The sequence below is a fragment of the Phyllostomus hastatus genome, unplaced genomic scaffold (assembly GCF_019186645.2).
Source record: "Phyllostomus hastatus isolate PE091 unplaced genomic scaffold, TTU_PhHast_1.1 phas_scaffold_39, whole genome shotgun sequence".
NCBI classification, from domain to species: domain Eukaryota; kingdom Metazoa; phylum Chordata; class Mammalia; order Chiroptera; family Phyllostomidae; genus Phyllostomus; species Phyllostomus hastatus.
The window spans coordinates 21,933,912-22,006,000 of NW_025334028.1; the positions used below are offsets into that span (position 1 = coordinate 21,933,912).

General features: G+C 36.7%; 1 protein-coding gene across 1 annotated transcript; it reads right to left on the reverse strand.

Annotated features, from left to right (window-relative positions):
* Positions 1 to 3,426: 3,426 nt before the first annotated feature.
* On the reverse strand, positions 3,427 to 48,395 carry EIF4E (eukaryotic translation initiation factor 4E). The gene is made up of 7 exons (XM_045820274.1): positions 48,339 to 48,395; positions 18,593 to 18,699; positions 11,827 to 11,922; positions 9,304 to 9,367; positions 8,085 to 8,198; positions 6,827 to 6,966; positions 3,427 to 4,009 (listed from the first exon to the last, which is right to left on the reverse strand). Exons 1-7 carry the CDS (start codon positions 48,354 to 48,356, stop codon positions 3,895 to 3,897), a joined length of 654 nt encoding a protein of 217 aa, XP_045676230.1. The 5' UTR covers positions 48,357 to 48,395; the 3' UTR covers positions 3,427 to 3,894.
* Between the last annotated feature and the right edge of the window lie 23,694 nt (positions 48,396 to 72,089).

Here is a 72,089-nt window from a genome sequence, read left to right on the forward strand (position 1 = left end):
AATATGCAAGTCTAAAACTACTTAAGATACTAAGGCAGCAGCCTAATAACCTACTTTGCAGTTCATAGTAAGCAGGATACCTCAGAATGCTATTAAAAGATGCTACAGATTAGGATCAAAATTTTGAAACTAAATCCATTAGTTGTGAGGAAATGAGGAGTGGAGAGATAACAAACCCAGGTGCTTTAGGGATTAATGGGCAAATGAGCAGGCTCTGGCTACTGAGGAAAATCACCTGAGTAGTGTTTCTCAAATTGCACTGTCAAAAACATACTTTTGTAAAACGTATCTTTAAAAAATTACTACAAAAATGATCACATACTTTTAATATCACAGCAATATCAAATTGCTATAGAAGTTTCTAGACGCTCAATGTCTGTAAATCTGCAGAGATGCTGAAGAGCACTGGGCTAGTTTTGTTTTTTAATGTCAATCTGACCTAAAATTTTGCATTTTCTGGAGGGTCTAACTCTAAGAAAATTCAGTTGTTTTCTCCTACACAATAAAGACAATCCATAACAATTAGAAATAAAAAGTAGACTTATCATCAACTTTTAATTTTAAAATGTAAAACATGGTAAACGTTTAGTAAGTTAAAGCTATCCTTTAAAAAAAAAATCCTCACCCAAGGATATATTTATTGATTTAAGAGAGAGGGAGGGACAGAGAGAGATCGGTATGCACCCCAACTGGGGTTTGAAACAGGCAACCTTAGTATGTGCCCTGACTGGGACCCAACCCACACCTTTTGATGCTCAGGATGTTTCAACCAAGTGAAACACGTAACCAGGGTTAAAATTATCCTTTTTAAATGCAATCTTTAGCATTTAAGAATCTCAACTGCTACCAACCTCAAAGTTTTGCTTTATTTTACCTTTATCTTAGACTAGGATACAAATAAAAATATGGAAATATTCATTTAACCTATAAACCCCTACACCTGTCTCCATGTTCTCAAAATTTCCCCAAATGATGACTTTAATTGATTGCTAATGGTGAGCCAGTAAGATTCTTGATCCAATGTGAATTTCAGTACCAAAGGAAATATGATGAAATTTTCATATACCTGGCCTATAAACTGACTATAATCTGGTATGATGTACTATGTAGCCTATAAGATAGGATCTATACTATTGATAGTATAATGTGATTTACAGGGTCTCTGGAACCAAATTTCCAGAAAAACCCACACTTTGCAACTTACAGGCTGAAGAGACTTGATAAATTCTCAATGCTTTTGTTTCTTTAATCTGTAAAATGGGGATAACAAGGGCTACATCAAAGGATTATTGTGTAGGTTAAAGTGCATGTAAAGTGCTTGGGATAATGCCTGGCAGGCAGTACCATGTGTTGTAATTATTTAATTCTCATATAGTATGCCTTAACTCCTTGTGTAGAATTTAGATTATAATAAACTGGTTAAATGTAATATATCACATCTTTACAATGAACTACTTACTATTCATCTGATAATGATTTTAATTCTCTATTATGAAAATATATTCATTTATAATATCCTGTTGGATAGAGAGAAAAAAGTTAGAAAATCATGTAAAGTCTAATATTTAGAAAAGATGCTAATGAAATTATGAAAAGTTGCACATCACTATAAGTTTTAGTGGCATTCCCCAAAAGTGACTCAGATAATTTATAATTCCTCCCCACTGGGGAAAAAAAAAACACTTAAAACTGATTGTGATTTTAAAATAGCAATGATAGGATAATTAAATGCTGTAAATCAGGGCTTTAAAAAATGTAGAACTGTATACATTTAATTCATTATTGCCTCTCTACCCCTGAAAGTGAATGCTTCTTAAAATGGACTGCATCTTAGAATTAAGGATTCTAAGATAATTCTAAGATAAGAGTATTCATATTTAATAGATATACTAATGCCAATTCCACTCGCTGATAACATACCACCACCACCACCACCACTGTTTGTTTAAACAAGCTCTGAAGTGCTCACAACTATACTTATCAACAGACAGTAAATCACCTTAACCAATCATACAAGCTTAAACAGCAGATTAAACATGTTACTAGGTTTAGTAAATTGAGATTATAAACACAAGAGCCAGTAATTCTAGAATACTGAACAAGAGTTGTTTGTGGTATCAAGAGTACTCAGACGATAGCCTGTGGTAGGTACCCACTGTGGGAAGTACCCTTTACAATGTCTTAAAATTCTTCAGTGAAATTAATTTCATGTTTATTTTACATAGAACTTTCGTCAAGCTTTTCCATTTTCACTTAAAAGACACATTTTCTTCTAAATGAATGATTTCCATTCTATCTATAGTTCAGCTTGCATTAGTCTATGATAGCCATATTTCATTTCTTGGCATCTGAAATCTCTAATTACATATTATAGGCAACATGTTTTCAAATTTGCTTTCAAATGATACCTACAAAGAACAGATCAAATTTAAGTTTACATAAAACCATACCAGACCAATTTACCAATATAAATGTCTTACTCCATTCTATTTAGGCAGCAACACTAACAACATTCTTAATGTATATGCCCACCACCACCTGCACTCTCCCTATGCCATCATTTTGACACGGCAACCAAGTTTTACAACTACTATTCCTAACAATCAAATGGTGATGCACAAAGTCACAATTCTTATAAGTTAAAACATATTAAGAATATTTGATTTACCTAAGACTAAGGGACAAGGCCTTATTTTATAAAAAAACAGATAGCCACATTGATTTATTCCACATATACAATGCTACCTATTCAATTTATTAAAAATTGTAATAAACATAATAATCAAACTAGTGCTCCAAACTTATGCTGTTCACAGGGAAGACACTACAAGAGAAGACAATAGAGACTGGCTTGCAATAAGAAGTACAAATTCCTTCTATAGAGATGGAGAAATAAAAGGACAAATCTAGTTGTCTAAAAGACAATTCACTGTACACATTTTATTTACAGTTTTGTACACTGTCTTAATGTGAATGGGATTGCTTTTCTATTTAAGCCATTTTTTTAACCAAAGCAAAATAACCTAAGTAATACAAAGTGTTAAAATACAGCAAAGAGATACAAAAACAGACGTACTAATTCTAATTAGGAATGTAATTATGATGTTACATTTTTATAATCCACAATTATGTTTAGGAAATCACACAAACATAGATCACTGATTTGAATGAAATGCATAAATTTGTAGCAAAGCTTTGTAGTTATAAAAAAAACAAAAAAATTACCAAAGAATGCCCAAAATTAATGTTTATTCCACCTTTGTGTCATATTCCTGGATCCTTTACCAATGTTACATGAGGAAAAAAACAAAGCAAACAAATGAAAAAAGTGAAATCAGAATCACTAATGTTATCAAGTAGGGAACCAAATAAATTAAAATCTAGCAGCCATCAGCAAGAGTACAGCAAAGACAATGCTGTAAGAAAAAAAAAGAGAGAGAAACAAAATTGCTAGAAAACTGTATGCATCATACTCTTTCAAACCAGCAAAATATGCTCCTGCATACAATGGAACATAAACAGAATTCTTTTCCTGTAAGGTATAGAGAAATGTTATGGTCTTTTTGAACTTTGTGGATGGGTAAAGTGTTTGTAATGATAATTTTCCTAAGCTATTACACAGTAGGCCAGAAACACATTTTTGGATTCTGGGGACAATGTGTACTGTTAATTCTTTGATTGGGTAAGTGAATATTCTAGCCAAAGTTAAAAAAAAAAAAAAATGAACACAGAAGTACAAGACAAAGGCGAATGAGACTTCTCATATCTTTGCAATGTTTAGATGGAAATCAAATTTAAATGCAGTCCACTCTGCTTTTGAAGAGGCTTTGGTTCAACTCCCAAATCTCGATTGCTTGACGCAGTCTCCTATGAGAATACTCAGAAGGTGTCTTCTTAAACAACAAACCTATTTTTAGTGGTGGAGCCGCTCTTAGTAGCTGTGTCTGCATGAGACTGATAACCAATCGTCATCTTTGGAGGAAGTCCTAACCTTTCCTTGTATACCCTCCTAGAAAAAGAAAAAGAAGAAAAGTGGCCATTAACTTTTATCCATACACACACCAAATTCAGTATTATGATTCTTTATACTAAAAAAATAACTAGGCTAGAGGGTGAAAAAGGAAATCACTTACCCTTTTAGCAAAATTTACTCTTCATTTTCACAACAATCTTGGTTAATCGCTTAACCAGGATTTGAGTCTACTATCTATTAGGTACTGTGATAATTATTAATAAATCAGTAATTAAAGAAGGGGCAATCGCTAGGCTCAGTGTTTATATTTGATCATTTACAAAAAAATAATCACAAATACACATGGTGGACCTGTAACATTATAATTAAAATAAAAAATAAAATCCATTACATGAACATGTCTATTTTAATTCTCTGATCTAAAATGCTATGATTAGGTTGGTGTGGCTCAGCTGGTTGGAATGTTGTTCTGTAAACTGAAAGGCTGTGGGTTCGACTCTCCGTCAGGGGCACATACCTAAGGTTATGGGTTCAGTCCCTGGTTAGGATGTGTGCAAGAGGCAACAAATGAATGTTTCTCTCCCTCTCTCTTACCCACCCCTCTTTCCCCCTCCCTTTCCCTCTCCCATACAATGGGTATGTCCTTAGGAGAGGATTAAAAACAATTAAAATTCTACAATTAGCCCTGGCCAGGTCAGTTGAGGCATGGCCCTGTGTATCAAAGGTTACAGGTCTGATCCCCAGTCAGGGCACCCAAGGGAGGAAACCGATTGATGTTTCTCTCACATCAATGTTTCTCTCTCTCTTCCCCCTCCCTTCCTCTCTCTCTAAAATCAATGAACATATACCCTTGAGTGAGGATTAAAAGATAATAATAAAATTTAAAAAATAAATTGCTACAAAATTTTGTACATTTAAACCCTAGTAAATATTGCATATTATTGCACAATTACCATAATTATTACAAGATTTCACACACAAAAATTAAACACTTTGAAGGCAATTTATGATATTTTCTGGATAATTTAGGATATACTAACTTTACAACTTAACTTTCAAATAAGACGTGACACAATTTTAAAAACAAAATGTGTTAAGTATCAAAGAGGGTAAGTATTGGGGTTGTGATACTGTACAATAAGTAGCTAATATCATCTGTGAAATTACAGAAATCTTCCTTTTAAAAGTCACGAGGTCGAAAGTATAATGCCAAGAGAATGAAGCACATCTGAAGGCTGAGGAACAAAAATAAGGCCATGTGGCTACAATTAATAAGAAAAATAAATATGAGAGATAAGGCTGACAAGAAAACTAGATTCTTATTCTAAGAAAAACCAGCAAAATTTCAAACATAAGCATCAGAATTAAATTAAAATAAATGGATATACATTTCATGGAACTAAATTCTCCAATATAACACTAAGACAGTTTTATTTATACTCCACCCTCCAGAAGATTTCAGTGCCTTCCCTTGATGTAGGCATCTAAAAACAATTTTATGATAACTAAAGTTATAAGCATTATCATCAGATTTATGTGTATGACACAATGTATTCCCTCAATTATACTAAATCATTAAAAATGCCAGGAAGCAAGTACACTGAGCCACATAACTTGGATGGGTTTAAAAAATAAAAATCTATCCTTGGAAGTCAAATGTTTTATATTATAAAGATTTCAAAGCTTTGAATATTGAAACAAATACAAAATTTTCTGAGGAAATAAATTAATACTTAATATCTTTAACTTGTTTTCAAAGAAATATAAAACTCCAATAAGAGTTTTAAACAATCAATTCCTTTCTCTTATAGAAACCTGTAGAATTAAGCCTGGAACATATCCATATCTTTTAATTCAAAAGGGATTCATAGAATTCATGTTTGAAAAATCACACACAAAGGGCAAACAAGCATTGTATTACCTATGACTAGTACTTAATTTTAACACAAAATATTCTGAGACTATATCTGAAGAAACCCAAAACACTAATTTGAAAGAACATAAGCACTCTATGTTCATTGCACTGTTATTTACAATTGCCAAGATATGGAAGCAGCCTAAGTGTCCATCAGTAGATGGAGTGGATGAAACAACTATGGGTCATTTCCACAATGGAATTCTACTTGGCCATAAAAAAAGAAAAAAATTTACCCTTTGCAACATCATGGTAAGTAAAATAAACAGAATCACAGAGAGCAGGATGACAGATGTGCTGAGTGGTGGGGATTAGGAGGTAGAGGGATCAAGCAAAACAGTAAAAGGACTCATGGATGTGGACAACAGTGTGGCGAATGTGGGTGGTCGGGGAAGGGGCGTAAAAGGGCTAAATGGCAATAGAAAAAGTACAATAAAATTTTTTCTTGAAAAGTCATGCACACACACACACACACACACACACAAGTCACTAATTTAAATGTAGTGAGAAGAAAATTCTATTTAACACTGGTGGATGTTTGGGGGAGGAAAAAAAAGACAGGCAATTTTTGCAAAGAATAGTATTTACCAAAAAAGTTTAAAGCTTAAGACATGTAGATTTTAAATATGGACAAAACCAAGATAGTGTCACTTAAATTTCAATACAAACATTATGTACAGTGTACACACAGACAAAAAATTCACATATAATATTCATGAATAATTACATTATTATGAGTATTATACACTTAGCACTATAATTTTAAACTAGAAAGACTTATATTGTCATCTGACAAACTAATATGCCAAAATAGGTAGATGTAAAAGAAGCAATACAAGGAAAATAATGATCTCTAAATCCAAATATTTCTAAAGCTACAAATTACTCTGCATTTAGTTATTGTATTTTAAAAGAAATACACAAATAGCAAAACTTACCCTATATATGTAACAGCATCTCTGTTTTCACATTCAGTAGTCCATATTGCTATCTTATCACCTTTAGCTCTAACATTAACAACAGCTCCACATACATCATCACTGTAGTCATCAAAAGATTCTCCAATAAGGCACAGCAGCTTAAAAACAAAACCCAAATGCAAATTACACCCAACAGATTATAAAAAGCTAAATAATTCAACTGCAAATGTCTCATATATACAAAACTAAAAGTTTTTTAATCAAGTGTGGACTTTTTGAATGTCTACATTATTTTTAAGTATATAGTTTTATCCTGACTTTTAAAAAATTTATTTTCTCCTTTGCTTTTTTGTTAATAACAAGAACATTAACAGTTGTTTTATTAATATTCACTTGCTATGTAGTTGCTTAGTAATTGCCTCTGCTTCTTGCTGTTTTTCATAAACACTTTCCAATGTTTAATTGCAGTAAATATATATTAACATAAAATTTGCTATTTTAACCATTTTTGTATAGTCCAATGGCATTAAGTATATTCACAACATTGTGCAACCATCACCACCATCTATCTCCAGAACCTGTCATCTTGCAAGATGAAAACTTTTTAAGGTAGAATTCTATAACAATATTTACTGATAATCTCTCCCGAAAGCAAAATAAGTCTCCTCTTAAAAAAAAAATCAGTCACCCAAATATATATATTAATTGCTTCATTAAGTGCAAACTATAAACCAGACACTGTGCCAAGTGCTAGGGAAACAAAACAGACTATGATTCCTGCTCTGAAAGCTTGGGATTTAGAACCCTTCACTGCAGAAAATGCCTGTTACATCATATTTAATATATAAAAAGCTAAAAGTTCTAGGTTATATCACAACAAATAAGCTATATGATATCAAGCTACAATTTTAGTTTGCTTCATTTACCTAAACAGTTTTGTGTACAAGTCAATACTCTAAGAAGCTTGTAAAACTTACATTATACAAAATGTAAGGTTCTATAATTTTGAAGTTAATGTAATGATCAGAATGAGCTTGTTGAGGAAGGGCAGAGTCAGTTGTCCATTACTATATATCTGATTTGTAATGTGGAAGGGGGTTTCACTGTACTAGTATGTAGAATATACAGGACTCACATGATAGAAAACAGTAAGCGGCTGGCTTAGAATTTCTACAGTGGGCATTCTTATCTCTTTGTTGACTAAGTAACTGAGGTAAAATGTAATGTAAATTAGTTTTAGTGTTCTAAACCTGTTTCTGTAATTTTAAAACCTTACTGTTTCTAGCCAAAAGCGATCGAGGTCACTTCGTCTCTGCTGTTTGCTTAACGTAATTAGCCATCGTCCTCCTCGTTTGTTTTTCTCATCTTCCCACATAGGCTTAATACCATCCTACAGGGTGAGAAGACAATATTAGATAATATTATTACTTAAGAGATCATCACTAGAAACAGCAAGCAATACTGTCAACTTTTTACTTCATTCCCCATAAAACTGTGATTGAAGTAGTGGGAAAAAAGCATACAGGACTTATAGCCAGAGGCACAGGGTTGCAAAATTGAGAGTCCCAACTTAGGGACTTATTAGCTATCAAACATTGGGTTTTATTTAACTTGGAGGTTCTTAAACATTCTGATGTAGCTTCTCAAAACTACATACACTGCGAAACCTAGAAATTCTATACAAAAGTATGTACACCTGTGCAATTTCAGACACTTAATAAATGACTATCCCCTACTACCTGACAAAACCCATTTAAAAATATTTCAGGTCCCAAGTACCTCATGTTAAGAATTCCCAACATACAGGGATATAAAGTAAAGCTTAGGAAATACAGTCAATAATATTGTGATAACTTTGTATAGTGCCAAGTAGGTACTTCAAAGGTCATGGAAGGTAAGCATGGGGGACCACTCTGTAAAGTATGTGACTGTCTAACCACTATACTATACACCTGAAACTAATACAAAATAATACTGAATGTAATCTATAATTTAAAAAAAATTCTTGACAAGCTCTGAACTTCATTCTATTCAAATATACAGGGTCTGGCACAAATAATGCCCCCTTTTTATTACAAAATCACAAGCATGTGATTCTGTAACGTAACAATAGCACACTCAAGCATACCACATGACATTTTAGGTGAAATGTTCACACTGCTGTCCATCTCATGTGAGACATTCACGTACCCTACCAACCATACTCTAGCAAGCCTCGCTTCTGCCAGAGCCTGTATAAAGAAGACTGGATTTGAAAGACAAAGCTTTCTTCAAAATCACTCACAGTAGGTATCCACAAAGTAAGATGTTCACTTAACTTCAGTTATTTATACTAAAACAGGGCAAAATATGTTCATGCTAAGCCTAGTAAAGCTAATTTAATTTTCCTTCAATCAACAGCATTCCCCATAACTAAGTTTGTGGCTAAATTTCTTAATGAATACGTGAATGGTCCAATCTTACTACATAGGTATGAAATCACCAATTAAGCATACCTTAAAAAGTGAGTAGTCACAGCCAGGCATTAAATTACTAGACAACTGGATATGGTTGTACAGACTAGGTAAAAGAAAAGGACAATTATACACATAGAATATGTAATACAGAGTTTAGGTACTTAAGTAATATTCAGAAAATACAATAAAAATAACAAAAATAAAGGTTTATGTTCATTTTTTCCCTAAGGATTCAATTTCTGAAATGGACCAAAGACATCTTAGTAGTGGCCAGTTCAAGAATCAACACCTGATGATTTAAGAAAATATTTTTAATAATTTTATTCTGACAAAATTTGGTATATTGGTTAACTCAGTGCATACCTGTGTATATATAAGAAATATATATACCTGAGAATAGAGGTATGAGGTTGCTTCAAGTAGACGAAAAAATTTGAAGCTAATGAGCAGTTTTAAACACACAACAAGACAAATCAAAAAAAAGCAAGACAACTTTATGACTATCAGCACTGTATGATTGAAATAAGCCAACATTATTATCCTTGAAGATATCCAAGAGAAAAGACCAATGGTTCCCAAACACCACAGACTGTTACTAGTCAGTAAGCATAATAATCATTTGGAGAGCTTTAAAACACAAATAACAGCACCAGCTCCAGCCATATTCCTTGTAATTTTAAACCTTTAATGTTGGTGGACCCTGGAATCTGTATATCTAAACTATTCCCCACATAACAATATAACAGAAAAACATTTGGGATGACTTAGATATCTACTAGCTTGAAGGTACAAGGCTAAATCATTTGAGCTCCTGAAGTCTTTTGCAACAAAATTGCTATAAAACTGACAACAGAGTAAAAAATGTTTTGCCTTTCTCCAATACATGATACAGAAGACAGACCATGGATGATAGTTATTTATCCTTAGTCAAATTCTCTGTGCTATTTTAACCCAGTGCAGGAATATTCCAAGCAGAGTATTCAGAAAGAGTCTGTCACCCTTCAGATAACATTCCACAGGATAAAATGCAAACCCAGTTTGGGTGAGACAGTGTAAGACCGAGTAAGGTTTCTTGAGTCACTGTACCTAATGATCACTTTTCCTGAACTACATAATCACTGACAGCTTCTACTAGACAACAAAAGAGGCCTGGATACTAACAGTGTGCTGCAAAATTAGCCACCACCATTTTTATTAAAGTAATGAATAGTGTGGAAGTGACCTTCTTCAATGTCATTCAAGTAGAAAAGACCTCCCTTCTCCCTCATAGTGTTGTGCTGTAAGGTCCCTTAGTAATAAGTTCACAGTGAGAATTTGTAATGGCACATTTAAACAGAACCCTAACACGATAAACAGATTAGATAAATCTGAAAGGACTGAATGCTTCTTTATCACTAAATTTGATAGAAAAAAGAGGTAAAGAAGTGACTTAGAAAGCTGAAGAATTCATTCATCTCTCTAAATTATGGTATAAAAATCTACTATGCAATGACATTGCTTACACATAAATAAAGTGTGGGGCCATGTGTATACTGGTGAAAGCCAAGCAAAGTAGATAAATAAATTTGATTTAGTAGAAGAAATGGCTCAAGACTCTTGCTCCTCCTCCTCTTCTTCCACCAACTGGAAACTATGTTTTAGAGTACTCTTGAATAAATACAATTAAAGAAGAAAAACACAGATATTTTTGATAAGGCAAAGCTGAAAACCCCAGTTTAACTAGACAACTAGACCTGTGAATTACTGGGGGGCTTAAATGTAATTCTATTACTTTTAAAGAAATTCAAAGCTTTCCATAAAAAGTGAGCTAGCTAACAATTTATAGTTTTCACTAACAATTCAATGTTTTGTTTCTTTCAGTGATTCAAATGCATACTAAATGCCTATGATAGGCAAAGCACGAGGAATATACAGAAGAATATTGTTCCTGCCCTGGAGGAAGTATACATATATGAATTTGCTGAACATAATGTGTTCTTTCATATGGGAGAACACATTCAGGAAATTATATTAAAACACAAGAGTAGCATCACTTATTCAATGTATGAATCCAAAAATATACAGACTTAACAGATACTGTCATTCTTTTACAAACCCTGAATACTGAGCACTTAAGCCTTTGAAATCTCAAAATTCTTGTAACAACAAATCCCAGATGTTACACTGAAAATAATTTGCAGAAATGAAGAGGTAACAAAGCTCTGGAATACCCAAGTATGGGGTAAATGTTTCCAGGCAACCAAGAAAGGGGAAAGTTCCAACAAGTTGTCACAAGTTCTAGGAGTAATAAAGTGAAGGATCTGTCAGGAATAAAGAACATGCAGGCCTAAATGATGACAAGGCGGACGCTTTCTAAAAACTGATGAGGAATAACCACCAATTCAAATAGTTGTAAGGAGAAGGACAAGCAAAAAGGTAGTTCTATAAATGAATATATATTAACTTTTCATTCATTAACATTCATTTAACTTAACTTTAACATTCATTTTGTAAATGTGACATAAAATTAAAAACTAAATACTAATGAAATAACAAACATCCTGAAATGAATGGGTTACTTACGCCCAAAAGTCTTCAACAGTATCAAACTCAGAGATCAGCCGAAGGTTTGCTTGCCAAGTTTTGCTTTTATCATTTTTAAAAAACCAGAGTGCCCATCTAAAAAGAAAAAGTTGGTGTCAAAAAAATGAACATCAATGTTCATTGCAGCACTATTCAAAATAGCCAAAAAAAGGAAGCAGCACAAGTGTCCACTGATATGAATCAATAATAAACAAAATGTGGTAAAAACATACCATGTAATATTAGTCAGCCTTAAAAAGGAAGGAAATTCTGACACTTGCTACAACATGGATAAACCATGAAGACATTATGTTAAGTAAAACAGGACAGTCAAAAAACACAAAGGTATGAGGTACCTAGAGTAGTCAAATTCAGAGACAGAAAGAATGATGGCTGCCGGGGGCCTAAGGGAAGGAAAATGGGGGACTGTCATTAAGAATGGGGTTCAGATTTAAGCTTTCATTCTGCAAATGAAATGACTGGTTGCAAAACAGTGAGGATGCCCTTAATACTACTGAACTTTACATTTAAAAGATGGTATATTTTGCCCTGGCTAGTGTAGCTCAGTGGATTGAGAGTGGGCTGTGAACCAAAAGGTCGCCAGTTCAATTCCCAGTCTAGGGCACATGCCTGGGCTGCAGGCCAGGTCCCCAGTGGGAGCCATGTGAGAGGCAACCACACATTGATGTTTCTCTCCCTCTCTTTCTCCCTCCCTTTCCCTCGCTCTAAAAAATAAATAAAATCTTAAAAAAAAAAAAAGGATGGTATATTTGATGTTATGTGTACTTTACCAAAATTAACAATAAAATAATTTTAAATTGTAATTATTCCAGTGGCAAATAGAGTAGCTTTGTCTTTTTTTTTAATTATTTAAACAGTATGGATTTTGTTGTCTAATACATAACAAATTCTCTGCTATACACAGAGGCCCACTGAGGCTCATTCCTCAGGGGAATTCACAAAAATTTATCAGACTATTGCAGTATGCTGAGTGCTATAATAATCAATCATAGTTACTTTAAGAAAAACAGAGCAGAAGCACATAAGCAAAGTGGGGAACAGAAAAGCTGAGTTTTAAGAGAAACAAAAGGGTATAAGCCAAGAGGAAGAAATGGGAGCACTAGAAAGAGGGAACATTATGAAATGTGCCCCTGTTTACTCAAACACACAAATGGGAAAATAATAAAGAGATTTATTGAGTAATGCTACCACAGATATGTTCTGCAGTAATGTATACCAGCTTCTATATATCTGTATATACTTGTTAAAGGGTCTTTTTACTCTAATACTTTGAAAATAAACTCTTGTTACATCAAAGCTTAAATGCTATCATCCAAGATAATTCATTTTAGAACTATATTCACTCAACTACTATACCAAAGGTAACTAAAAAATTTTCTCAGTGATAAAAATGTCTGATAACAGGGTTTCTAAACAGAGGTACGGTATTTCACTAATCTCTATGACTAATGCTTGATAATCTCAGATATAAAAATAAGATACATTTTACCTACTTGATAAATATTTGCCAACTCACTATCAAAATCACAAAAAGCAAAGGCAGAAAATCTATTAAACACACACATACTATTCAAGTACTGTACTCTGGATTTCTAAAATTAATTTACTCTTTACTCAAAACTTAAAAATAGAATCATCATATGATCCAGCAATTGTACTACTGGGTATTTACCCACCAAAATACTAAGGATGAAGGGGTTTGAAAGGTACAAAATTCCAGTTATAAAATAAGTAAATAATTGAGATTTGATATATAGTATGATGATTATAGTTAATACTATACTGCATATTTAAAAGTCACTAAAAGAGTAGATCTTAAAAATTTTCATCGCTAGAAAAAATTTTGTAGCTACGTATGGTGACAGATGCTAGCTAGACTTACTGTGCTGATCTTTTCACAATATATACAAAATATTAAATCACTGTATTGTATACCAGAAACTGATACATTGATATATTAATTTTGTAAGCCAATTATTCCCCAATTTAAAAAACAATAAATAATAAACTTAGTTCAGTCAAATATTCTTGGTTTTGGAAAATTTAGAAAAACCTTAAGTGCTTATCAACAAGGAATTTATTTTATTTTTTTTAAATTCTCACCTCAGGATATGTTTACTGATTTTAGAGAGAAGGGGGAATAGAGAAACATCTATGTGTGAGAGAAAACATTAATCAGTTGCCTCCCATACACCTGACCAGAGATCAAAACCTGCAATGTACTTATGTGACCTGAGCAGGGATTGAACCCACAACCTTTCTGATATAGGGGACAATGTTCCAACCAACTGAACCACCCAGCCAGGGCTCAACAAGGGAATTTTTAAATCAGCCACTTTCAAAGTGTGGTTTACTGACTCCTAGGAGACTCCAAGACTCTTTCAGCTCTGATGAGTAAAAGGTATTTTCATAATAATGTGAAGACATTATTTTTCACTGTATTGACATTTGCACTACTGGGGCAAAAGCAATGGTGGGTAAATCAGCTGGTGCCTTAGCAAGAATAATACAGTGGCACCAAAATATAATAGACGACACTATTTTTTATTACCACCAATTCTCACAGTAACAATAATGTCAGTTTTGTTAAGAACCATTGATGAAGCAGTAAAAACTACTGGTTTCATTAAATTTCAATCTGTGTACATGTCCTTTTCATATTCTATACAAAAAACACGTGTACTGCATACCAAAATACAATTCTTAGGCAAATGAATTATAATATGAACTAGCCACTTTTTTCATGGAACACCATTTTAACTTGAAAGAATGGCTGATAAACTACGGTTTTTTCCTGGATAATAATCAGAGTGAGCCTGTCAGTTAAAATTTTAGCTTTCAGGAAAAAATCAGAATTCTGGAAAACTGATGTGTGCTACTATAAGCCTGATAACTTACTAAAATGTAAAGACATTTCTGATGAGTTTTAGTAGTGATATGATATGTTTTTGACACTATATAATAAAACGTGTCAATATCTGGAAGATTCCGTAACTCGTTAACACCAGTACTTTCCAAATGACCAGTGTGTTGCAAAATCACATATGGGTAAAAACTCCATCCCAAATATAGGACAGGCCAATGGATTTTAATGTAACTAAGTACAGAAAATTCTTGGATATGATTTGATTCCACATTGCAACTAACCTATGAGAAACCTAGTATCAAAGGAGAATATTCATAATTCTTTTAGAAGGCTTTTAAAAATTCTCCTCCCAATCCTGGCTGGGTGGGCCAGCTGGCTTGTAGATTGGAGCATCATCCCATACACCAAAAGGTTGAGCGAAGTTCTATCCCCAGCCAGGGTGCATACAGGAGGCAATGAGCAATGTTTCTCTCTAAAATCAATAAACATATCCTTGGGTGAGGAATTAAAAAAAAATTATCATCCCTTTTCCAACCACCTACCTTTATGAGGTCACATTTTCTCACACTTTGTCTAAAACAATTTATGTCCTACCTCCACAGCATGAATGTAGAAGCATTCTGCATAGAAGCATTCTATGAAAATCTAGCTAACTTGTAACTAAGGGACATGAAAAGATTTATAAAAATGCTATTCCTCATACTACATTTTATTTTAGATATTTTTCCATAAAAAATTAATATGAATTTTAAAATAAATATAGCTTTATATTTTCCTAATTATATTTTCTAATATAGTAAGAGAAATGGATAAAAATCTACACAGCCAAAGCTCTGTGGAATCTCAATAATTTTTAAGTGTCAATAGGCCACAAGACTGAAAAGTTTGAGAACTGCTGATTTAAATAAAATATAACATATCCATGCAAGAGACTACTGTGTGCTATTAAAATAATTACGTGGATTTTTGCTGACATAAAAACCAGAAGGCATGAAAGAAGGGTGATATTAGACTCCATAAAAATAAAAAAAATCCAAAAAATGTAATTCCAGAGACAATATTAAAAGCCAAATGATTTGGATAAGTCATTTTCAACCTAATCCCCCCTTGGATAATTTAGCATTTCCTCATATACAATGCTTGGAAATGAAAAGATAACCTAAAAGAACTAAACAGACTATCCACAGTCTGTTTAAAAACACAGATGATCAATACAATATGAAAATGTTCTCAAACTTCAATAAAAAAACACAAATTTACAACAGTAAGACAGTGTTTTCTCAAATCAGAATAGGACAATCTGGCAATAATTATAAAGATTGATGGTTGGCAAAGATGCAGAAAACAGGAACTCTCAAACTGTTAAAAGTCTAAGCTGCTAAAAGAATTTGGCAGTATTTATAAAGGTAGTCTTTTAACCTAGAAAATCTGAAATTTTATGCTAAAAACATATTCACACAAGGGTGCAGAAATACCATATTTTAAGGACTATAAGGTGCACTGGACCATAAGACGCACCTAGGTTTCAGAGGAGGAAAACAGGAAAAAAAATTTTGAAGCAAAAAACGTGGTAAAATATTTTATAACTTGTGACCCCACTCCACTGCTGCAAGCCAGGTAAGCTACATTCAGACTATAAGACGCACCCCCCTTTCTCCCAAATTTGGGGGGAAAGTGCATCTTATAGTCCGAAAATATGGTATATAAGGATGTATAGGTAAGGATGTAAGGATTTAGTACTATTTGTAAAAGAAAAAAAATCTATAAATCCATTCATGCAAATTTGGTAAAATATACACCAAAAAAGTATGGCCACCTGTATAAAAAGCATACATGTGCTACTGAAAAGTATCAGAATACCAACCAAATTTAATATTGACTACCCCTCCAGGGAGTGGAGAAAAGTAAAATGGGGAAGAAGATACCTGAGAAAAGCAGAAAACTTTTACTTTATATTGTACCACCCTTATTTAATCATTATAATTATTAGAGATTATTTTTTAAGAAAGCAAAATTCTGCAATATTTATAAAAATAAATGAGAAAACTACAAAAATTTGAACCATAAAGCATCTTAGAATATCTTTGCAAGTGATATTTATCATTTTACACAAGTAGAATTTATAAAGAAACTGAAATCCTCAAAGACTTCATTTAGCACTTAAATTTGTTTACCAATGAGGCCCCTTTCAGAAATTTCTTCTTAGCCTTCATATGAGCTGTGAGGGATATATGCCTTGATAACTTCTTCCCACAGTAATAGCAACAATAAGAACATACAGCTAGAAGGCATAGAGAGTTAGCTTTTAAAAGATACCAATAAAAGATGAAAAAATACTTTAAGGGTTTCAATGCTACAGTGAGGATGAAGTATATGAAATTCCTGCTAATCAATATTTCCACTTTAATACTTTTGGTACAATGCTTTCCTAAGAAGAAGGATTTTACCCTCTATGGACTATTTTTTTTTAAATAGTGATCATATTTATTCTTTTATTTTAGATTTTACTTATTTATATTTAGAGAGAAGGAAAGGAAGGGAGAAAGAGAGGGAGAGAAACATAAATGTATGGCTGCCTCTCATATTGTCCCCCAGTGGGGACCCGGCCTGCAACCCAGGTATGTGTCCTGACTGGGAATAGAACCAATGACCCTTTGCTTCTCAGGACCGTGGCTCAATCCACTGAGCTACACCAGCCAGGGCCCTTTATGGACTATTGATTTGATAACTCACTCACTAGCTGACAATCCCCATTGTCTAAAGAATGGATTATGTTCCTCATTGAAGGATACCCTAAAACACAGGTCTCCTGTGAAAAATGACATAGAACACATTTGGACTATTATTTCAGTAGGTATTCCGTGATAATGAAGAAATGACAAAAAGTATTGAGACCATAAAGGGAAAATGTATTTTTTAGATAACTGAAATTAAACCATAGCCAGGCTTATGAGATCTTTAAAATAAAGTAAAAATGAGGGGAAATCAAAGGAACTGAATGAAATACTTAAATATCTTCAGAAGTCAGTTCCAATTTACTTTCCTCCAGATTCTTACAATGTTTATATGTTGCCATTTTGTTCCCACCATCAACTCTCAGTGAATTTGTGTAAATGTTCATTACATAAACATGAAAGACAATAAAGTAAAAACATAAACATATGGGGAAGAGGTGGGGTGGAGTTGGGAAAACCATGCAATGAACTACCACTCAAGTACTATTGCTATAACTATGAAAACATTAATTCACCTTAATGTCTCGTAACTGGTCTTAAATATGAACCAACCAACCTCCAGACTCTAAACCCCCAGATCTCCATTTTCTCCTTCATAGCCAATTTCAAAGTGTCTATTCTTACTCTATACATTTTTGTATATTCTATTTACTCTTCAAACTACTCCTACTTTTTTCATCATCTACCCTCTACTAAATTTTCTCATCCTACGTCAGCAAACACTTTATTGTTTAATCCAATTGGCATTTTTAGACTACTTTATTGTTCAATGAGTATTTGATCTTTTTATATATGTATAATTTATAGTTTCTATGTACCGTCAAAAAAAAAAAAGAAAAAAAGAAATCCCCCATTTGCTAACCAAGCCCTTCTCCTGAGTCAAGTTCACTTCTTAAAAGAACTTATTTAATACTGTGGTTACAATTACCACCATCAATTATTAATGAATTTCAAACCAACCTCTCAATCAGTTCTTTCTGAGCTTGAGATTCATACATAAAAATGCTTATTTGACATGGGTCATCCAAGTGAAAATGGAATCCTCAACCTGACCTATCTGAAAGTAGTCTCATCTAACTTTTCCCTCCAAACCTGTCCTATTCACCTTGTTGCCTAAATCAAAAAACTATGTCTACAAACTTACCTGTTCTGTAAAGGATGTTTAATATAGTGTTCTGGATTAGCAACCTCCTGGTTAGATTCTGTTTTCTCTTCTTCTGTAGGCGGGGGATTAGGAGTAGGGGTGGTTTCCTAGTGGAAGATAATAAAACATTATTTAAAAGTTCTTAATATATCTCAAACGGCAATACTCTAAATAGACTTGAACCAATAATGCCAATATTATCTTTTAAAAAAGAAATTTCAGTCCTGGCCAGTGTGGCTCTGATGATTGGAGCATCATCCTGTAAACCAAAATGTCACTCATTCGATTCCTGGTCAGGGCATATGCAAGAGGCAACCGACTGATCAGTGTTTCTTTCTCTCTTGGACTGATGTTTCTCTCCCTCTCTCCCTCCCTTCCCCTCTCTCTAAAATCAATAAGCATGTCCTCCAGCAGGTGAAGACAAAAAAAAAAAAAAAAAAAGACATTACAGAAACATTTCATTTCAGAGACCACAGATCAACCTCTTAGAAAAGTTCCAGACTCTTCATTCTAGCATATCTACATTAATAGAAAAGGGTTTCTTAAATTAAAAATATATAACAATAATACTATATACAGTTATCTTCCACTATCAAAAAGATTATCAGAGACCATGCAACAAAGCTGGGAAAATAACATACCATTATATTAAAGTACTATATATGGAAGTGGGGAGGAGGAAAAACACACCTAAGTGTGGAATGTATAACCATATTACAATAACCAAAAAAAGTTCATTAAGTGATCAAGCCAATAATCAATACTACACACGAAGGCCCTTGCCTTCATGTCACACTGTTATACATGGTAACTTAAAAGTTCAGCAATTTTTGTCATTTCCAACTGGCCCAATGCAAAAAAGCTGAACATTGGCTCGTTAAATCTTTTTTCTAGGTTAGACATAATTAATACTGTCATTTAGTGTCAGAAACGAAAGAAACCTGGGGATAATGGGTGTTTTCCACATTGCTTCACATAGCACTATCATAAATTAGGGTCAACAACAGAGGGCAAAGGAGAGTCACCAGATGCTCATACCAAAAAAAAGGGGAGGGTGCTACAAGAGTTTGGGTATCAGATTTAAAAGGCAGCAAAGCAACAGATATTGGTTCACTATAACAAGATTATGTAAATCAGAGATGTATGATTTAAAAGACCTCAGAGTAGACAGGTGATAAGTACTTATTTTACAAAATACTCTTTTCTTATCAAGATGGTACATTCAGGAACTACTTCCTACTAGGCTAAAGTCACTCATAAGTAAGGCTATGTCTTGATTTTGCTCACAACTGTAATGCTAATGAACAAACACAGTGCTATACCCAACTGGAACTTATTGGATTGATTACTTAACCAAATGAATTTAAATGTTTACAGAGTACTTAAGGCCCCAAAATTTAGAGTAGTCAATGCCTTAAAATTTCCAATGGTTTCTACCAGTATTTCCTCATCACAGTCCATTTAAGTCTTCACACAGATGATGATTATCAACTGTCATTCTTTACCCCACTTGATTAAAACTAATGATAGTTTCCAGACAGAGACAGTCTCAATGAAAAGAGAAAACAGGGAGAGTTAGGGACAGACAAGGCTGGTGGGCTTTCAGGGACAGGGTAAAAGTGAGCTGCAGAGAACTGAGTTTCATAAATCTATCTTAAAATCCCTCACAGGTCCTTGGTGGACTCCTAAACTGGGATGTCCGGAGTGCAACTCTTGAGTGGCCTAGCAGAGACCAGCTGAGCCAAGACTTCAGAGGTTGGAAATCCTCAACTTTCAGATGAACTTGAAAGACCATGCCCTAGGAATCAAGTGAAATAATCTGACTAACAAATCCTAAAACCAATTCATGACAGGAACAAGGTAATATACCTAAAAATTAACTACCTTCAAGAACCAAACTCCACACTCTTCAAACAAAATATAATCCAGAGCCTCTATGAATATCATCTACAATACCTAGCAAACAATCAAATACTACTAGACATTCAAAAAAATTTTAAGAAACAAATGATCAAGGCATTAAATTTTCCATGGAGGTACACCCAGACATAATCCAGACAACAGAGTTATCAGACAAAGACTTACTGTAAGAACTATGATTACTATAGTAAAATACAAGATCAGGGAAAGTGATTTAAAAAACCACGTAATTTTTTTTTACCAAAAAGTAAAACATCTATTGTGTTAAGGTTATCACATAATGTCTAATATCCATAATATTCCCGAATATTTTTTGGTTGGTTGATAGCTTCTCTTTATTTTTTATCCAGTTTTTGAGATATAACTGACATAGAACACTGTATAAGCTTAAGGTGTATAACATAATGATTTAACCTACATATATTATAAAATTATTACAATAATCTTAGTTAAAAACCATCAACTCATATAGATACAACAACAACAAAAAAGAATCAGATAGACACTATGTAACTGCCAACTATGATGTCTGAAGTTAAGAGTTCACTGAACAAGTAACAACAGACTGAACTCCGCTGAATGTAGGGTTGGTGAAGTCAGACAAGCCAATAGAAAATTTCAAACAAACCCAGAGCAGGGGAAAGGACAGATGATAAGGAAAGGTGGAAGATGATTAAAATGTTGAAGGACAAGAGGCAAGAGAATGAGACACAAACAATACAGAAAGATAAAGCCAAAATTTACCAAATTTCATCAGAACCTCATGCCATAGACAAAAAGCTTGGGGAACTCCAAATAGTATAACTACAAATGAAAGTACACGCGGGCACACAAGACTCAAACTGAGTTACTGAAAACTAAAGATGAAGAGATAGTATTAAAAGCAGCCAGGAGCCCTGATTGGTGTGGCTTAGTGGGTTGGGCGTCATCCCACAAACTGAAAGGTCACTGGTTCCATTTCTGGTCAGGGAACATGCCTGGGTTGTAGGCCAAGCCCCCAGTTGGCAGCACATGCAAGACGCAACCAACTGATCAATGTCTGTCTTGCACACCGATGTCTCTGTCCCTCTCTTATCCCTCTCTCTCTAAAAATAAATAAATAAAATCTTAAAAAAAAAAAAAAAAAAAGCAGCCAGGAGGGGTGAAAAAGGAACACATACGCATTACTTTCATAGGAACAGCTAACAGCTAACTTCTCAACAGAAACTATGAAAGCCGTAAGACAAAAAGATGACCTACTATTGCTGTAAAAAAAAGTTAACCTAGCATTTTTATAAAAAAGATTTTATTTATTTTTAGACAAAGGGGAAGGAAGGAAGAAAGAGAGAGAAACATCAAAGTGTGGTTGCCTCTTGAGCGCACCTTACTAGGGACCTTGGCCTGCAACCCAAGTGTGTGCCCTGACTGGGAATGGAAACAGTGACCCTTTGGTTTGCAGGTCAGTGCTCAATCCACTGAGCTACACCAGCCAGGGCAATGTTAACCCAGAATCTGACCTAGGAAAAAATATCCTTCAGGAACGGAGAAATACAAACTCACACAGACTGACCACTGCCACCCCACACCCTGGAGGTCCAAGGAAAGAGGAACACCAAAGGAAAATCCTCAGGCTGGGGGAAAAATTCCAGATGGCAGCACAGAAGTATAAAAGAAAAAGAAAAACACTGTAAAGAGTAAATACATAAAAGGCTATTAACAGTGTAAAGGTGCAATAATAATTATGTTTTGTGAAATTTAAAATAATAATGATGGATCCGCCAAAGGGGTAGACATATTAGATTTACAACACTGGGTGTATGAGTAAAAGCTACTCTTCCTCTCCAAGTTAAAAAATACTGCACCTTCTCTTAATAAACTAAAAGACAAACGATAAGAAAAAATTTACTCATAACTTCAAAATCCTCATTAGAAGTCCTAATTTCACAATATTTACTAAAACATTTTAATTTTACCTCAGCAGCACATAACAATGGATTAATTATAGCATGGGATAATTCTAAGTTTCATGGAGCCCAAAATACCACCCTTCTTTTCAGTTATTCATTTGAATTTTCAAAATTAGGAGAATAATGGAAGACTAAAATAAGACATACAGAAACTAAAAGCAGGTAATAAATTCAGGAAAAAATATATCTAGTTCCTAGAATTAAAAGATTTTTCTTTTAATTAAAGGTCTTACTTTAACTGGTGTTTTACTAAGAATATATCATTGCGAATTTTTCCTGTAATTATAATAGCTACTCATCTTTAAATATGTGGGTGTATGCATCAATAGGATACCAATTATTAATCTTTCAGTCTTCACTTTTAATATATAAATGTGCTACATTTTAGGAAGAATGCTCTAAAACACTGAAAATGTTTATTAACCACAGAGAATTATCTTCTCAATTATTTGAAACTTTATAATGCAAACACAGTACTGATATTTAAGTCTTTTATGTTACTACCTACAGTTTAACAGTCTCATGTTCAAATTTTAAACTATATGATTCTCAAACCCTCTTGCTAAAGCATAAGTTTTAACAGCCAACTGCTTCCAAGCTAGAATAAAACATACTAAACTACTCTGAAAATATTCATTCACATGGCACAGACCAAATAAGATTTACAAATCATGTCAGAAATTACCTATGAAAACATTAAAATTAAAATCTGTATAAAAGGGCATATTTTCCTCAAATTTTCTCTCAGAACAAAAAAAAGAAACAATCCTTTTTTGTTGTTTTGTTTTGACTGATTGAGAGAGGAAAGCAGGGAGAGAAACACTGATGTGTTCCACTTATTTATGCATTCATTGATTGCACCTTTTTTCCTTTTTATTTTCTTAAATATATTTTATTGATTATGCTAGTACAGTTGTCCTGATTTTCCTCCTTTGCTCCCCTCTACCTGGTACCCCTCCCTCCAGCAATCCCTTTCCCTTAGTTCATGTCCATGGGTCATGCACGTAAGTTCTTTGGCTTCTCCATTCCCTATACTATTCTTGATATCCTCGTCTATTTTGTACCTACCATTTATGCTTAATACCTGCACCTTTCCCCCCATTCTCCGCTCCCAGCTGATAACCCTCTAAATATCTCTGTATGTATGTGCCATGACCAGAGATCTAACCCACAACCTTGGTGTTTTGGGTTGAAGCTCCAACAAACTGAACTACCTGGCCAGGGCTCAACAATCCATTCTTTATTAGCAGAAATTTAAACCAAAATGCTTACTATCAACCATTCCTCCTATAAGTTTCTTGATTTCACAGTTACATTGTAAATTATTGTAAAGGAAAAAGATTGAGACTGATGAATGAGACATGCCTCATTATAAAATCATTTTCTGTTCATTTACTTATTATTTTGTCACATAGAACTTCCTCAATTTAAATAATCAGGATACCTTTTTTCTTTCTTATTTTCAACTTAGATAAAACAAAACAAAAATATTCATATAGGATGTGATTTAAAACTTTCAGTCCAATGCTATGGGGGTGGTTCATTCTGTAGGAAAAGTCCAATTCCTATACTTTTTGAATCTGTGGCAACATATACAAGAATGAGAATTATTTTCAAGAATGATACCTACATTGTACTAAATTCTTTGATCAAAACATGATTTATAAATTACCAGCCAACTCAAAACGATGAAATATTTTATTTTTTTTAAAAGAACTATAACAAAAATGCTTTCAGGTCACTCAATTAATAATTTCTAAATTTTTCATTATTTGCCTTCATTTGCTAAGTACTTTAAATACAAATTGAATGACAATAAAAGTAAACTATTTTTTAAAATAATTCATTTAATTAATTTTTAGAGAGGGGGAGGAAGGGAGAGAAGGAGAGAAACATCAATGTGTGGCTGCCATTTGCACACCCTCTGTTAGGGACCTGGTCCACAACCCAGGCATGTGCCCTGACTGGGAATTGAACCTGCAACCCTTTGATTCACTGGCCGACACTCAACCACCCAGCCACACCAGCCAGAACTAAAAATTAAAATATTTTGAAATTTTATCTCCTCTTAAAATTCTTTGTAAGGCTATTAACTACTTAAGTATCTAAAACAGGATAACCTTTAAAAAGGTACAAGGGGACTATGTGGTAACTTTTATCACCCAACTTCACAACATTCTCCCCAAAACCCCCAGAATAGGTGTTCTCATGGGATATGCCTAAAATTTGTCCCATCAGCTATTTTTCAATTATGTAAGACTAGGAAAGAAGTAAAGGAAGTAAGATTACCATATGATCTTGGGAACTAAACAATATATTTTACAAACTTGTCATTTTTATGGCTATTTTCTACAGAGCAGACAGTAAAATAGTTTTAAATTTACATTTGGTTGAAAACCAAATTCTTCACTGCCAAATCTCACAGTAATCCTCTCTACCTATTCTCTCAGCTTGGTGGCCTCCCACATAAGCAAATTTCATTGAAATAGCTATGTTTACCAATATATCTAGGTTTAAAAATTATCCAGACAAGAAATGCTAACTTATCACAATTATGATTACTCTTAAAGTAACCAAAGACATTTTTGACTCAAAGGACAATCTGCACTTGAAAAGCCATTGTATACATATGTCAGATGGGTAAAGCCGTAAGATCCTGCAGTGTTATCTAGATGGTAAGGCATCAGTGAGACTGAAAGAGAGGGTATGTGAAATGAGACAGAGAGAGAATGATAGGTTGGAGTGAGATTGTAAAAGGCCTCAAAGGCCAGGCTAAAAGTCTATCTTTCATCCTGTGAGCAATGGAAGCCATTAACTAACAGGTCAAAGTGATTAAATAAGATGACAAGGAAATTGAAAAGACAGCCAGTTTAATTGCAAAATATTAAACCTGGTTTTAGATTTGCTGAGCTTATGAGATTCAAATAAAACTGTAGAAATAAAATGGTAAAAAATATTATTTTAAAAAAATAATAAAATGGCCTTGGGGTTAAGTAGCTGTCTTAGCAACAGAACACAGTTGAAGGGGAAGAAAAATGCTAAACAAGGGTAGGACAAATTTCACAGTTGCAAAGAATCTCGGGTGCCTTTTTGCATTCTACAAAAATGAACACATGTATCAAACACAGTATTAAACCTTGTGGGATAATCCTAATATTATAAAGCTGGATAGTTCCCAAATCTAGGATCATTTCTGTACATTTTTTAAACCTGATTAAAGTTCAGATTCGTCCTTTACACCTCATTTCAATTTACATTGCTTAAATTCCAAAACGATGCCCCCCCCCCCCGCCATGGTTATGAACATTCAATGTCTCTTGCACTCTCAACCCAAACACACAAACCATCTCTTCCAAAAATAATGAGCCTTCCCTTCAGTACAACCAAATTGTGCCCTCTATTACTTCACTGAACAAATGTATTTACTAAGAACTTTCAGGATTTTTTCCAAAGGTTAGGACATCACCTAAGCCTTAATTTGAAATATGCAAAAATAAATTATTCTCCTGACACTAACAAAGGTTTGAAGCATTGGCTCAAAGTGTGGTCTACAGACTTCTGCTGGTTATAGTCTACAGCCAGGTTAAGTATAGAAATGGAAAGTAAACATTTAGAAAACTTTCTAGCCATTTTACACTATATAAATGTCTGCTGAAATTAGCACCATACATTTTATATGTATTTCTTCATCTTTATCCTACTTTTACCATTTTACAAAAACATAAGATTGAAAATAGCTTAAAATAAACTAGTTCTCTAGCAGAGTATAAGAAGCACTGATTTAGATCACATACCGATAATGTAAGAACCTTGATTTAGGTCACATACTCTTTGGTACCATGGCTGAAATCCCAGCTCTGCCATTCACAAAGGTATAATTTGGCAAAGTTCAGTATCACAGCACCAAATAATAATAATATTATTAGTAACCCATTTCCAGTAGCATTTTCTGATATTCCCCCTTCTTTACTTCATTATTTTTTAAATTAGAAAGACCACTGTGATCTTTGTGTTAATATATAATTGGTTTTTTTAACAAAATGTATTTTATTGATTATGCTATTACAGTTGTCCCATTTCCCGCACCTTTTATTCCCCCTCCATGCTGTACCACCCTCCCACCCCCAGTTCATGTCCATGGGTCACACATATAAGTTCTTTAGCTTCTACATTTCCTATACTATTACTAACCTCCCCCTGTCTATTTTCTACCTACCATTTATTCTTCTTATTCCCTGCACCTTTCCCCCCATTCTCCCCACTCCACATCCCCCACTGATAAGCTTCCATGTGATCTCCATTTCTGTGATTATGTTCCTATTCTAGTTGATTACATTTTTTTTTCATTTCAGTTGATAGTTGTGAGTTTGTTGTCATTTTACTGTTCATATTTTTGATCATCTTCCTTTTCTTAGGTAAGTCCTTTCAACATTTCATATAATAACGCTTTGGTGATGACAAGCTCCATTAACATCTTATCTGGGAAGCACTTTATCTGCCCTTCCATTCTAAATGATAGCTTTGCAGGATAGCATAATCTTGAATGTAGGTCCTTGCATTTCATGACTTTGAATACTTCTTCCCAGCCCCTTCTTGCCTGCAAGGTTTCTTTTGGGAAATCAGCTGATAGTCTTATGGGAACTCCTTTGGAGGTAACTGTCTCCTTTTCTCTTGCTGATTTTAAGATTCTCTCCTTATCTTTCCTCTGGGGTAATGTAATTATGATGTGCCTTTGTGTGTTCCTCCTTAGGTCCAGCTTTTTTGGGACTCTCTGAGCTTCCTGGACTTCCTGGAAGTCTATTTCTTTTGCCATATTGGGGAAGTTCTCTTTAATTATTTGTTGAAGTAAGTTTTCAATTTCTTGCTCTTCCTCTTTTCCTGCTGGCACCCCTATGATTTGGAAGTTGGAATGTTTAAAGTTGTCCTGGAAGTTACTAAGCCTCTCTTCATTTTTTTTGAATTCTTGTTTTTTCTCTGTTCTGGTTGGATGTTTATTTCTTCCTTCTGGTCCAAACCTTTGATTTGAGTCCCAGTTTCCTTACCGTCACTGTTGGTTCCCTTTATTTCACTTTTTCATAGCCTTCACTTTTTCCTCTATTTTGCGACTATACTCAACCAATTCTGTGAGCATCCTGACTACCAGTATTTTGAACTCTGCACCTGATAGGTTGGCTACCTCTTCATCACTTAGTAGTATTTTTTCTGGAGCTTTGATCTGTTCTTTCATTTGGGCCATTTTTTATCTCCGCCCACCTGTTACATAGTAAGTGGCAGATCCTTAGGTGTTCACCAGGGTGGAGTAACCCATGTTGTTGCGTGTGGTACTGTCTGTGGGGGAAGGGTCCGAGAGGGAACAATGCCACTTGCATGGCTCTTGGCTGGCTCACTCACTTCCTCTGCTACCCACATACAAATTGGGCCCTATTGGTGCTGATTCCCATGTGGGTGGGTTTGTGTACATTCCAAGACCCTGTGGGTCTCTCCAACGAACTCTCCTGCGAGGCTGGGAGTTTCTTCTGCTGCCTCAAGCCCCACAGATTTTTTCAGTCAGAAGTTTTGAGGCTTTATTTGCCCACGCTGGAACCCTGAGTTATGTGGTGCGTCTTAATCCCCAGTTGTTCCTTCCTGTTTATTTGCATGCAAATGTGGGACTGCCCACTCTGCCAGCCGCTCCCTTGCCACATGTCCTCTCATCTCAGCCCAACTGCCCATCTCTGCCCCTCCTACCAGTCTGGATGAATGTTTTTTCTTTAACTCCTTGGTTGTTGGGACTTCTATATAGTTCAATTTTCTGGCAGTTCTGGTTGTTTCTTGTTTTTAAATTTGTTGTCCTTCTTTTGGTTGTTCCCGGAGGCACAATCTGTCTACCTATGCCTCCATCTTGGCCAGAAGTCCTGACTGGAAAGACCTTTGTGGTCTTAATAGAAATGCAGATGTTGCAAAAAGGTTGCTGCAGTTACCCAACATTTCAGTAAACAGCAGGCACTATATAGAGATATGAAATAATGAGCAGAAGGGTAAGCAAAGTAAGAACTGAAAAGGATGATGGCTTTGTAATTTTTAAACTGGTAACACCAACTCTCAAACTTCATCCAAACTATGAGTTTTTACTTGATAGACAACATTCACTAAGCAGCAGCTATCAAGGAAGTTGTTACATATTTTTATATACATTACATATTATCTCAATATATTCAGTCTTCACAATTCTATCTTCTCTCCTCTTCAGAAATAAGCCCTGGGAAGTTAACCTGTCCTAGCTGTATGCTACATTGAAATCCAGGGCTATCAGTGTTCAAGGCTCAAGTCACCACATGCCATAGTTTAACCTGTTTGTTGCTTCAGCATTATGATTACCAAAACTTTCATTCTCTCCAAAGTACCCAGAGAGGGACAGTAATTATACACTGTTACCAAGGTACATGCACAAGGTACAGCACAACCCTACAGCACATTCTATGCTTTGTACCACAGCCTAAGGGCAACACCTTCACTATATTGCAAGTACATGTCACTGCCAATAAACTAGAACAAAAGGCATGGATGGTACACCTCACATTCCCCCAACACACACAAAAATCACACTATTAGGAAAAAAAGCAAGTTAATGTTAATGTTTAATTATAGTGAGTTTATATTATTATGCAAGACAGTGTACTATAGTAATGTCTATGTGAACAAATGCCTCAAATATACATTTACATATAAAATAAAAGCTTCTCTTTCATGAGTATGAATAAGTAACACTGAGGGAAAAAATTACTTAATACAAGTAAGACAGGTAAACAAACTTCATAATACTTTCTCAGTTTCCAAGCATTCAATCCCTAGGTCTCTTTATAGCAAAGGATGCATTCCTCCCCCACTCCCACACCCTTCTGTAAGTAAATTAGTATAATCAACTAACTAATACAAGACAAAGTGAAATCTTATCACCTGCCTTCTAAAGAATAAAAAATTTGCTCTGAACACTGAATACTACCTCAATTAATCAATTCTTTTGGTTTTTAGTTTTCAAATACATGTCTGTAGTAAAGAAATACCAGCTAATCTCACATTTCATCAGCCAAGTGTACTTGTGGATTTTGCAGTTCTTCCTAGTCTGCAACAAATGATTAAAATGGTGACCTCTGTGCCCTAAATTAAAAAGTTGAAGTAGAAAAACAGCACATGGAAATTTAGCAAAAAACTGTAAAGCACTGTTCATATGGAGAAATTTTTTTCATGCAAAGGATTGTGAAATCCCATGTATCAATTTTAATATAAAAACAGTATTCTCTAATATTCTTTTCAGCTATTATAAAATGACATGTAAACAAAAAAATACTAGAAGCTGAGGTATAGTGAGAGGGGCTGCAATGATTTGTACAAATTGGGTTATATCTAAAAATATTGCAAAATTTAGTATGTAGGTATTTGATCTACTAGATAACAATAACCTAATTAGCTGGCTTAAATGACTAGCACAAGACTCTTTCATGAACAGAGTTTATTAAGTTTATTGTAATGGCCATACCCAGGTAGCTCAATTGGGTTAGAGAAGAGGTGTCAAACTCATTTTCACCAGGGCTGGAGGTGCCACATCAGCCTCGAGGTTGCTTTCAAAAGGCAGAATGTAATTTTAGGACTGTATAAATGTAACTACTCCTTAACTAGAGGCAAGGAGCTCGGCACTGCTGCTGGGTAGAAACAAGGTTCTAGGCCGGATAAAACAAGGTAGAGAGCCAGATTCAGCCCTCAGGCTTTGTGTTTGCCACCTGTGGGTTACAGCATCATGCCAATACGCCAAGGTTGCAGGTCTGATCCTGGGTCAGGGCACATAAGAAGCAACCAATGAATACATAAATAAGTGGAACAACAAAACCAATGTTTCTCTCTAAAATCAATAAATTTAAAAAGTTTGTTGTACTGTAGCTAAAAATGGACGTTTCTAGATCAAGCTACACTTAACCGCATTTTACTCATACATTAAGAAAATCCCTACAAGCTACACTTGAATTCTTGTAGAATACAATTTTGCAACTTGAATGCACATGTCCTTAACTCTTAACTACTACAAAGACTTGCGGGCATCTTGTACATTTAAAATAAATGAATTCTTAATTAAGGTAGCACTAATATCTATCAACTGTATTATTCTGCACATCTATGCAGCTTAGCACAAAATTTCAAGTTCCAGAAAGGAAAGTGTGACAACAGAGACAGAAAAAATGTGTGATACTGTAGAATGATAACAAGGTAAACAAAAAATTTAAATGTCAATGCTACTTAAACCAAAGGCTACCAGAAGACCCATATCTGAAAATAACTACGAAAGGGATGCTTCCAGTGTGGAAATATGGCCCTGAACGTTCAAGAGTCATGTGTGAGTGCAGGCAGAGGGGGGGGGTGGTGGTGGTGGGAAGGGATGGAGTGGACTCACTAAAAAAGAAGATGAACATTGTAGCGAGGGTTACAGCACTAAGGCTAGAAGATGAGGATAAAGACATTGTTGACATTGGAGGTTCTATAGCAGAAGTGTCAAACTCATTTTCCAGGGACCACATCAGCCTTGCAGTTGCCTTTAAAGGGCAGAATGTAGAGCTCCTTGTCCTTACTTAAGGAGTAGTTACATTTACACAGTCCCAAAATTACATTCAGCCCTTTGAGGGCAATCACGAGGCTGCTGTGGCCCCTGGTGAAAATCAGTATGACACCCTTGTTCTATAGAAAGGTGTGACTTAGAAGAGGGTCACTTTTCTTCTAATGATTAAGGAACAGAAGGTGATAACGAAGATGAAGTTGAACACTGACAAAAATGCTGCATAAGCTGGTGTTGGACCTAATGCAAGCTGGGCAGGCTTGGGGCTACAATCCTTAACAAAAAAAAATTCCTAAAAGTAAACCTACTATTCTGGTCAAAACAAAGAGCTGGAAAGGGAAAAAAAATTAAAGCAAAAGAGACTAGGGAAAAAAAGAGAATAGTTTGATAAGAAGCAGGAATGTGAAATGACGTGCAGAGCCAAGCCAAATGTTGTCTAAGACAGAGAGGAATTGTCAGAGAATTGCAAGGACAGATGTTGTACAATTCTTCAATGTTCTTCAGAAGCATCAAAAGAATGTTGATAAAAAGGTTAAAGAAACTGGCAGCTCTATTAGAAAGCATGCTAAGTTGATTATCAACTGTTTTCAAGAAAGATTTCATCAGTGTTCTGAGAGGTATGCATGCAAGGACAAACTAGAAAAATTCAGTGAGAAAGTACTCAAAAACCAAAGGAGGCAGCCCGCTTCACTGCAGATAGGAATGTGAAGTGCTACAGCAACTATGAAAAACAGTATGGACACTCCACAAAAAATTAGGAAGAGGGTGACCAAATAACCCAGCAACCCCTCTTCTGGGTATCTACCCCAACATTTTTAAAACATTTTCTTACAAAGATACATGCACCTCTATGTTCATTGCAGCATTATTCATAATGGCCCAAGACATGGAAACAAGTGAAATGTCCTTCAACAGATGATCAGATAAAAAAGATGTGGTACATATATATAATAGAATACTATTTAACCATAAGAAAAAATGAAAGACTATCATTTGTACCAACATGAATGGATCTTGAAAATATCATGCAAAGTGAAATATGTCAGATACGAAAAGTGAAGAACCACAAGATTCCATTCAAATGTAGAATATAAAACTGAAAGCAACAAATGAAAAAAAAAAAAAAACAAGAAAAAACAAAACTCAAACACAGACAACAGTATAGTGATTACCAGAGCAAAGGGGGTTGGGGGTTAGTAAAAGGTAAAGGGGGTCAAATACTTAGTGACAGAAAATTCAACTTTGGGTGGTAGACACACAATGCAATATACAGATGAAGTGTCATAGAATTGTATTTTTGAAACCTATAATTGTATTAACCAATGTCACCACAATAAATTTAATTCAGGAAGAAAAGAAGGCAGCAGCAGCCCAGGATGGACAAGCCGATGTGATTTTATGATGTGAGCATCCATGAAAGACTGGGACAAAGAAAGTGATGGACTGGGTAACAGCAGACAAGAATCTGGATAATGACACAACGCTATATAGGAAACAGTGTACATCACTTTATTTTTCCTAGAAAAATACTTCATGCCCTGAAAGTTGGGGAATTTTAAAGATATGACTTTTAAGAAAGACTTTTACTATTACCAACTTTGATGTTTCCCCCTCCACATAAACTTGCTAAAATTATTTTTCAAACTTTTCATATGCACTTTGCCACGATTATTACAAATTCACATGTTGGTCATGGATATTCATGTTTTGTCTCAGTGTTAACAACATTACCAATGTTTCCAGAAATGCACTACTTTAATTAAAATGAATTCCTTAAAGTTAAAAGAAATGAAAATTAAGGTTTTTTTAAATAAAAAATAACTGTAAAGGTTTACATAAGTTGAACATTATACAAAAGTAAAAACTACTTCAAAATACATCAATTAATAATGCCCTGGCCAAGTGGTTCAGTTGGTTGGAGCGTTACTTGGTGCACCAAAAGGTTTAATCCCCATTGGGGCACATACAGGAAGCCAAAAAAACAGGAAAACAACAACAAAAAAAGCTCTCTCTCTCTCTAAAATCAATAAACACATCCTCGGGTGAAAATAAAATATATATTAATACCATTAGGACAAGCATTTACACTGCACAAAATTATATTGGTTCCAGTAACATGGTAATTTCTATTTCAATTATTCTTTAAAGCTTTATAATTATAATTTCAAAGACAAATATTTTAATGAACTCAATTATTGCTTCTAAGTTTATTCCTTTAAAAATGTTGAAAGGCATAAGCAAAACTTAATATTAAATGTTAGTTTAAAAAATCAATTTTACATGTCATAGTTACACAAACAAGCAGCTGATTCTTTCTAAAATTCTGTTAAGGTTCCGTAACGTTAAAAGTTAAAGGTTAAGACCTGGCTGGCGTAGCTCAGTGGATTGAGTGCGGGCTGCGAACCAAAGTGTCACAGGTTCGATTCCCAGTCAGGGTGCATGCCTGGGTTGCAGGCCATGACCCCCAGCAACAGCACATTGATGTCTGTCTGTTTGTCTGCCTGTCTCTCTCTCTCCCCCCTTCCCTCTCTAAAAATAAATAAAATGTTAAAAAAAGTTAAAGGTTAAAATTTTATGTAAACTATAGTTTTAGGGGAAAAAAGATTTCTTTTTATACTCCAAATATTTAAAATCACCTTTCAAAAGAAATTAACCTGCATTTCTTCAAAAGGTTAGAAAAATGAACAACACCCCCCCCAAAAAAAAAAAAGACAGACAAAAAAGTTCTACAAAAAAATAGTGAGTTAGCCCTGGCTGGTGTAGCCCAGTGGATTGAGTGTTGGCCTGCAAACCTAAAGGTCACAGGTTCAATTCCCAGTCAGGGCACATGCCTGGATTGTGGCCACATCCCCAGTTGGGGGCATGTGAGAGGCAACCAATCAATGTTTCTCTCCCTCTCTTTTTCCCTTCCTTCCCCTCTCTCTAAAAATAAAAAATCTTTTAAAAAATAAATAAATAAAAAGTTAGAAAACCAGGTAGTCACTGTTTCAGTGTCTCCAGGTTTACAGAGTAGGTCATATCCTTCTACTTAGCTTAAGCTAATGAACTATCAAGCTTCCAAATGTAAAAAGATCTATATAAACTTTCCCATATATATTTCTTTAATCCAATAAATACACTACATTTTTGCTTTCTTCAAAGAAACTGTCAGGACATTGTTTTATTACTTTATATTAGTAAACAGAAGAATACACACACACACACACACACACACACACACACACCAAAAGATACAACCAAAAGGTAATATAAATTATGGTGTTCATGATACAGGAATTAAATGTGATGTTTGGGAAAATATTTTAAAATGTTAATGTAAATGTGGGAAAAAAGATGATTATAGAAATGTATAAAAATGAGCACCTTTACTTTTGCGGGGAGAGGACACATTTTATTTTTCATTTAAGATGCCCTAAATAAACTGTCATCCATCCAATGAAATATTATTCTATGCAAAAAATGGCTATCACGCTGTGAAAAGACACAGAGGCACTGACTGATGTGGCTCAGTGGATTACACATCCTCCCTTAAACCAAAAGGTGGCCAGTTCAATTCCTAGTAAGGCATAGGCCAGGTCCTCAGTTGGGGGCGTGCAAGGGCAACCAATCAATGTTCTTCTCTCCATTTCTCCCTCCCTTCTCCTCTCTCTAAAAATAAGTAAAATCTTCTTTTTCATAAAAAAGACAAAGAGGACCCTTAAAAGCATATTCCTAAGTGAAAAAAGACAATCTGAAAAGGCTATATACTATATGATTCCAAATATATGACATTCTGGAAAAGACAAAACTATGAAGACAGTAAAGACATTAGTGGTTGCCAGAGGTCAGGAGGGATGTTATCAACAGAGGACAGAGGAATTGCAAGCAGTGAAACTACTCTGCATGATAAATGCATGCCATTATGCACTTGTCCAAATTCACAGACTGTACAAGAGTAAATCCTAATGTAAACTACTGACTTGGGGTTATGATGATGTGTCCATGTAGGTTCATGCAGTATTAACAAATATACAACTCTGGTGTTGATATTGACTGTGGGGAGGCTGCGTGTGCGTGTGCGCGCACGCGGGGGAGAGGCAGAAAGTATACAGGAAAGTACCCTCTGCATCTTCCTCTCAATTTTTCAGTAAAACTAAACCTGATCTAAAAAATAAAGTCTACTTAAAACGAAAAGAAAAAGGAAAAGACGAATACAGCGAGAAAAAAATAATCCACAAACAGGTAAAGCAAAAACCGACCAGTGGACACCTAATTGTTGAAATGATTGATAATTTTTATTTTCTTCATACCAATCTAAATGTTTCAAATTTATTATAAGAAAATTATCCTGAACCCCAAATATATATTTGAGTCTATTTCTGGACTGCTCAGTCTGTTGCAGTGATCTGTTAGTACCCATTCACCAGCATTACATTTTTAAAAGTTATGGTACTTAGGCTCAGTAAATGTTTTTTCTCACTGAAGAGCAAGTTCCCCATTGCCCCTTTGCTCTTCCTTTCCAGAAATTCACTGCTGATTCTCATTTATTCTTTCAAATAAACTTCACAATGATTTTATAAAGCAGGGGCTTGCAAACTTTTTCTATAAAGAGTAAATATTTTAGGCTGGTGTTCTAGCACTTATTCTTGTGTTTTATAACCCTTTACACTAAAGTAGCCTTAAGGTAGATTTGTGGAATCCAGCATAAAATGTAGGTCCCTATCCACCTGCAAAGAGTCTGACATTTTGATGCAGTTTGTACTAAATTGAGCTAATTCAAGGAAAAAAAATAATGTATTTCCAAAATAAATCATTTTCAAAACCCACTTATATTCTTCATGTATTAAAATCCTCCAATGTATTTCTAGGTAAAGGTGTATAGCTTTTATTTATGAATCTTGCAAATTACTTGTTAAATATATGAGTGTAATTCCCGGGCACATGAGGACACTAGCACTTGGGTACATGAATGCCAAATTGCTTGCTAAATTTTCTATTCCTGGGCAACTTCTGCTCAAGGTGGAGACATAGTTGAACACGGCTTGCCTCCTCACACAACCACATGAAAATTACAACTAAAATACAGAACAACCATCACACAGAACTGTCAGAAATCAAGTTGAATGGAGGTCTGACAACTATGGAATGGAAGAAACCATATCCATCCAGACTGGCAGGTGGAGCAGAGACACCAAAACAGCTGAATCCACATCCACCTGTGTGGATAAAAATTCAGGAGGGATATCTCGGGAGCAAGGAGTCCCAGCCCCAACCAAGTCCCCCAACCCAAGGCTCCAGTTCCAGTCCCCACAACTTCTGGTGGCAAAAACCAGCAAGGGGCTGACTTGGTAGAAGAAACTTCTGGAGTCCCAAGCAATTCCCCTTAAAGAACCTACACACAGACTCAGAATCTTTCCCTCTGAGCTCCAGCACTGGGATAGCAGCCTGAAAGGCACCACTCATGAAAAGCACAGGAAGAAAGTGAATTATCTGGCACCAGGGCATGAGCTGGGGGACAGCTTTATTCCAGACAGACAAGCAGGCAGAGGCCACTGTCCCTTTTCTGAACCCTCTCACCACAGGGCCACACAGTCAGCACACTGCTGCCATACCTGAGACTCCATCAAGGTAATGCTATTTGCCCTGCCCTGGAGATCCCCAGAAACTCAGTCCCACCCAACTAATAGGCCCACCCTGCCGCTTTTCCATATGAATAGCTGGTCTTGGCTCTTGCTTCACAACTTCCTAAATCCTCCCAAACAAGCAAAAGCCAGCCTTAGTGAGCCTCCAGCCCTGATACCTCTTGCTAAGTGGCCCCAGGCCTGGCACTAGTAGCCAGCTTAGATTCACAGCTTGGCTTCCCCTGAAAATCTCCAGGCCCAGCACAAGTAGCTGTCATCTCAAACTGCTTTGGCAGGGTGACCGTACACAAAACACAAGTAGGGACTGACCTTGGCCTGCGCCACCCAGGAAACCCCCAAACCTACATATCCAGTGGACAGCTACAGATCACATCAGAGTACTACCACCGTGCCCCTGCACAGCTGATCCTCCATGAAGGGCAGAGGTTGGTGGTCAGTAGTCACAGCCAGTCCTTGCAGCTGACTGGCCTATGTAAATCCCTCCTATTGACCTGCCAACAGCAATCAAGGCTCAATTACAAGAGGAGGGTGTACTCAGCCCACACAAAGGGCACACCTCAAGTACTCAGCTTGGGTAATAGGGGAGGCCGTGCCACTGGAGCCTACAGGATACCTATTACATTAGGCCACACTACCAAGACATGGAGTCATAGCAGCTCTACCTAATACATGGAAACAAACATAGGGAGGCTGCCAAAATGAGGAGACAAAGAAACATGGCCCAAATGAAAGAACAGACTAAAACTTCAGAAAAAGAGCCATATGAAATGGAAATAAGCAATCTATCAGATGAAGAGTTCAAAACACTTTATAAGGATGCTCAAGGAACTCAGTGAGAACCCCAACAACATAAAAATGATCCAGAAATGAAGGATACACTAATTAAAGAACAACTTACAAGGAAACAGTGGAGTAGATGAGGTCAAGAATCAAAACAATGATTTGCAAGATAAGGAAGCAAAAACCAACCAATCAGAACAAGAAAAAAGTATCCAAAAACAGGAGGACAGTGTAAGCAGCCTCTGGAACAACTTCAAGAGTTCCAAGTTTTGCATCACAGGGGTGCCAGAAGGAGAACAGAAAGAGCAAGAAACTGGAAATCTATGTGAAAAAATAATGAAAGAAAACATCCCTAATTTGGTGAAGGAAATAGACATAAAGTCCAGGAAGCACAGAAAGTCCCAAACAAGATGGATGCAAAGAGGCCCACTCTATGACATATCATAACTAAAATGCCAAAGGTTAAAGATAAAGAGAGAACCTTAAAAGCAGCAAGAGAAAACCAGTTAGTTACCTACAGGGGAATTCCCATAAGACTGATAGCTGATTTTTCAAAAGAAATTTTGCAGGCTAGATGGATTGGCAAGAAATATTCAAAATCATGAAGAGCAGGGACCTATAGCCAAGACTGCTTTACCCAGCAAAGCTGTCATTTAGAATTGAAGGGCAGAAAAATAGCTTAACAGACAAGAAAAAACTAAAGGAGTTTATCATCATCAAGCCATTATTTGAAATGTTAGAGGGACTTATTTAAGCAAAAGATCCATACTATAAACAATAAAATGGCAATAAATACATATAATTGAATTGTTGAATCTATCAACAACTGAATCTGTAAAACAAACTAAGGTTACAGAAAGAACAGAGACAATCATGGATACAGACAGTGTTTTTTGATGGTTGCCAAATGAGAGGGTGGTGTGGGGGAAATGGGTGAAGGGATGAGGGGATTAAGAAGTACAAATAGATAGTTACAGAATACTCATGGGGATGTAAAGTACAGTATAGGAAAAGGAGTAGCCAAAAAAACATACACAAGACCCATGGATATGAACAATAATGTGGGGATTGCCGAAGGGAGTGGGGAGTGCTGGTGGAGGGGGGTAAACAGGGAAAAACTGGGGCAACTGTAAAAGTATAATCAATAAAATATTAAAAAAAGAAAAAAATAAACTTGCCATTCCTAGCACTTTTTTCCTAATTACAGAAAAAATGTTGTGCTGTATTCTATAACCAGAATGCAACATTAAGTTACCTCTAAAATGTCATGATAAGCCCTAGCTGGTGTGGCTCACTGGACTGAGTGCTGGACCGTGAACCAAAAGGCTGCCGGTTTGATTCCCAGTCAGGACACATGCCTGGCTTGGGGGCTAGGCCCCCAGCAGGGGGCATGCAAGAGGTAACCACAAGTTGATGTTTCCCTCTTTCTGCCTCCCTTCCCTTCACTCTAAAAATAAATATTTTTCTTAAAAAAAGAAAAAGAAAAATAATAATTATCATGGTATTTTAATTTTATTTTTTTGCTTACAGATTTAAAAAGCAGGGAAAAAAAGAGCTGGAATGTAGATGGAAGACAAGTAGTAACTGATGAATGGGCACAGTGACATCCTTAAAGTGTTAGAAGCAGGTAACATCTTTAGAAGGGGGTAGTGAAGGAAGGGTGGGGGTAATTAAAAAGAGCTGTTTATGAAATAACTAGATCCCGGAACCCTCCTACCCCTACTCCAAGTCACTATGTTTGCTGTCATATGGGTTCAAAAATAAAAAGAAAATAAGCAACTTGGTGGGAACAGGCAGCAGAAAGAAAATGCCTTTTAAAATATGTACCTATATATATCCTTAACAGAGTTAAGATTTTGTATGCATACAACAATTACAGGAAGCTATAAAAGTGAACATTCAGGAGATGAAAGAAAGGGAGGTGGAAGGGAGAGAGGGAAAGGAAAACAGGGAGAGAGGAAACACCTGAAAATTATTATTACCAGGAAGAAAGGGTTGAAAAATAAATGAAATTTCCCAGAAAATAAAGCAAAAGTGATAGAAAATCAGCAAGGTTTAATTTTTTTTTTTAAGTCAGAGAGAGAACCAGTCTAGGAGACTGACTACCTGAATAACTGTTTCCAAAAGAAAAAAGAGAGGAAAATAGTAAATAATATCAGAAGTGATGAATATGAGTTGTTGTTACCATATTGAAAAAGTCCAATGAGTACTTAACACAATGGACAAAAATACTCGTACCAAAACATGTCACTGTGAAATGGGGACAAGGAAAGAGTCTACAAATTTCTGGGGAGTGGAAGGGAACTAGTCACATTAAAAAACAAAAATAAAAACAACTATCAGGATAATTTCTGACTTATCAACAGCCACAACAGAAAATAGCCATAGAATAATGACTTCAAATTCTGAAGAGAATTCTACACGTGGCCAAACTATACTACTTAAGATGCAATGTCTCAAAAATCTTTAACCTTCATGTTATTCTTTAAAAACTACTAGAGGTGTGATCCACAAAAGTGAATAAGAAACTAAGTAAAAGGGAGAAAAGAGACACAAAGTGTAAAGGTACAACACAGAAGTCAGATGAGAGAGAATCAGGAGCACAGTAAGAGCAGATCCAAAAAAGACAGGTGTGCACCAGATACAGAGAGCAGAGGTACAGATTGGAGCAATGTGATTTAAGCTATCTTCCTTTGATAAGGCCATCATGACAAAGATGCCTATTATTCTACCCTTAAAAAAAAAGACATTGGTTGCCTGACCCAAACTTTTATCTATACTTAACCATGTGTTAAGGAAGCTCCCTTTCTCTCTTGGAGTCCTTCTGGAACAGCTAAGAATGTAACAGGAGAAGAGTTCAGCTTTAACCTAACTCTTAAAACAAGATAGACAGAGCAGCCCGTTACCACAAACTATCGTAACTAAAGGTTCTTTACCTGGCCCACAACAGAGCCCCATCAGATAAATGTAGAGTCCTGTGTTTCTCAGAACACATTCATGAGCTTGCCCACTGGTTTCCCCAAGAGGTGCTCTAGTAGAAATTCCAGGAAGCTAAAGCCAAACTATAACCTAGAAAAGGTGTTCAGCTTATCTTCTTTTGGGAACTTCATCTAACAGTAGCAACAGTAACCTTTCCTTACATATCCAGGTTTTTAGTTTTTCAAAACTAAAACACATAGCTAAAAGAGACATTCACTGGAGATTAGCCCTGGCTGGCGTAGCTCAGTGGATTGAGCGCGGGCTGCGAACCAAAGCATCGCAGGTTCGATTCCCAGTCAGGGCACATGCCTAGGTTGTAGTCCACAGCCCCCAGCAACAGCACATTCATGTTTCTCTCTCTCTCTCTCTCTCTCTCTCTCTTTCTCTCTCTCTCTCCCCCTCCCTTCCCTCTCTGGAAATAAATAAATTAAAAAAATCTTAAAAAAATAAAAAAGAGACATTCACTGGAGATTAAACTTGGAAGATAACTGTACTATTTAAAAATACAAGGGACTGAATAACACAAAAGTCAGGATAGAGGAGCAAAGAAATATGAATGTGACCATGGATACATGGGTCTTCAGTCTATTTTTCTAAAACTTAGGCACATATGTATTTTATATTTGTCTACATATAAAATTTCACAATTTGAAAGGAAGGAGCTCTAAAAAAATGGTGGTTTAATATCCAGCTATAGTCACAAAAGTGTTTTATTTGACAGTAAAGTTTTTAAATTTTCTATTTTGTTGCCAAAATATTTAACTTAAAGATTTACTACCTCAAGTATAGAATGATAGATAAAAAGGTTATTGGAAAGAGCACTGAACTAACCTAAATATCAATATAAAAATAATTATGTTCAAGAACAAACTGTGTAATACATACACATCAGGAAAATAGTGAAAGCTTTGTGTGTTGATATGCAATACCCTAAACAATTAGTGAAAAACATAATGTGCCAGTATAGGGTATATAGTTGACTACCATTTCTTTAAAGAATATACATATTTGATTATAAATATACAAATCTCTACAAAAACATAAAAAATGACAATGCTAGTTACCTCTAGAGGTGATCTACCTTGATGGGATCAGCTGACAAGATTTCACTATACACTTTTTTGCACAAATTTCAAATTTTTCTAACATAAATATACTGAATCCCAAATATATACTTGAGTCTACTTCTGAACTGCTCAGTCTACTGCAGTGGTCTGTCAGTTCCCACATGCACTAATATTACATTTTTAAGTTACCTTGTTCAGTAACGTTTTTTCTCATTGTAGATCGTTACCCACTGCCCTTTTCCTTTTCAGAAATGTACTGCCAATTCTCATTTGAGAATTGAGTTTTGAGCAATGTAAAGTACTGCCTATTCACGTATTTTTAAAATAGAAAAAAAAAGACCCACAAAAAAACCCCATAGAGCAATTTTAATTCCACATAAGACCAAATAATTATCTTTGAAAGTATAAAATATAGACAGATGTTTTCCTAGGATAAAATTAAACAACTTATCAAACCAAACTGGTCATATTGTTGTACAAAATTAAGCCAAATGCACTATGCATATATTTGTATACATCAGAATGTTTCCAGATTCTAGAGCTATGCTGTCCAATTTTGTAGCCACTAGCCCCATACAGAATTAAATTTCAAGTAATTAAAATTATATTTAAATTAACTAAAGTTTAAAATTTATTTCTTTGGTTGGACTAGTCACATTTGAAGTGTTCAACTGCTACCTTGGATAACACATATATATAGCATTCCCAGCATCACAGAAAGTTAACTTGAATAGCCCTTCTCTAGAAGAACCCTAAAAAAAAAAAAATGACTCACAGAGGATCCCAGGACTAGAGGATCTAGTCCTGGGGAGAGGACTAGATGGCTAAAGATAGAAAGGAGATAGATTTTTCACAATAGTAAGATAAAACTTAGCCTGTGCCAGTATCCTTAATGTTTCATGTTAACTCACTTAATCCTTAATCCTTACTGTATGCTTAAATATACCTGAATTCCTTTGTAATCTTAAGTATTTTATTTGATGCATTTTAAAACATTTTTCTAAGAATGGGGCCATAGGCTTCACCAGATTGCTAAAGAGTCCCATTTAAATTTTAGACCATGAGCATCTATTACTAATTTAAAAAAAAATTAACAAAAAAGAGCTAAATACCATTAAGTACAAACCAAAAATACAAGAGATTTTACCGTCCTAAGCAGTATTTAAAGAAATAAAGTTTACAATTTTAAATGAAAAAAAGTATCACTCCTCTCCCCACTATGCCAAATCCCCATAAATCTGGTACGCCCTTTCAGATGATTTTATATTTATTTCTGTATAATGATGATGCATGCACTGATTTTTATCCTTACAGTAAGAGAAGTCTGACTAAAGATAAAGAATTGAACTTTTTAGTTTGAGCTGATTTATTTCTTTTTTGAATAGAATAGTAATAAAAGTTGAGGCCAGGACCTGCTTCTAAATTCTAGCTCTCTTACTTAAGGAACTATGTGGCCTTGATAGAAATTTTTGAAAAACATCTGAAATATGAATTTTTGACCTATAAAAAGTATTCATCCTAAAATATTAAGAGGATTAGGAAGGGAACTACAAGAAAGATGTTTTATCTTTCCAATTAAAATATCAAATTGTCTTGCCTTAATAAAGATTAGAACTAATTTCCATATAGCATTTCATAGTACCAAGTTTAAAAGACAACTAAAAACATGCAAAAGTACATTTTGCTTTTAAGAGTACTGTAAAACCATGAGTTTCAGAGAACTCTTGTGGTCTTATTACTACTACCTTCCCCAAACAATTCAGTTTTTCATAATCTCAAATTTTAAAAAAATGTACTACTGATTTCAGTAGCAAAATATTTTAACTGGCAATTGTCAATCACTTGAATTGACATGGTCCAGAAATAAATGAGAAACTGGAGATGGGAAATGACAGTTCACTTTCTTAAGAAATCTATCCATAAAGTTCTGGATCAGTTACTAAAATATGACGACTATAACTAACTACTTGTTTACTCCTCAGATGTAGACACCAAGGTGCTATTTATTTCCTTATGATTCTGTACTTTAGTTATCAAACATCGTAGTAGCCTGAAAACAAATGTTCACAAATTTTTCTCTTACAGCTTGAGCAAAATATCTAGTTAAGTTTATCAAATTAATCTCCCCAAGTTGCACAAGGAAAGCACATTACATGCCTGTTGGAAAGAGTATCATGGTTAAGAACTCATCTTCTGCAACTTAGCTGCTTTAGCTTGAACCCCACCCCACCACTTACCAGCTGTGTGATCTTGGGCAAGTTAGTCACACAAAGTTACTTAATCTCTCTGTGCCTTGGTTTCCTCATCTAAAAGAATAATAATACCTACCTCACAGGACTGCTTGTAAGGATTAAATTAATTAATGTATATAAAGCATTTAGTGTGGTGCCTAACACACAGCGAGTGGTATATTTTAGTTACTAAGAAATAAAAACCTGCCTACATTAAAAACAGAGCCCTGGCTGGTGTGGCTCAGTGAATTGAGCACCAGCCTGTGGACCAAAGGGTTATCAATTCAATTCCCAGTCAGGGCACAAGCCTGGGTTGCTGGCCAAGTCCCCAGTGGGGGGCACATGAGAAGCAACCACGCACAGATGTTTCTCTCCCTTCCCCTCTAAAAATAAATAAATGAAAATTATTTAAAAAATAAATATAACATTGTTTAAAAGGTTATTTTCATTAAGTCAGTTGCTAGAAATCCAATGCTGGTTAGATTTGTCATAATTCCACATAAACTTACTGAACACAGAGTGAATGACCAAAGTATAGCTCCCCATTGTTTCTGTGAAATAATGTATCAAAAAAAAATCTTATTTTTCTGACCACATTCTCAGGTTCTAGAGATGACTCTTCAGTTCATAAGAGACAAAAGTGATTCTTTTTTTCCAGACGCAAATAGGAACTTTTGAAGAAACACTAGTGATTTTTATGGTAGAGCTAGAAATGGGAAGAGAGTATCTGAGGTTTGTGGATCATAAGCTTTGCATTTGGCCAAAGATTGACAATTAAAAGGCAGTTATGTGAATTTCCTACCAAAGAAAGGAAAAAATGCATATACTAGATATGGATGGACACACCTGCATGGAACACATTCATGGAGTATGAACTTTATCTAGTTCTTCCCAACTGATAGAGGTCATCTCAGAATACTGCATTAAAACATCAAAATCATTATGAGACATCTTATTTCCACTTTTCAGCTACACTTAGAATTTCCAGTCTTCAAGGTCACACAGATATTAAAATTAGACTATAAACCATGTTTGCTTATACCTCTCTGAATAATCTCTATAACAAAGGTAGAGCAAGTCACAGGTACCAGAAGAACCAGAAAATTTCCAGTAGTAGCAAGGAAAAGTAGAAATTACCATTGCTAAAAGAACTATTTCACAGGTTCCTTGTTATATCCAGAACTACTGGTACTTCTATATTCTTAACCATATATAAATCAGAGTATTTCATTTTTAAAAATTTGCCTAAAGTTTTCTGTCCAAATTGGATTAAGTTTATATAATTGATTTTACACATTATTCTCTGAAACTTCAGTGTTAAACTGTGTCTATTTCTAAACTGAATTTCTCTATGTCAAAAATTATGTATACTAGTAATTCAAAGTATGAAATGAAGTGAAACTTGGAATATAAACATTAAAACCATTTAGCTGCTTTATGAATGAATTTTGATACACAGGGTTCTTTCATTAACGCAAGAACACACATTAATTTGCAAGATATGCTTGTCAATCAATGGTCTTTGGTTAACAAAAAAACACTGAATTATATAATAACATATTTGTCAATATGTATTTAAGCTCTATTCACTTGTAATACATAAACTCTGCAATACAAAGCATCTTTCTAAAGGATAAAAAAGGAAACAGATCAGCTGACCAAGTTGATTGTACTTCTGAAATGAATATACAGTTTAAAAAATTCAGGACATAGTGTAAAAATCAAGTAAAATTATATGGCTTCAGTTTAACTAAAAAAAAAATTAATGCCTTACCTTGAAAAGAACTACAAGTAAAAAAAAACAAACAAACAACCCCACAGCCCAATAATAAAGAATACAGAATGAAGATAAAGCTGCAAAGAAACATGACCCGCTCGAGACAAGATGGCTGGGGAAACTGCCTTGCCATCTTCACCAACTAATATTAACTCTAATTTTGATCCAGCTGCAATTCAAATGCCAACAGAGTAACAGGAGAGTACTGTTTACCCCTAATGTTCAAAATTTTGCCGTATTACCTGTAAAAAGGGAAAATGCTTCCTTTACTTTGACCTATCAAGTTTCTCAACAAATGTAATACAACTGAACCCATACACTCGCACTTGAGACAAATCTCGATATCAAATTGAAATGACTGACATTTTATGTAATTTACATAGATAAAAAGTCCCCAAGTGCCTATGAAAGGTGGGACAAGCAGGAAAAAACCATGACTCTCTAAGTGCTTGTTATGCCCAGCAGAAAAGCAATAAGGGAACTCACAAGCTACCCCTAATAGCATTGATAAACATGCTTTTTGTAGGCTTCAGCGGGGATATCACAATTCCAACCAATATTAATCAGCTGCTTTTAAAAAAATCTCACTAAAGTTGCCAAAAAGAATTCTAAATAACCTCTGGACAAGGGCACATTAAAAGTGCTAAAAAATGTGCATTTTCACTAAAAATAAACATTCCAATACTATTTTATATACATTCTCAAACTACTATAGTTTCAATCTGGCTTTCCACCTTCTCACACATTAGGTTTTTAGGTTCCCTACTCCCCAAATTCAAACGCAGTATCCAAATCATCCTGGTACAGCACTAGAGCAAATACTATACTGTATCACTGACTGGAATTAAGCTCATTAAACGTTTACATTAAACAAGGTATAAATCACATCTTGTGTAACTTTGTCGGTACAACGTTCTAAACATATCAGGGTCTATAAATATTTACTGACTCAAAATAGTCCAATAGTTTGTAGTTCTGTGTTAACAAAACCGCATCACTCTGCAAAATCTAAAGGATCTAATTGTTACTGAAACTTCACATTATACATTACTATTTAGAGAATTTAGCCTTGCCCCTATCGCCAGCTGTACTATTTTCTAATAACACTGGTACAGTGGGTAGGAGAGCAGATCCGGCCAAAAGTGAACACCAGAACCCATTAAAAGGATGTTAAGTTAAAACTTTACATACTTATCCTAAGTCTATATCCCCAAGCCAGTTAATTGTATCGGCAACTTAAAAGACATGTTTGCAGTCAATCTAACTTCCAGAAATAAAAATGAAAACTGATACTAATAAAATCATAAACAGAAAAGTTGCCTTAAATTCTGGCAACAAGAATAGTTTACAAAAATGTAATTTTTAAAAAGCTCTTATTTTATTCTACAGGCCTTTCCATTTAAAAAACCACAGGACTATTTTCTTCAATAGTTATAAAGGCCTTTAAAAAGACAAAGCAAATTGGTAGACCATAACGAAAATAAAAAATTATTAAAGACATACAAAAACATTTGGCAGACTAGGTCTAGAACTGATTCTAGAGTGTCAAAGGTTTTCTGGTTGTTAATAAACTCCATTATGCCTCTAAAACAATGCCACTTAGATATGACATTCCTAAAACGGCAACACAAGCAAGCCTAGAAGTTTCAGTGAGCCAGTCCCGACAAACCCAAACTATGACAAAGATACCCTCTCTTTTGGGCGGTAACTACAAACTTTCTGTTCTGGGATCAGCTTGCTTCAACTAAGTTTAAAATGGTGCCTAATTTGAGGAAAGACTGCAGAATAAATAAAGAGAAAATAAATGGAAATTATTTTAAAAGTTAAGTTCCTATTTGCAATAAAGTGTGTCTTAGAAATGTTTTAGACAATAAAAACAAGAAAGAACAGGATCCAGACCCATTGCATTCTGTGAGGCGTGCGCACTGCGCGGAACGGATGAATGAATGGGAAGACAGGCGTGTGAGAAATGCACCAGGTCCGGCCGGCACCCAGACCCGCAGCAGCGATCTGTAGGCCTCGCTCCTCCCCCTTCCCTCCTCCATGACAGCCCAGTCTCAAGCATGGAGGGGCGAGAACAAAGTGATCCCCCTCGCCGCCACCACCGTTCATCCTAGTCAGAGATCTGTACTGCGAGACATAGGGTTCTCCTCCCCACCCCAAACCTTTCTCGCCTCCCCTGCCGCCAAACCCGGCAACTCTCCGGCGCGCTGGAGTAACATGCGCTAGTTCCCGTCGGCTCCCCTCGGCGAGGTCGATGCTCTCCGCGCGTGCCGCCACACCAGTCCCGCCCAACCCACGCTCCCGCAACGCCAGCCCACCGGCTCTGATCACCGGACTATTGAAGACCAGCACGCGACCCGCGCCCGAGCCACCGGGCTGGAGGGTGGGAGGGAAAAGGAGGCAAAGACTACCCCGGGGCTCCCTCCTCCCTCTCATTCCAGGCCGGCACGCCGCCCACCCTCCCTGGGGCTCCGGGCTCCCGGTAGGACGCAGCCCCGCGCCCTCCTATCCCGAAGAAAAACCCCACACTCCTATCCCAGGGCCCAAATCAAGCTCCACCCAAGTGGGCTACCTCGCGGCTCGGCAGGAGCGCCCCGCCGCCCTTCACCCCCTCCTCTTGCCCAGCTTTCGGGCCCCCACCAGAACGTGTGCGCTACACGCCACCAGGGCCAGCCTCCGGGGCGCCCCAAGTTGCCCACGGGGAGGTCAGGCTCAAGAAGAGGGGGAGGGGGCGGCAAGGGGTAACGTACGCGCAGGGAACGCTGTCCCGCGGGGTCCCGCAGTCCGAAGGGAGACGGAGCGCGGGGACTGGTGGGGGTGGGGGCCAAAGGCAATACTCACCGGTTCCACAGTCGCCATCTTAGATCGATCTGATCACACAACCGCTCCTGAAGGGGGGTGGGGGGGGGTGAGAGGAAAAAAATAGGATTCAAACCGGGTTGGCTAGTTAATTCCACGTGACGGACGCGTCCGTTTGGCCTTAGTGGCGCCTGCGCAAAACTGCTGCTGCGTGGGTAACGAGAGGCTTCTGGGAAGTGGAGTCTCTCGCTCGCTCTTTTTTTTTTTTAAGGGCAAAGAAAATAAAAAAAAAAAAGGCTGGTCACGTGGTCCGTGGGTAAGGTTCGCGGTTCTCTGCCCGGCGGACACCCGCGTGCTGGTGGGTGATTTTCAGTCCTCTGTTCTACCGCCTGGGTAGCTGCTGTCGCACTTACTGCCAGGCATGCCTACTGTGCCCTTTGTTGCCCTGTCCTCCCATCTTCCCGAGAAGGTTAGGGACTGCAGGTTCAGCACGCGCTATAAAGCTTCATTTGTTTAGTTGAGGTCGTAGGACAAGTCGCCGGCGTGTTTATTTAATTTTCTTTTGACTTCCCACCATTTTCTTTTAGTTTCAAAAAGAGGCGATGGCGATGGAGAGTCGTTTAAGCAATCAACCCTCCCCCGTCCCCCGGCTCCGCTAACGCTGGTGGTCACTCGCCATCACTGCGAAGGCGGGTGGGAGGACCGCCCACGGTACCCACTTGCCACAAGTTGGGGGAGGGGGAGTGCACCCGACAGCTTTTCCTGTCCTAAGTCCTGAGAGTAAGATCTCAGGGCTAAAGTTTGAGTGGAAGTAAAAATTATTTGTAAGTTCTCTCCTCTCGGTTCCACTATTCTGCTGTACAATGTGAACAGAAATAGCCTAAGTCCAGGTGCCAGCCAGGGAAGCCACTCGGGGCCCCGCTGACTAAGCCCTGGACTGGTCGTCAGGAGGCGTTAGGCCGGGTCAACTATGACTCGACGTTGACTCATTCTCCTTAGGCGAGTGACTGAGTCATTCAATGCCTCAGCTTTTTCATTTATGAACCACGGATGATAACTCGTTTACCTCACAAGGGTGTGCTGTGATAATAATGATTGTAAACTGGCTTTGAAAATGCATCAGACTCTGTAAGCGCTTCCTTGTGCCTTCTTCCTAAGGACCAGCTAATTCCCCTGCTGTGTGTTTTGGGTTTCGGGTTTGTTTGGTTTTTTTTTTAAACAACACGTTGAAGTTTTCTGCTGTTTACTCTCTTTTATGATCAAGTACACCAGTGAAATTTTTAATGTTCCAACACAGTCTTTTCTAGTGAGGTAGTTACCCTCAGTAGAAGGTTAAACCTTCAGGAAAATATTGTTATATTCACAACACTGTCAATTTGTAGTTTACACCCACGCTGGTATCCTATGTTTCCTTTCCCTCTAAGATAGCAAGACAGTGTTGTTCTGCACTTTCTAGTTATTAATATAACAAATAGAGAAATCTAGTAGAGCATTGCTATAAGGTTCTAATGGGAAAGACATGTTATTACTATTTTCCACGCTTCTTAGGAATATTAGCACCAAACATCAGTATAAGCAGGCTGCCTGTGATTGCCTGCTTATAGTGTTACTAATGTCCAGAGCTGTGTCATACCTATTATTGAGTACATAATGGTTGCTTGAGTTGACTAACACATAATTGAGGCTGTATGAGTACTCAAAACCATTGCCTGTACGTGTATTTTGATTTACCTTAATGTCAGATAGATGAAAGCTTTTATCCACTCTGCTTAGCTGTAGTAGGTTTAAAGTAGATGGAATTCTAAAAAAGTAACTGATAAATGGATTTTTACTTCAGAGACTCTAACTAGTAACTATTATAGTTACTTAAACTATCCAAAGTAATTACAATCGATTTCAGTGTTTTTTTTCTGTTGGTTAAAAGTGGTATCTGGTTATGTTCTTTGAGGAGATACCACAGATACACAGTTTTCACGATGCAGCTAGATAACAAAGTATTAAAGAGATTTCAGTACCTATTTGGGGCTGAGAGCTAGTGATTTTCTTATAACTTTTTTAAATGATAATGTTTATCTTACTAACTTTTCCCTTTATCTAAAAAACTTCCCACTTTTGTCAATCCTCGTACTTTTACAATAGTTATATTCTTTATAACTTCATTTCTCTCCTTTTTGTATACATTTTATTGCATGTGTTTTAGGGCACATTTCTATGTCTATGCCTACTATCACCATCAGATTCTATCATGTCAAAGACTTGAGATTAGATTTTTTTATGTTATGTAGTTGTTTTGTTTTGCCAATATGAAATATACAAAGCAGAAATTTTATACTTTTTCCTCTATTCTGCAAAAAATTACATTTGTTACCTTATTACCACATTTGTGCTTATACTTAAAGAAAAGAAAGAGTAATAACAAGATATATGAAATGGGCCCTGTCTGGTGTGGCTCAGTGGGTTGAGAGCCGGCCTGTGAACCAAAGAGTCACCAGTTCGATTCCCAGGCTAGGGCACATGCCTGGGTTGTTTGCCAGGTCCCTGGTAGGGGTGTGTGGGAGGCAACTACACATTGATGTTTCTCTCCCTCTTTCTCCTTCCCTTCCCTTCTCTAAAAATAAATAAATAAATATATTTTTAAAAAGTAAAAAGAAGGAATTCTTTTTAAAAAAAGATATGAAGTGGGACATATGGTGTTAAAATATTATTCTATCTGATCAAGTTATCTAGTTTAATACATAACTACTTGTGGATCAGCATAATATCATAGTAACTATTAATTATAAGCCTGGAATAATTGGTTATCATTTAGCATCTGTACTCTACATAATATATTCAAACTTGTATGTTTTCAGTCTTTATAGATTTTACTCATGTTAAAAGACTTTAAATAATTTGATAGAACACAAGTTAGTCTTAATATGTATTCAATATTTACCTCTTTGTCATTGGAATTTTATTTACATTTTTTAGATAATTAAAGTTGTGTTCTGGACATTGTTCCACTATGTCATATTGATTATATCTGCTGTGATCAAGCCCTCGAAAATATTACTACCGCACTGTCTACAATGTTTAAAAAAAGAGGCCTTAGAATTTTAGACATTCTGTTTAGATTAGATAGATGTTTTTCTTAATCTCTGATCAGTACCAAGCAGCAATTTTTCTTTAAGTAAGTAGGTTTTGAGAGAGAAGATATGAAATTGCATAGTAAATGATCTTTAATTCTGCAATATTGGGTATTAACTTCAGATATAATGTAAAACAACTTCTAATTAGCACTAACATGGATTTTTTTTTACTTGGTTCACTCTCTTTTTAAATTTGCTCACATGTACTTTATGCTCTATTTTTGTTGTTATTGTTACTACAGTGATATTTCTTTTGGAAAGGCCCAAGATGATAGCTCCTAACAGGATAATTTTAAATTACAATTGTATAATTTAGTAGTATTTAAGAACATGAACTCTGATGTTAAACTATCTTGGTTATAATCCCAACTCTCCCACTTACTGTGTGACCATAGGCAGTCTCTTTAGTCCTATTTTTGTCATGAGTTAGATGGGCATAGTAACAGTACTTATCTTACATGGTTAGTGTGAGAAATAAGTGAGTTAACCCATATAACATACTCAGAATTATTCTTGTACATACTAAGCACTCAATGTTAACTATAGTTCCAGTGATATAATATTATGACATAAATTTATTATTTCTACTTCTTTTTAGTATAGTGTAATATGCTTAAGAATTCTTTTAAGCAGAGAACCAGCCCCAGCCTATTATGCCTAAGGATATGCCAAGCTTTCAAAGCAAACTAACATTTATTGATTTCCTATAACATACCAAGTATTTTTCATATCAATTACTTCATTTGATCTTGATAACAATTATATGAATTAAACATTGTCATCCCCATTTTATAGATAAAGAAACAGACTCAGTAAAGTGAGGGGACATATGCAAGTCCACACAACCAATGGTGAGCTGGAATTTAAACCCAATTCTCTTGACTCCAAGATTCTTTCCTGCATACCATAGGTGCTTTCCTCTGACAGGTTTTTCCAAATGCCTTTCTCTTCAAAGGACATATAATACTAAGATCATTTATAGAACTGACAAACCATTCAAGAAGTACTAAGTTAATAGTGGAAAATGTGTAATTTCTGAAGGCTATTTAAAGGACATGAGAAACCCAGAGAGTTCTTTCTTGCACTGTAATATCTTTGACATCCTAAGTCATAGAAATATAAATAGTTCAGAGTCACATGTCTCATTCACATTCTTTATGACAAAAACATGTGACTAAGAACTGAAAGGATGCAGCTAACAAGCACTCATTCACCTAATGAATAAGCCAGTCACATAGTTCCTTCCCTCCTTTCATTCCAATCTCTTCCATTGCCATTTCTGCGGGAAACCTTCCTTGACCACCCTGTCTAAATTAGTATGCTCATTATTCTTTATTGCATCACCCTGCTTATTTTCCTTGGGACCACTTCATAACCCTAGCTTTAAACCCAATATTATTAATGTTTAAACTAAACATTATTTCATTAAATTGTTGGTTGTCTCCACTAGGAAAATATTAGCTTCTTGATGATTTGTAGATAGATTGCTAACAAGTATTTAGGAAAAATCAAAATCTAATTTTAAAAGCTGCACAAAAGTGTAGCCTCAGGACTAATAATGTAAGTAATAGGAAATTATTACATGCAAGGCACCATGTTAATCAGCTCTCATCCATTGATAAAACCTCATTTTATCTTCAAAACAACATTCTGAGATAAGGAAACAAGTTAATACACTTTCCTAAGAAGATAGTTCTGTCTTCAGAGCTCTTTTTGTTCTGTTTTATTTTATTTTTCTTGTTTTTTTTTTGTCTTCAGGATTCTTAACATTCTATAATATTGGCTAGATTGTAATTGGACTGCCTAATCCAATTGTTGTCTGAAATAATGAGAAAAAAATACAAAGAGTGTGTGAAAAATTCATATAAGTAGTATGCTGAGCCAATAATAAAGTACTTCCCAAAATGAACTTAATTTACCTTTAAAAATTGAAATTAGGAAAAATTAAAGTGTATGGGAAAAAATAAATAGTCTTTAGAAAAAACCCACAAGGTTAAAAACACGCAAAATTCAGAGATTTGGTTGGAACTCCAGGGAGACACAACTAGATTTTCATTGCTGCTCACGATTAAGTCCTTGTATTGAACTTGTCTAAGGTTACCTGAGATTAGAGATATTCAGCTTTTAAGAAGGGAAAAGGATTCGATCCACGTATGTACATTAGCAACTGGAGTATTTCACTGGTAAAAACTGATGTCTGAGAAATGACAAAATACCACTCTGGGCATATTCTATGAAACCAACACCTTATTAATTTTTTAAATTGAATCTATTGGAGTGAGATTGGTTAATAAAATTGTATAGGTTTCAGGTGTACGATTCTATAATACATTATCTGTATTTTGTATTGTGTGTTCACCACTCCAAGTCAAGTGAAACGAGTTTGTCAGACAATTTATGGAAATGGCACTAAGGTTGAGAGAATTTATTCAGATGAGAGTTAAGTGTGATAACTATTTTGTTTTACGATAAATAAGATGGCAAGATGAGTAAACATGATCTTATCTCTTTACTAGTGCTTAATTTTTACACTCTGAAAGATTCTTTGGAAATACATAAGAAAATATAAGCACTCATTGTTAAAATTGAAAAATCAAATGGTAATTCTTGTGTTGTAAACTACAAAATAAAAGATTACCTAAACATAATTAACACTTGGAAAGCAAAGTAATCGATAATGTTTGACAGAAAATACTTGAGTTAAAGTATTGAAATATTTTGGCTTATTACTTTTGTTTGTTTTTATCTTAAAAAGAAATGTTACATTGTGTGCCAACTATACCACAATAAAGCTGTTCTTTTTTAAAAAGCTGAAAAACAAAACATTAAATATAGGAAGTCCATGCCATATTTTGAACCTGCCTAGGGTATAAAGGTATTTAAAGTACTCATAAGGAAATTTAGAAATATGTTGTTGTTTTAGGTGATTACATCAGACATCTGATAGAAGACAAGATTACTTAAAAGCCTGATGCTGTTCTATTAAAAAAACATACTTATGCCCAGAGGTGAATTTGTTTTATAATTATCTTGCTTTTAACTTGAAACTGGATGTTAGTATACAATTTCACTTTGGGAATGGGATAACAGTTTAATTGTTTTGAATCTAAACTAACCATTTGTTTTTCAAAGTGGTTAAGGAAACTTGGATCACAATTGAAATTTAAAAAATTATTATTCTTGTTCATGTATTTTCTTACCTTTGATGATTTTTAATGTATATAATGTTATATAATGGTTTCATTTTAAACACAATATAACAAACAACAATTAAAATTAAAGAAAATGTGTGGGTTTTTTTAAAAAAGCAAATCTCTCCTACTACCCTAATATACTCACGTGCCAACATTTTGTACTTTTACAATTATAGGGCACATTAAATTTTGAAGTCTGCACATTTTCACATATTGCAAATACTTTGGACATATAGACTGGATTACAATTTTTAAACACTTTGCTTTGAAATATTTACTAAACTTACAGAATAGTTGCTATAGTAACTCCCACAAACCCTCCTGCAACATAACAAATATGTTGCCTTGCCTCTCTTAATCTCTTTATGTTTGTGTCCATTTGAGAGCAAGTTGCAGACATAATGACCTATAAATACTTCAGCATATTCATGTTTAACTATAAAGACATTGTCTTAAAGCCATAGTATAGTTACTGAATTAGGAAATGTAATATTGATTCAAAATACAATCACATAATCAATATTCAAATTTTTCCAATTATCCCAATAATTACTTTTATTTAATTTCCCAATTCAGAATCATGCATTTCATTAGTTGTCATGTCTCCTCAATTTATTTTAATTTGGAACAAGTCTTCAACTTTTCTTTATCTCTTGAGACATTGATACTCTGAGGACAGTTATCTTGAAGAATATCCTTTCATTTGGTTTATCTGATTCCTTCCTTGTGTCAGTTTAAAACTCAGTGTTGATAAGGTTATTGTGACCTTGTTATATTGATACAACACTTTTGGATTTGCACATTTTGGTCAGAAATACTACATAAGTAATATCATGTTCTTCCTAGTGTACCATATCACCATTGATAACATCAATAACTTCTGAATATTCCAGCCAGTGGGGACTGTCTCTCAGAATTATGGAAATAGTTAATAGGACATGAAGTTTTCAGTTATTAAATAGATGGACATCCAATAAGGGCACTACTATTCAATTTGTATTATCAGTGTTGGATAATAAGGAGGCTAAAGGTGTACCAATAAAACATCACAAACTTTTGCTTGATTTCTGGACCCAAGCCAGTTTTCAGACCCAAAATTCATTGACTGCAGGAGTTCAGTGCCCAGGAGAAAGGAACCATAAACAGTAATGAGGAAATTATTTCCAGTCCTTCCCCAAATGGGTAAATGGTCACTTATTTAAATAATTGTACACTTTGGAAAAGGGAATACCCAAACATTTCTAATATTTTGGACTCAGATATGACTTTACATTAATATCCAGAGCCCTGAACCATCATCCTGGCTCCCTTCACAGAATGAGGACATACGGTGTTCAGGTAATAAATGGAATCCTGGTCAAGGCCTAGCTCACAGTGAATCCAGTGTACCCACAAACCCATGTGATGGTTATTTCACCATTCACCAAATGTACGAGCAGAATAGACATACTTAGTAATTGGAACCTTGGCCCTTGGGAGAAGAGCTATCATACTGGGGAAGGTCAAGTGAAAACCTTTGAAACTGCCCCACCCCCACCCCCAGTTAAGACAATAAGGCAAAAACAATATATTTCTGGGAAGGATAGTGATAAGTAGTAGCAGTTCTAAAACTCAAAAGGATGCAGGGATGGTGGTCTCTATCATATTTTGATTTAATTTACAATGCTGGCCCATGCAAAAACACTACATCCCTCAAAATGACAGACTATTGAAACCCAACCAAGTGGAAACCTCAATTGCTGTTGCCATACCAGACACAGTATCTTTGCTATAGCAAATTAACATGGCCCCAGTACATGGTATACATTAATTTGGTGAAATTTCTTTTCTATTCCCATCCAAAATGGGGATTAGAATACTTTGCATTTGCATGGACAGGGTAGTATACATTTATAATTTTGCTCTTGGACCATATTATAATACAGTATATTATATACTTGTATCATAATCCAATGAGGTTTTGAATGTTTGGATATCCTGCATAATGTCACATTGACCCACTATAGCAATGACATCATTCTAATCAAACCAGATGAAGAAAAATAGGCTAGTACATTGGAGACCTTGGTAGGACCTATGTGCACCAGAGGTTGGAAGATAAACCCTACTTAGATTCAGGAGCCTGCTATGTCCAAAGAATGTTTAGGGGTCCAATGGTCAAGGGTATGCCAGGATATGCCACCCAAAGTGGAGAACCAATTATTGTATCTCACACCTCTCATATTGAAAATGGAAACAACATCAAATATTCCTCAGGATCTGGAAGCAGTATATTTTACATCTGGGATCAAGTGATTAAAAAAAAAGGATGCTTGCTTTGAGTAGAGCCCAGAGGACAAAGGGCTTTGAAGCAGGACCAGACTGTGGGACAAATAGCCCTGCCGCTTGGACAATGACCCAGAAGACCTATGATGGTAGAGGTATCAATGGTGGAAAAAGATGCCACGTGAAATTTTTGGCAAGCCCTGGTGGGGTTTGCCAAAACCCCACCTCTGTGGTTCTAGAGCAAGGCCATGCCGTTTGCAGCAGAGAACTTTGCTCTTTTTGAAAAACAGTTTGTGGCTTGCTGTTAGACCCTGATAGAAGCAAAGTGGGATACCATATGACCATATGGTTGCAACTATCCACAGTGAGTTGGGTTCTATCAAATCTATTCCACCAAGTCACAATGTTACACAGCCTAGCAAAAATCCATGATAAGATGAAAATAGTTCATCTGGGATCCAACATAAGCAGGACCAGAGGGCACAAGCACATTGCATCAGCATCTCTCTAACTTGCACTATGGTTGTATGGGAAATTCCTCATGATCAGCTGATGGAGGAAAAGCTCAAGCTTGAATCATGACTGGGTCAACTCAATTTGTGGTTGCAAGCTGAAAATAGAAGTGTCATTACAGTCCCACAGGACTATGGCTTTGAAAAACACTGGCGAGTGAAATTCTTCCCAATGGGTACATGTGCACTGGGTCCCTCACCTTGTGTGGAAATGTGAGTGCCCAGGGTTACAATATATATAAACTAATGGCAGTGGTGAATGGCTTGGCCAGCTGGGCAGAGATCTGAAAGAAAAAATATTAGAAGATTAGAGTCAAGTACTCTAATCTGGGGTAGAGCATGTAGACAAAAATGAAAGTGAACACAAAGTATGAGGATCTTTATGTCACATACTGTTCATTAGAGAGCATCTATGGAAGAAACACTAAATAACCAAGAAAACAAAATGACTTGGCCATTGATATTAGCCAGTGTCCATCATCAGCTACCTCAGCACTTGCACAATGGGTATGTGAACAGAATATCTACAGTGGCAGGGAAGGGGAAGCTGTACACGGGCCAAAAAGGTGAACTTTACCTACCAACGCTGATCCAGCTACTGCCTTTGGCAAACTCCAAATTAGCAGACAATAAGAGGAGTCATCATCCTGTTGTAAGTGACCTTGATGATCAGGAACAGATAGATGCTATTGTGGGGAAGGGGAGGGCAAGGAGGATAAGCCTGGTGCCCAGGAGATCTGTTGGGTGCCTCTAGTACTTCATTGCCCAGTTCTGATGTCAAATGAACAAATACAGAAACCCTGGACAAAAAAAGGGTACAATATCCTGAGAATCAGTGCCCTAAGATAAGGACCTGGGCCAAACCATGGGCAAACTACCAAGACCAGCAAAGGTGCTCTCTGAAGAGGGAAAGGGTAGAGAATCTTGAGTGCTTAGTGGAGAAGGGAGATGATGAGGCATCAGCTGCTGTGGTGGTGGCTGTAATTGCTCCCACTCACCTTCCACTTCTAAATTTCCTTTAGAAAACAGGTCTATTGGGATTCAGGAGAAGGTGTTCAGAATGTATGTGAGGCGGGTCTGTGCAGCACAAGAGGTATACTGTTGACACAGGTAAGCCACAAAGATTCCCCTTGATGAACCACTAGTTGCCCCAAGCTCTGAGTCAGAGTCTACCTCCCAGGAAACACAGCTACAACAATCACTACACATAGACAGGTGTTTAAAATTTTGAATAGTTGTAATTTGAGATATAGGTGTAGAAGAACAACTGTATTTAGTATACTTTAAAGAAATATTTTTAAAAGATGTACCAGTATTTGTCATGGCTGGGTGGCTCAGTTTGTTGGAGCATCATCCTGTATATCAAAAGTTTGCAGGTTCAGTTCTGAGTTGGAGCACCTACCTAGGTTGCCGGTTTGATACCTGGTTGGGGCCTGTACAGGAGGCAACCAGTCAAAGTTTCTCTCTCATATCAATGTTTCTCTTTCTCCCTCTCTCAAATCAATTTTTAAAATGGATTTTAAAAAGATATACCAGCATCTGAATTGACCTGGAAAAGTTTATGATTCAATTATAATTGTGAATAAACTGGAAAAAGTATAATGGCATATTTTTTCATAAAACCCTGAGTACATATATTAAGCTGAATATGTAAATCAAAGAACAAAAAATATTAACTTGCAGTGTGACACATCTGGCAACTTAAGTTGTGATTTCCTTATTTTTTTCTCAGTTGTTATATGGAAAATTCATGTGTCCTGACCTAAAAGGATTACTATTGCTATTTGAATAATACAGTTTGAGAATGTGGCTGAATGTTATATTTAGATGGAAAGCTTACTCATTTCCATATTTGGAAATGCTAAAGTCCTAAAATTATACTTTATATTTTATTTATAACATTCTTGGTATTTTTGCTTGGATTGAGAACAGGTAAAAATTCAGCATCAGACAAACTAACCCTACAGTTTCTAATCCCCACCACCAAATTCTAGCCTTTGGCTGCTAGAGCAAGATTTTCTCCATTAAGTGACCTTATGTGACTGTATTAGTCAGGGTTCTCCAGAGAAATAGAGCCAATAGAGTGTGAGTGTGTGTGTGTGTGTGTGTGTGTGTGTGTGTATAAAATCTTATAGGAATTGGATCATGTAATTATGAAGACCAAGAAGACCCACAATCTGGACTTCTGGCCAAGATGCAGGCATAGGTGGATGCACCGAACCTCCATGTACAACCAAGATTGGAACAACAACAATCTAGAAACGGAATAACATCCAGAACTGATAGAAAATTGATCTGAATGGAAGTCAGACAACCAAGAAGTTGAAATGGACCCGTTCATCCAGACCAGTAGGAGCGGCAGAGATGAGTAGCCAGGCGTGGGTCGTGGCTCAGAAAGCAGAGAGAGTTGGGACTGGGTGTGTAAGGCATCCGGGGGCGCATAAGGCATCTGGGGTGTGCAAGACTGCAGCAGATGGACCCTGAGTGCACAAGCAGCAGCTGGCAGACCCTGGCCAAGTGGTGGCAACTGGCAGACCCAGCGAGTCAGCGATTGTAAAACAAGGCAGTGTGCGCAACCCAGGATCCCAGTGCTTGGAAATAGAGCCTCAGGACACTGATTGAGGACATCTGTGGGAGTTGAGGTGCACAGAGAGACACCCAGCCTCACAGGAGAGGTCCTTGGAAGGTCCCACGGTGTGCACAAGCCCACCCACACAGGAATTGGCATCAGAGGAGCCCAGTTTGCTTGGGGGAAACAGCAGAAGGGACTGAAGTCCCACAGAGAATGGAGCAACTGCCATTGTTCCCTTTCGACCCCACCCCCCCATACAACGTCACAATCCAGCCACTGGGGTGCCCTGTCCTGGTGAACACCTAAGGCTCCACCCCTTACTGTAACAGGCGTGACCAGACCCCCCCAAAAAAAGAGAGAGAGAGAGATGGCTCAAACAGAAGAACATATCAAAGCCCCAGAACCCATCCTTTTAAGCGACTGAGAGATAGCCAACCTATCAGATGCAGGGTTCAAAACACTGGTGATCAGGAAGCTCACAGAATTGGTTGATTTTGGTCGCAAATTAGATGAAAAAAGGAAGGCTACCCTAAGTGAAATGAAGGAAAATGCACGGGGAACCAATAGTGACGGAATGAAAGCCGGGTCCCACATCAATGGAGTAGACCAGAAGGAAGAAAAAAAAAACCAGCCAAACAGAAAAGAATGAATAAACAAGAATTCAAAAAAAAAATGAGGAGAAGCTTAGGAACCTCCAGGACATCTTTAAATGTTCCAACATCCGAATTATAGGGGTACCAGAAGGAGAAGAGGAAGTGTAACAAGTGGAAAAATTATTTGAAAAAATAATCAAGGAGAACTTCCCCAATCTGGCAAAGGAAATAGACTTCCAGGAAGCTCAGAGAGTCCCAAAGAAGTTGGACCCAAGAAGAAACACACCAGGGCACATCATAATTACATGAGCCAAGATAAAAATGAAGGAGAGAATCCTAGAAGCAGCAAGAGATAAGGGGACAGTCACCTACAAAGGAGTTCCCATAAGACTGTCAGTTGATTTCTCAAAAGAGACCTTACAGGCAAGAAAGGGCTGGAAAGAAGTATTCAAGTCATGAAAGGCAAGGATCTACATCCAAGATTGCTCTATCCAGCAAAGCTTTCATTTAGAATGGAAGGGCAGATAAAGTGCTTCTCAGATAAAGTCAAGCTAAAGGAGTTCATCATCACCAAGCCCTTATTTTATAAAATGTTAAAGGGACTTATCTAAGAAAAAGAAGATGATCAAAAATATGAACAGTAAAAAGACAACAAACTCACAATTATTAACAACTGAACCTAAAACAAAAGCAAAAACTAAGCAAACAACTAGAGCAGGAACAGAACCACAGAAATGGAGATCACATGGAAGGTTAGCAACAGGGAAGTGGGAGGAGGAGAGAGGGGGAAAAAAGGTACAGAGAATAAGTAGCACAGATGGTAGGTAGAAAATAGACAGGGGGAGGGTAAGAATAGTATGAGAAATGTAGTAGCTAAAGAACTTATAAGTATGACACATGGACATGAACTAAAGGGGGGGAATGTGGGTGGGAGAGGGTGTACAGGGTGCAGGGGAGTGAAGGGGGGAAATGGGACAACTGTAATAGCATAATCAATAAGATACATTAAAAAAAGAAGAAGAAGACCCACAATCTGCCATTTGCAAACTGGAGAACCCGAAAAGCCACTGGCATATTTCACTTTGAGTTCAAAGGTCTGAGAATCAGGGTCCCAATGGCATAAGACCCAGTGCCAGTTCAAAGGCAAGAATCAGGAGGCTGATGGCGTAAGTCCAGGACCTAGAGAATGAGGAACACTGATGTCAAAGAGCAGGAAAAAATGGATAGCTCAGCTCAAGTAAAGAGCTAATCCACCTTTTCTCTGCTTTTGTTCTACTCAGACCCTCAACTAATTGAGTGATTCCCACCCACTTTAGTGAAGGTGATCTTATTCAGTCTACCCTTCAAGTGCTGATCTCATCCAGAAACAATCTGACAGACACACCCAGAAATACAATTTTTGAGGATCTTATTAGTGGAAAAAATGTTCCGAACAACCTGTGTAATCTTAATGACACACTTCAAAATGTTATTACCTAAACAAAGTAATGTTTCAGAAATGAGAGAAATGAAATGGGAGTCTCCTTAAGCTAAGAGGAGGTGGGCTCTTCCTCCCTGTAGCATGCCCATGCCTTTCTTTCCTCTCAGGGGTTCATCTCCTAAACTCTTAACAGTCCCCAGGAGCCATGCAACCTGGGGAGCAATGGGCAGCAGCAGCTCTGCCTGGGCTAACCCCTGAACCCGTCTCCCAGGCACCTCTTCTCCAACTTTCCAGTAAGCCAAATCAATCCTGCTAAGGCTCATTTCTTTCCTATAACATTTCTAGAGAACCAAAGCAGCTCCACCTAGGTTCTATCCTGTTGCTCCTTCTATCCAAAGCCCTTCCTTGTTTCACTGTCTCCAGCTTTAATAAATGTATTCTAAAAAAAAAAAAAACAAAACAAAACCCTGAGTGGGATATATTATTTAGGAACCTAGCATAAGCAAAAAAAGGAAAGTTATTTGTGAATCTCTTCTAATTGGAGAAATTTGGAAAAGACAAGAATGCAACCTAAGTCTCAGGAACAGGGAACATGAATGACTTCAAAGTTTCCTCTGTCTCTTATTGTAGTCCCCATATCTCCTTCATTCTCTCATTGCAAATTGGCTCTCTCCAAATTGTAGGAAACATGGCTGCCCAAAAGTCAAAATCTCTCTAGCATCCTGTAGGGTTTCCTACCATAAAGGTATTGACTACCATGGTCCTATGCTAAAGCAATCTGAATGAAGGAAGAGTTCTAAGTCAGGTGCCCATACCTGTACCAATCAAGGAAGCCTAACAGAGGTGGGGCTTTGACTGGCCTATTTATATGCTTAGTTTTGGACCAGTCAACTCTGCCTAGGAGAGTAGTAGCATTTGGAGCAATTTGGTAGCTCTGTGTGAGTCAGAAAGTTGGAGGAAAGGGAAAAATAGCAGGTTATATAAAGGGGATAGGAGTGTTCATTGTAGAATAAAACTCAGGACAAGAGCTTACAATCATACACAGATAAGTAATTAATCACATTAATCAACCTACCCTTAAGGTGAAAAAGTTCTAACAGCTTATTCATAGAGTAATAGAGTAAAAACTAAAGCATATTTTGAAAGAACAGTAATATCAAAATATCCAGAAGGATATATATCAATGTATTAACAATGGCAATCTCTGGGTAGTCTGCAGGGGGAAGGGATCATGTAGAAACTTTCATTCTTTATATTCCCATAGTTTTTGGAATTTTTAGGAATAGATGTAAGTTTGTAGTATATCTGTCAAAGCTGGGAAGAAATAGCAAACAACAACAGAAGACCCAAGATTCCTTTAAAGATTTTTAGGCAATAGTAGTAGGGAAACTAACAGAGGTGTCATGTGTGGTGAAAAACACACCAGAATCTATAGAGTGTAATGGTCTTCTATTCTGCAGATTTGAAGGAAAGAGGAAAAGCTGTTCTGTCCTCTGGGAGAAGAATGCATTAATCCCCACTCAAAAGCATCATAGGCTCTTGGAAACTGGGACTTTAAGTGAAATGATGTGCAAACCTAATTTTACCATAGGCTGACATGAATAAGAATTAAATTCCTTCCACATATTTCTGGTCATAAAACATCACCAAACTTCCAAATAAAGACCCAAAAGACTTCTAATATTAAACATTGAAGTAAATGTGAGCTATACATACATTTGAAAAACATGAATAAAAACAAGTAAAACAATGATTTTCCTACCCACTTCAGGGTTGAGGGTGGCTGGAGCCTGTCCAGGCAGTTCAGAGCACAAGGTGGAACCCATTCTGGACAGGAGATCCTTCCCTCCAGGGTTATTCACACCCACATCCATGCTCATCAGACTGGTACTAATGAGATAGGCCAATGTGTACCTCATGTGTACCTCTTTGGGATGGGAGAGGAAACCAGAGTCCCTGGAGAAAATCCACATAGACATGAGGAGAACATGCCAACACCACACAGTGGTCCCAGCCATTTTTTTTCCTTATCAAAGTTGTAACAAAACTATGCTTACCAAAACAACATCACTCCAGGACTTGCTGTATCTGCCAGAGAACATCCAAGCTGATGAAATTAGTAAGGTACTGGTATGAGGTTACAGAGTGCATTGGAATCTAGATAGATTAGAGAACTCTGCGACAAGATAAAGATGGCTAGTAATATTTCAAATATATTTAAGGCCTAGATTGTTGAGCTAGGCCTGTAACCAATAATTTAAAACATAATACAAACTGGGTGCAGGTAAACTTAAGTGATTCAAGGAAATGAAAGCAAAGCACGATACAAAGTGATGAGTATGCTTCCTTAGTGAGAATGGAATGAGGATATGTAATGTTTCCTGGTTAGGCAGAATCTGACATTTGTTTGAACAAACTTAAAAATTATCAGCTGCTACTACTCTAAGCAGAGACAGAATTTGACTTTAGAGAAGATCTTTCTTTTCTGATGAGACACACTGGAGTGAGTGCTTTTAGTTATATAAATGTAAGAACATAGGCACCTCATACCTGAAAACAAGGAGCCTCCTGGATGGAAAGGAACCAAGACCTTGGCCTCTTATCTTCTGATATTTCAATTTATTAGAATATATTTAATAGATTGGGATAATTCCAACTAATGCCCTCTTGCAGTAAAGAACACCAAACTCTTTACCATGAGAAAAGGTGGGGGGGTAGGCATCTGGGGATAGGGACCAAGCCCTAAGTGGCACAGCATGTGGCTCACAAGGAAGCTTCCTCCCTCCCAACCTCACATCTGTCCTTGTCTTGGAGGGCATGGTCCAAGATACAAGTTAAAATGCGTGGCTTTGAGGGCCCAAACCTAGAGTGAACCCTGCCCTATTAGGACCAGTGAGGCTATCACTATTGTATTAATAGTTTAAAATATTAACCGCCAGCTAGGGCTGTTAGGTCTACTTCTCTAATTCTCTCACCAGCAGCTAAGCAGTTTGGAATTAGAAAAGGCATCTTTAGACTGAATGTTTCTAGGCATTTTAATAATTCAGTGGAAAATGCCAAAATGAGTAGAAGTTACAAAATTCAACAAAGATGACCTATGTGTAAGTTTAGGGAAGTCTAAAAGGATAGAGCTGGTGCCATTTGCTATTGAGGTGCCATTTCCAGAGCAGGTCTGTGACCTTGTTAAACATGACTGCCATTTTACTCTCCTGACCTTATGTCCGCAGGACTAGAAATTACTGGAAAGCAAGAACAGAACATGACTAACTGGCCCCCCACCCACCAGCCACCGGCAAAAGAAAACATTGGAGAAAACTGCAACTTTTGCAAAGCCAAATGAAATCTCCTGTATTACAATACCCCTAACAGCCTAGCAACCACCAAACAGCAACCCCCTTACCCTTTTATAATCCAATATAAAGTTCAAAGCCACCACCCATCATTAGTGTATCTCTCCACACTATGCCCCTTTCCTCTCTTGGAAAGTGAATAAACTTTACTCTCTGTCTTTTCTTCTCTTTGTGAATTCTTTCACAGCCTGGTCACCGACCACCTTAACAAAGTCCAGTTGGATTGTGATTTTAATCAAGAAACTTAAAACTAAGTGGTTGCAGTATATTCTGCCTGATCAACAATTATTCTTTAACAAGGAAGATGAGGTGGTCTCATGTCACATTTAAAAGGAAAGTTCAGAAAGATAAACTTGACTGTCTGTTGCCTGCAAATTCAGAGCCCTGGCACACAAATATGGTAGCTGAACTGTGGGTCAAGAATCTCCCTATCCCGGACTAACAAAGTTGGTGACACTTATTATTTAGTAGGTTATAAAACTCAAAAAACAACCCAATAAAACTAATCCCTAAAGTGGTTTCCAGATAAATGCTGATGAAGGTAAGTGGAGATCAAAATAGTACTAATTTCTCCTCTATCTTACCAAACACCATTCTTTCCCTGAATTCTTTACCCTGGTTACTGATGAAAAGCATCTTCCAATGACTCTTTTTCTACAAATGCTGAAATCATCCCTCCAATGACTGTCCCATTCTAGCCATGTGGTCCTACTGGAGTCTCTCTCTTACATTTCCTTATTCCAGCTGCAAGTGGAGGCACGTGACTCAGGGAAGGGAGTTAGAAGGGGAGGCATAACTGAAAGGATGTGCTCTGAAATTTAACCTTCTTCAAGTCAAGGTTATTGCAGTGGCCATGGTAGATGACTGCCCAGCATTGGTCCCTCCCCAAATGATTAGTCTAAATTAGTAAATCTTTATATCATTGACATTTGGAGTCAGATAATATTTTTCACTTTTATTGATACAACTGATGTACAGTTCTATATAAATTTAAGTTGTAAAGCATATAATGGATATATGTATTGTGAAATGATTATCAGATAAGTTCAGTTAACATCCATTACCTCATATAGTTACAGAAAATTATTTTTTTCCTCGTGATGAGAACATTTAGGGTGTACTTTCCTAGGAACTTTCAAATATATCATATAGCAGCATCAACTATGAGTCACCATATTGTACGTTACATCCCTGGTACTTATAACTAGAAATATGTACCTTTTAACTATCTTCATCTAATTCCTCCACACTCCTATCCCCTGCCTCTGGTAACCACAAATCTGATCTATTTTGTATGAGTTTGAGTATGGGATTTTTTTTGTTTGTTTTTAGATTCTTCATATATAAGTGAAATCATACAGTATCTTTCACTGTCTTTTATTTTATTTAGCATAATGCTCTCAAAGTCCATCCATGTTTTCACAAATGGCAGGATTTCTCTTTTCTTGTGGCAATATATATATATATATATATATTTCAATATTTGTAAAAGTTTTGTTAATAAAAAATTATATACAGGGGTGAGCAAAAGTAGGTTTACAGTTGTTCATATGGGAAAATATATAACACAAGAATAAATAATAGTACAGGAATAAACTCTGTGTTTCATGTACTCACAACTGTAACCCTACATTGCCCACCACTGTGTATATCACATTTTCTTTATCCATTTGTCTGTCAGTGGACACTTCTTGGCTGCTGTAAATATGCTTCGACGAACAGGTGGGTGTAGATTTCCCTTTGATACATTGATTTTGTTTCCTTGTGCTTGTTTTGGACATATACCCAGAAATAAAATTATTGGATCACGTGGTATTTCTTTTTTTCCCAAAGTAATTCATTTGTATTTCCTTGATGTATAAATGATTTATTTTTATTTATTTATTTATTTTTAATATATTTTGTTGATTATGCTATTACAGTTGTCCCATTTCCCCCCTTCACTCCCCTCCACCCTGCACACCCTCCTCCACCCACATTCCCCCACTTTAGTTCATGTCCATGTATCATACATATAGCTTCCTTGGCTTCTACTTTTCCCATACTATACTTACCCTCCCCCTGTCTATTTTCTATCTACCATCTATGCTACTTATTCTCTGTACCTTTTCCCCCTCTCTCCTCCTCCCACTTCCCTGTTGCTAACCTTCCATGTGATCTCCATTTCTGTGGTTCTGTTCCTGTTCTAGTTGTATGCTTAGCTTGCTTTTGTTTTTGTTTTAGGTTCAGTTGATAATAATTGTGAGTTTGCTGTCTTTTTATTGTTCATATTTTTGATCATCTTCTTTTTCTTAGATAAGTCCCTTTAACATTTCATAAAATAAGGGCTTGGTGATGATGAACTCCTTTAACTTGACTTTATCTGAGAAGCACTTTATCTGCCCTTCCATTCTAAATGAAAGCTTTGCTGGATAGAGCAATCTTGGATGTAGGTCCTTGCCTTTCATGACTTGAATACTTCTTTCCAGCCCCTTCTTGCCTGTAAGGTCTCTTTGGAGAAATCAGCTGACAGTCTGATGGAAACTCCTTTGTAGGTAACTGTCTCCTTATCTCTTGCTGCTTCTAGGATTCTCTCCTTCATTTTTATCTTGGCTCATTTAATTGTGATGTGCCCTGGTGTGTTTCTTCTTGGGTCCAACTTCCTTGGGACTCTCTGAGCTTCCTGGACTTCCTGGAAGTCTATTTCCTTTGCCAGATTGGGGAAGTTCTCCTTGATTATTTTTTCAAATAACTTTTCCACTTGTTGCACTTCCTCTTCCCCTTCTGGTACCCCTGTAATTTGAATGTTGGAATGTTTAAAGATGCCCTGGAGGTTCCTACACCTCTCAATTTTTTGAATTCTTGTTTATTCATTCTTTTCTGTTTGGTAGTTTCTTTCTTCCTTCTGGTCCACTCCAGTGATTTGAGTCCCAGTTTTCTTCCCATCACTATTGGTTCCCTGTGCATTTTCCTTCGTTTCACTTAGGGTAGCCTTCCTTTTTTCATCTCATTTGCGACCAAAATCAACCAATTCTATGAGCATCCTGATCACCAGTGCTTTGAACTGTGCATCTGATAGGCTGGCTATCTCTTTGTCGCTTAGATGTATTGGCTCTGCGGCTTTGATGTGTTCTTCTGTTTGAGCCATTTTTTGGGGGGGGGGGGTCTGGTCTTACGTATTAGTGAGGGGTGGAGCCTTAGGTGTTCACCAAGATGGGACAACCCAGTCTCTGGATTGTGACACTCTATGTGGAGGCAGGGTCAGAGAGGGAACAATGGCGCTTGCTCAGCTCTCATATTTCAGTCCCTTCCACCAAGCAAATTGGGCCCTTTTGGTGCTAATTGTCATGTGGGTGGGCTTGTATACATTCTAGGATTCTGTGGGTCTCTCCAATGAACTCTCCTGTGTTGCTGGGAGTCCTTCCCAGCACCTCAACCCCCACAAGTGTTTTCAATCCATGCTTTTAGGCTTTATTTTCCTGCACTGGGGCTCTGGGTTGTGCAGTCTCTCTTGCTCCCCGTTTTCCCCTGGTTTATCCGTAAGCAAATGTGCAACCGTGGTTAGCCAGTGGCCTTGCATGCCTTGCTGGGTCTGCCCATTGCCACCCTGTGCCCAGGATTGCCAACCACCACTTTTTCCTGCCGCGACCCCTCTCTGCTGGCTGCCAATTCTGCCCGTCTTACCGGTCTTGGTGAATGGTTGTTGGGCTTCCATGCAGTTCAATTTTCTGTCAGATTTGGTTGTCTTTTTGTTATCCTTAATTTTGGTTGTGGGAGGAGGCACAGTGTGTCTACTTACGTCTCCATCTTGGCCAGAAGTTCGGTATTTCTATTTTTGATTTTTTTGAGGAAGCTCCATACTGCTTTTCATACTGATTGTACTAATTTATATTCCCATCAGCAGTTTACAAGGCTTAGGGTTAGATAATTCCTGGTTCAGTACATTCTAAGATGACTAGCAGTATTTCTGTCTTCTATCGATTAGATGCCAGTAGTAGCCTCCCGCAAGTTGTAACCAAAATGCCTCCAGGTATTGCCAAATGCCCTCTAGAAGACAAAATGACCCCAGGTTGAGAATCACTGGTCTAAGCTACTTATTTCTCACTGTTAGGTTTAGATTCCAAATTGGCTAATGTGGCATTAAGAAGTCGTCCACTAGAGGGCTTCTAGAAAGGTTTCATCATTTTTGAGAAAGTGAACTCCAAAAGATGATCTTTTTCTTGCTAGAAGTTATGTCTGCATATAAGCACTCAAACTCCTGCACCCATCTCGTGACTGTAACCTTTACGACGAAGGATAACGTGCATAGCCCTCATTAGCAACATATGACAGTACCTGCTGCCCCATCCCTCATAAATAAACTAAGTTGTTAAAGTTTTTGTGCTTTAGTAATTTCATGAAATGTGATTTTGCCATTTTAGTTTGTATGTCTCTTCTAATGAATGAAGTTTTATGTAAGAAGGAAATATAAGAATTATTTCTTCCTATATTTAGGAACCATATGTAAATTCATTTTAGGAAACACCTGTTCATATCTTTGCCCATTTTTCATTGGATTTTTAGATCACTTTATTTTTTACTTTAGAAGCCCTTTATGTATTATGGGAATTGTCTCTTGTCCCTTTGTGACATGAATTGCAAATATTTCCCTCAGTTTATGGTTTGTCATTTTTCTTAACCTTCTAAAGTATATTTTATTGATTATGCTATTACACTTGCCCCACTTTTTTCTCCCCTTTATTCCCCTCTGCCCTGCAACCCTCCTCCCATGCGCATTCTCCCACCTTAGTTCATGCCCATGGGTGATACATGTAAGTTATTTGGCTTCTACATTTCCTATACTATTCTTACCCTCCCCCTGTCTATTTTCTACCTACCATCTATGCTACTTATTCTCTGTACCTTTCCCCCCATTTTTCCCTGCCCTCTCCCCACTGATAGCACTCCATGTGATCTCCATTTCTGTGATTCTGTTCCTGTTCTAGTTGTTTCCTTAGTTTGTTTTTGTTTTTAGGTTCAATTGTTGATAGTTGTGAGTTTGTCGTCATTTTACTGTTCATATTTTTTATCTTCTTTTTCTTAGATAAGTCCCTTCAACATTTCATAAAATAAGGGCTTGGTGATGATGAACTCCTTTAACTTGCCCTTATCTAGGAAGCACTTTATCTGCTCTTTCATTTTAAATGAAAGCTTTGCTGGATAGAGCAATCTTGGATGTAGGTCCTTGCCTTTCATGACTTGGAACACTTCTTTCCAGCCCCTTCTTGTCTATGAGGTTTCATTTGAGAAATCAGTTGATGGTGTTATGGGAACTCCTTTGTAGGTAACTGTCTCCTTTTCTCTTGCTGCTTTTAAGATTCTCTCATCTTCAACCTTGAATAATGTAATTATGATGTATCTTGTTGTGTTCCTCCTTGGGTCCAACTTCTTTGGGACTCTGTGAGCTTCCTGAACTTCCTGGAAGTCTATTTCATTTGCTAGATTGGGGAAGTTCTCCTTGGTTGTTTTTTTTTAAATAAGTTTTCAGTTCCTTGCTCTTCCTCTTCTCCTTCTGGCACCCCTATGATTTGGATGCTGGGCTATTTAAAGTTGTCCCAGAGGTTCCTAAGCCTCTCCTCATGTTTTTGAATTCTTATTTCTTCATTCTGTTTCAGTTGAATGTTTATTTCTTCCTTTTGTTCCAAATCATTGATTTGAGTCCTGGTGTTCTTTTCTTCACTCTTGGTTCCCTGTATATATTTCTTTATTTCACTTTGTGTAGCCTTCACATCTTCCTCTATTTTTCATCCATACCCAACCATTTCTGTGAGCATCCTGATTACCAGTGTTTTGAAGTATACATCTGATAGGTTGGCTATGTCCTCCTCACTGGTTGTTTTTCTGGAGTTTTGATCTGTTTTTTCATCTGGGCCATTTTTTTTTGTATTGATGCACCTGGTATGTTATAAAAGGCAGAGCCTTAGGTATTCACCAGGGTGGGGCAATGTACTTCACTGTGTGGTGGTGTTGTGTGGTGGGGAGGGGTCGGAGAGGAAACAGTGACACTCCTTTTGCTCTTGGACCTCTGTCAGTCACTTCCCCTGCTCCCCACAAGCAAATTGCGGCTTTCTGGTGCTGATACTCTAGTGGGTGGGTTTGTGTACATCCTAGGACCCCATGCGTCTCCTCAATGAACTCTCCTGTGAAGCTGGGAGTTTCTATTACCCTGCAACCCCCACAGGTTTTTACAGCCAGAGGTTTTGAGACTTTAGTTTCCTGCACTGAAACTCTGGGTTACATGGTCTGTCTTGCTCCCTAGTTGTTCCTCTGGTTTATCTGCACACAAATGTGGGACCACCTAGTGCACCGGCTGTCACCCTGCCCACCCTGTCTGCTGCCTTGCCACATGTCCTCTCCACCCCAGCTTCCTGTCTCCAGCCCTACTACCAGGCTGGATGAATGTTTCTTTAACTTCTTGCTTGTTGGACTTCCACACAGTTCAATTTTCTGAAAGTTCTAGTTATTTTTTGTCTTTAAATTGGCTTTTTTCCTTCTTTTGGTTGTGTGAAAAAGCAAAGCATATCCACCTATGCCTCCATCTTGACCAGAAGTCCAGACCCTCTTTCCCCACTGGGATGAATCTAGGTCATTTGGGATATTAGAATTTCATGTCATTGTGTTTTCATGCTGCCATGGATCACTATTGCTGAGGGGACTCAGCTAGTCTCTGTAGCTGCAATTTCTACTATTCCATTCTCTCCATTGTCTTTCTTGGCTCTTGCCGTTCATGGTTTATGACTA

Coding starts and splice junctions, on each gene's coding strand:
- EIF4E (XM_045820274.1), bottom strand. Junction 11,923..18,592: donor AAACATCCTTTACAGAACAG/GTAAGTTTGTAG, acceptor TTTTCTTTTTAG/ATGGGCACTCTGGTTTTTTA. Junction 9,368..11,826: donor ACTGTTGAAGACTTTTGGGC/GTAAGTAACCCA, acceptor TCTTTTACCTAG/TCTGTACAACCATATCCAGT.